The sequence below is a fragment of the Uloborus diversus genome, chromosome 5 (genome assembly GCF_026930045.1).
Source record: "Uloborus diversus isolate 005 chromosome 5, Udiv.v.3.1, whole genome shotgun sequence".
Lineage (NCBI taxonomy): Eukaryota > Metazoa > Arthropoda > Arachnida > Araneae > Uloboridae > Uloborus > Uloborus diversus.
The window spans coordinates 175,551,340-175,623,428 of NC_072735.1; the positions used below are offsets into that span (position 1 = coordinate 175,551,340).

General features: G+C 33.8%; 3 protein-coding genes across 3 annotated transcripts in view; 1 reads left to right on the forward strand and 2 right to left on the reverse strand.

The window, feature by feature from the left end:
- Positions 1-25,246: 25,246 nt before the first annotated feature.
- Positions 25,247-26,332, reverse strand: LOC129222428 (innexin shaking-B-like). The gene has a single exon (XM_054856941.1). The coding sequence runs from the start codon at positions 26,330-26,332 to the stop codon at positions 25,247-25,249; it is 1,086 nt and encodes a 361-aa protein (XP_054712916.1).
- On the forward strand, positions 26,331-60,492 carry LOC129223285 (uncharacterized). Its single transcript, XM_054857851.1, has 4 exons — positions 26,331-26,611; positions 47,791-47,956; positions 52,101-52,242; positions 60,113-60,492. The coding sequence occupies exons 1-4, from the start codon at positions 26,331-26,333 to the stop codon at positions 60,490-60,492; spliced, it is 969 nt and encodes a 322-aa protein (XP_054713826.1).
- Positions 60,493-69,029: 8,537 nt separating this feature from the next.
- LOC129222226 (Parkinson disease protein 7 homolog) overlaps positions 69,030-72,089 on the reverse strand; it is a 21,491-nt gene continuing 18,431 nt past the window's right edge. Inside the window, exon 5 of the mRNA XM_054856707.1 lies at positions 69,030-69,346. Coding sequence (XP_054712682.1) covers positions 69,186-69,346 — 161 coding nt within the window. The 3' untranslated portion in view covers positions 69,030-69,185. The remainder of the gene's footprint in view (positions 69,347-72,089) is intronic.

The following is a 72,089-nucleotide window of genomic DNA, read 5'->3' on the forward strand; positions in this document are numbered from 1 at the left end:
AGAAAAGCAACAAATTTTCATATCAATATGCGGTTTACGCCATCATACTTCATAAGTGCAAGAATGTTTTACGATTTTGTAAAGAAAAGGAAAAAAGAAAAGAAAAAAAAACGAAAGTAGAAAATGTTACAACTGTAAGTAATCAGTGTATCGTATTAGCAAGAGTTTGGTTTGTATTTCTTATAGTGGCAATAAAATGCAGCCGCCAATATAAATTACATATAGTTATTTTTTTTCTTTTTCTTTTATGTTTTTTACGATATCATAAAATATTCTTAAACCTGTAATGCATTACGACACAAACTGCATACTGATACGACATTTTTTTTTCTTTTCTATGAAGTTTTAAAATGTGTCAAGGACTTTTCGGACACCCTGTACATTTTATATGAAGTTTGAGTCACATATTTTGTTTTGAGGAATTTTTTTAATGTGTGTATGTGTGTATGCGTGTGCGTAGGCCTAGTTCTTGTCTCACAAATTGCCGACGCAGAACAATTATCCTTTCGTGAGTTTTAGATGTTGAATAATTTTATTAATCAAGCACCATTTCTAAACAAAGGTTCCTTAATTATCGGCTACTTCCAACACTTGCAGCTGCGTTCCATACACTCAACAACAGTTGCTTTTTCTCTCACGTCAACTACCGTCCTTGGGGAAAATTGAACTCATTCCATCCTATAACAACAAATTTCCCAAAATTTTCCAACTAATTTCTCAAAAAAGTTGAGAAAAAGATGCAACTGTGTCGACTTCTTTAGGACTTCGAACAACTTTAAGCTAATTTTCATCTTCCGTAGTAAAAATCATGTCACTGTGGTTTGGTGAACTGCGGCTGTAATCGCTCTTCATCCGTTGATGAAAGGTCTATATATTCTTCTAGTGTTTTTCCTGTTTAGAGTTTCAGCTTTAGCTTTTACTTTCTTTTCCAAACCCATCTAACGCCCCCCCCCCCACCAAGTTTTTATGCTAGGCCGTAGTAAGTAATAATTGTTTGGTTAGAGGATATGCTCGTATTGTGAAATTTGCCTTCACGAAAATAAGAAGTACAACTATAGTACATACTACTACATAAAGTATTAAATAACGTTTAATAAAAGGCACTTAAATTCTTAGCAGATGTAGTACTATTCCTACACGTAAAAGTTAAAGACGTTGTAAAGACACGTATTGGCACAAAGTGAACGATACATATTGAGGACTGAGCTCATTGACAAAACCACTATTGATGCTTCTTGTAGAGAGTTATCAAACTGCATGGTATACATCACTGCGTTCTAGATACTTCTCTCTTGCGGAAACTACTTAATTATTAAAAAACTACTTTCTCCTGCACAAAACGTTTTTTTTTCCCCAGTTTGGGCTAAAGATCCCCAGGGTCAAAGTAGCTCGTATTCACGGTACTTCAAGCAACAATGGGGTCATTTCCGAATTTTACAAGCATTTTTTTCTGATAGAGCATGTTTAGAAACATAGGATTTGACCATTTTTTAAATAATATGATAAAGTTTAATATTTTTTTTTTAAATACTGAAATCGGTGCACAGATTAAACTTTATTATTCCCACTTCTACGCATGACATCACAAGTGATAAAATGTGCTATTCACTGATGCCATTAGCGCGGAGCACACTACTTAATGCGCTTATTTACTCACAAGTACTGGCAACGATATGGTTGATAGCAAGCGTAGAGCGCAATATTTAATTCGCTTCTAAATTATCATATAGTGGAAACGCGGTAGACAACAAGCGTAAGCATTCAGCGCGCCAGTGGAGTAGCGTGCCAAAGTTCATCACTTGCGACGTCACTAAGACCACGACATATTTGAAAAATCGGACATTTAAAAAAAAATAATTTAAAATTAATCGTTTTGAAAATAAAAGATTTTTCTCGCTCCATCTTATTTATTTATTTTTATTTATTTTATTTTTTTATTTTTTTTTTTTATTTTTTTTTAAATTTATTTATTTATTTTATTTTATTCTATTTTATTTATTTATTTATTTTTTTTTTGCTTATTCTATCAAGGTCAGTGACTAAAAGTAGTACTTTTGAATGATGGAAACAAGCCCATTTTTCACTTTTCCCAGGAGAAACAGGGCACTAGATAAATGATTGCATACGTAATCTTACACATTCAATATCTAAGATATGAAATTCAAGGTTTAAAATTCTTTTTCTTTTGTAAAAACTTCACTTCTGACACACCAAGCTATCCGTTGCAGTGTTATATCAAATTTATGTTTAAAAAAAAAACTGCTCTCTCAGAAAGATAACTAACTAACGCCTTTAAAAATGTTTTTTCATTGCGATTTTTTTTTTCTTTTCCTTTTCGACAAAAGTGCTGTTTTGCAATTAAAATCAATTTCTAGAAGAAAATTGAAGCATACTAATATAATGATTCCAGATAATTTGTGCGAAAAAGAAAATGGTCAAAAATGAAATAACTTGCCAGCTAGCAATACTTACGAAGGGATGGTATAAACTTATTTTTCTAAAAAAACTTTAAAAACTAATTTTTTGTATATATATATATATATATATATATATATATATATATATATATATATATCGAGGGCACAGAATCCGGTGGTAGAGGTCTATGCGATTGAATTATTGCATATAATAGCATATATCAACGGCGTAAGACTAGATAGTGCTTATGAGACTTTCCGGTAGTCAGCATTGGTCATTTTCTTAAATATATTAGTTTTGACTCCGTGTGTTAAATTCAGGGTAAATGAATGAAGTATTCCTGAATTAGTTCTAACATTTTCTTATGTGCTCTTCTGCATCCGTATTTCTTCGAGTGGCCCTCCAAAGCTTTTGGAACAAATATGAAAGTAGGACTACCCCCGGATCTTATGGACCCGTTTAGAGCCAGTGACTTATATTCATTCAAATTAAAATAATAAGAGACGATGTTCTACAAAGTATGCTAATAAATATTAAGATATATAATCTTAATTTTATGCAGTTTTACTTTCTGGGTATATTCCTCAATGATTTCAAAATTCGTAACCGTGACAACGAAACAATACATTCTTTTAATTACAAAAGCCCTCTTAACCAGTACTTCGTTTTAATTATTTTTTCCACAAACTTTTATTTTAGGATAAACCTTTCTTTTTGCTATAAATAATTATTTTATGGATTTGAAATCTTTCACGAATATACATTGAATTACATCATGCGTAGTTTTTTATGTGTTTCAAAGTGATGTAAGAAAATTAAGTTTGCTTAAAAATCTTTGTCTAAATTTAACTGAAATGTTTCATAAATTTTGAAGAATGTCAATTGTTTGGGGTCGAATGCTTTGAAGTATAAAAACATTTCAATCGAAAAATTTGTAGTACATAACTTTCCATCACATACCTAGAGCAAGTAATTGAAAAGAAACGATTCAATTATCATATTTTTTTGTGCATCCTAATGGCAGCAGAAATATATGACGAGAATAAGAGAGAAAAACCGATATCAATTTTCTTTCTTACATTCGCTCTCGACGTTGTTTTTATCCAAGCGACAGAGCTTCATTAGGTGAGTTTAAAAATATGATTCACTTCATTAGAAGAGTCTAAAAATATGTTTCATTTTGAACCAAAACACGGCGAAAGCTAAGGTAATGTTATAAGCAAGTTTCAGTTTCATGTCAAATGGAAAAAAAGGAAACTTTCTGAGGTTTTTAAAGCTTAATCAATAAGGTCAATCCCAAAAATAAGACGAAATTTAGAGCAGCCAAACAAAAATAGCTGAAAACAACATCTAAATATACGTTTTTCGTCAATATCTCGATGAAAACAAGTTATCTTTGTAAACATTTACTTTTACCTTGGATTTTTGAGGGTTATTTTTGAAGTACTGAAAAATGCTAAACATAAAAACTTCATCAAATTAAAATATTAGCAGAAGTTTCTTGTACAGTATTTAAAAATGTGAGGGCATATTTATAAAAAAAATGAGTCATAATAGTATAAATTCTTTATTTTGGGCGTTTATAATGACGTAAAGTTTTAGGGTATTAAAGGCAAGAGTTCACGACGGTATTTATAATTCAAAGGCAGTCTTATATACTATGAGCATCAGTTTCAGTAAAATGGAAACATAGCCTTTCTGAAATATATACATACACACACACACACACACACACACACATATATATATATATATATATATATATATATATATATATATATATATATATATATATATATATATATATATATATATATATATATATATATATATATATTAGGGTGGTCCTTATTTATATGGGGGAAAAAATTTCGGAATTCAACAAGTGACGCCCCCTAGTTTTCTGACACTATAATAAAAAGTAACGTGTGCAAAATTTGAACTCGATCGGTCAATAATAACACGTGCCCCTAGGCCGTTGAACTTTAACACTTTTGATAATTTTCCCACAAATCTTCGAGTCTTTACTTCAGACTCAGTACATCGTTTCTCCTAGGTTTGCAAAATATTTTTACAGTGAGGTAGCACTAAAATTAATCTGTATAATTACTTTATATCATCTAAAGATTTTACGTTGAATAAGAGTGAAATAATGCTTTAGAAACTTTCCTTAATCGTACGCTTTTCTCAATGTATCTCGATAGTGTGTATTTTTTTCCGATAGTCTTGGACGGTCTGTAAAATAAATTGTTTTTGTGACTCATATTCGGTAAATTAGTTGCAAAATTCTTCGATTACAGGATCAAATAGAAAAAAATCTTTTAGTATTTGTAACTTATCAAACAGTTTTATTGATTCGTAATTGATTCTATAAAGAGGAAGATATTTACCAAGAAAGTATTCCAAATCATATACAGTTATCTGAAATTTGTTAAACCGTCATCAGACACGTCTGCCTTATCACAAGCATTTTTTGGACTAGTGTTTTCCTATCTTCAAAATTAATTCCTTCATCCAATACGGACAAATCTACTAGTTTATCCCCTAAATACCATAAGTGATTTATAAATTTTCCAATCACTGCTTAAGCTGCATGTTTGTCGTCATTTTGTACGCTGCTAATTTTTCAGATATATTATATTATTCAAAGGAGCCTCGATTGGGTTGCTGCGAAAAACCATATCTTCATACAGCATTTAATTGTAAAACAGCTTTGTAAAACAGCATTGAACGGCTTTCTTTTCATGTAAGGTCAATTTAAATTGTTTCCTAAATATAAAAAATTTCAAACAAAAATTCCTTTTGCCACCTATGTCGCTCAGCGATAAGCTCCAGGTTGCCGAAAACATATCCCTGTGGGAAGAAATTCATCAGGAAATATTATTACAAGTTATGAGAATTATCTGTAATCTTTCTCAATTCCGCTTTTTACGAACAATAAATAATGTGTCATCAACTTCTTCTTTTAGAATTTAAGTGGTATGTGTACTTGTTTGAAATGTTATAAGTTCTGAATGATAGAGACCTTTCCACAAAATTTTGAAACGCTTAAAAATTTAAAAATCTGATCTAGAACTAAGAAAGGCAAGAACTTTTTTAAGAAAACACTCTGCAGTACGATTTCAAGTGCATGATGATGGCAATCCTAATGTCATATATCACCGTTCAGTTTTTGCTCTAAAAAATTAAATGCACAATTCATTGGTATTGCAAGGCGTTGTACTACAGCTAGAACAGTTAGTAATAAAGAGCTATCATATAAGATATCATAAGCAAAGGAAGAAATATCTAAGGAATTCATTGTAGCTGTTCAATTTTAGGACCTGAAGCTATTACGGTAATCCTGTCGGTGTTCTTTTTCCAGTTACATCTGGATGTACCTTTGAATCCCAGTGAATAACTGCAAAATCTAAATTTAAATTCATGAAATTTAATTTTACCTCTCGAAGATTTTCTCTTGCTCTCTTAAGGAATGTACCATTTATTCCTAGGTCATTTGGATTCAAATTTACTGCATCTATATAGATTGTAAATAAATGAACAACATCTTCATCCCTAATATGGCATTTGTCTAACAGTGATGAAAGGCGAGCAGATATCAATAGTTGTCTAACTTTTTTGCGTTTCGGTAGACCAGCTGTAGAAAAAAAAGGTTCAACAGGTTAGGATAGATATCCATTTCGGTTTCTAAATCTTGTGAATCGCAAGAATTTGATGATAATAAAGAATTATGTACTGAAGTAGAAGAAAATTAATTTAAAGTATAGATTTCTACATTGTTATGATCTGGATATTGATTTTTAAACTTATATTTCAGCTATGGAAAATGCAGTATATTTTTATGTAGGGAGTAATCGAGGATTTTTCGAAATTTATATTTTAAAAATTAAAATTTGTATTGTTTAAAAATTTAGGTATGTTTACAATTAAAGAACAGCGAATTAAAATATAATTGCAATTACTTATATTTATAGCATTGAAACCTTGCGACTCTATTTGCCACACCTATTACATACACAGGGAATTTTGTAAATCAACACCCCCAAAGCCTGGAGGAGGCAATTTTTTGCTGTCAAAGATCATTCATTAATGGTCTAGGCCATTCATTAATAGCCTATAGAATCCCTTGTGTCCATCTTGGTGGAAAGAAACGTTCCCCTGCTGCTTGGTTGCAACAAGCGCAGAAAAGCAGTACGCTTGACCCAAGGCCATTGGTGTACATGCACCCTCTGTAACATGTTAAATTTTACAGAATGAAGGTTAGAGAATGGTCGGTCTGGAAGTAGCAGCACCTATTGAGGTTCAAAATTACTTTAAATATAAAACGTTAGAATTATTTCTACATAAAAATGAGAAAATCCGCAATTTTTTCTTCGAAACTCAAAAAAGGGGGCCCTAGGGGCACGTGTTAATATTCATGGTTTGACTCAAAATTATTCAGGGATCATTTATTTGTGTAATGGAACAAATTGAGGGGGCGTCGCGTAAAATATCCGCAACTTCAAAAATAAGGACCATCCTAATATATATATAATATATATATATATATATATATATATATATATATATATATATATATATATATATATATATATATATATATATATATATATATATATATATATATATATATATTCTGACACATTCAACAAAAAGTTTTTGCTGAATGTTGTGGTTAGGGTTCTTAAAAAGTTTTTACATTTTTTGAATTGTTATTTTTTCTGAGTTTGAATTTCTATGTCCTATAGCAGACTAGTATATGTGTTCTAAATTGTGTTACAGTTTTTAATAAAGTTCAGACTTAAAAATATCCTTAAAATCGGAGCGGAGTTTTACCAGCAATATTCGGTTTTACTATCATGAGTAGTTAGTTAACTTGACGTGAAAGAAGTCATTTGTAGCAAGAAAGAAATGTTTAAGTGAATTAGTTCACGGAATCCTTTGAAAGTTATACCATAGTATGCATAAATTATCATCGAAAAGAATAATATCTACGGATTAAGAAATATATTCAATTGTAATAATATTTTAAGCGCACAATTAAAACACGTGTAGAGATCGTCTGTAAACTTCAACAAATTAACATATTAACAAACCGAACCGTTAGAAAACAATACAGTTCAGTTTTTGTAAAATTGAAATAAAAAACACTATTAACTGTCATTGGCTGTAATTGCTAACCTTTAGTAGTTTGAGTTTTTAATAATGCAAAAAGTGAACGAAGAAAAATACATCTAACAAGAAATAGAGTTTGAATACCATTTTTAAAAATCAAAAAAATCAAGAAATATTCAATTTCTGTTATTGATTTTTGTAAAATTGAAGTAATAAATAAACTTTAAACTGTCGTTAGCATTAATGACTAATCCTTAGTAGTTTTATGTTTTTTTATAAAGCAAAAAGTGAACGAGGAAAAACATATCCGACAAGAAAGAGAGTTTGACTACAATTTATAAAAACCAAAAAAATAAAGAAACAAGACATGCACCGCATATTTGGTTAGTATTTGGTTTTCTGCCTATTAAGTGGGCAAACCGAATATTCGGTACAACAGAATACTGTAATATTCGGCAGCCGAATAGTTAACAAATTTAAATATTCGACAAATGGTAAGCAAGCGCATTTTTTATGCACAATGAATGAAAGTTAACAGTATAGTACCGCAGTACAAAATGTATTCAAACGGTTCAATACTAATATTGTCACATTCAAAGTAGTTTTAACGTAACCGAAACACTCACATGTTAAACTATTAGTTACTATTATCAATTGTTCTGTTGCTAAAGAGACTAAATTAGCAGAAAATCACTTAAATGAAATTGATAATGATATTTTATGCAAGTTGAGTTTTTATAATTTGCTCAAGATTCTAACAGAACATGTTTCCATAATTATCAGTTATCAAATCATAGATTAAGGAATAAATAAATTATCAAGTATTGCAGTGCTGCAGACAAACATAAACCAAATTGGCCAGTAATTATATAAATTTGATTTTTTCTTAGAATGATTTATTTTATGTTTTATTTATTCTAAATTAATAATTGTACTTAATGTAGATAAATTGAGGATGTTACATGGAGAAAATGAATGTAACATACCCCCATATTGGGGTATGGGAAAATACGTATCCAAATTGTAACTGCAACTGGGGAAGTGCATTTACATTTCACAAAAGGCACAAAATAGATATTCATTTTCTATTTCATATTCGCATCAAATAAAAATACAATCTTTACAGTTAAAACGGTTTGACTAAGTATTCGGTATTCGGGAAAATATGATACTCGGTGCATGGCTAAAAGAAACATTAAATTTCGATCATTAATTTTCATCAAATCGAAAAAAAAAATAGAAACAATAAACTATCTTTGACTTTTATGACTCATCTTTAGTAATTTGAGTTTTTATCAACGCAACAAGCCTACGACAAAATAAAAATCGGAATCAAGAGTTCGATTACAATTCAAAAAAATAATAATAAGGGAAAGATAAATTTTCTGGTTAGCGATCGATTCCTCTGAGCAAAGAAGAAACCAATTCTTTAGGGAAAAACCAAACTTTTGACAGATTTATGTCTAACCCTTTCACCACAAGATCAGCAGATGAGATAGGAAATCCCAAGATTAATAATCGTTTGGGTTACAAGATTGATTATGCGTCTAATTTTGTTTCTACCAACTTCAAGACACGGAGATAGTGAAGCTCATTTTTCTATTATTTCACAAATTAGTTGAGTTTATTTTTGCTATTTTACTGGAAAGGGCTTCCATTTTGAAATGGTATATGTATCCAAAAAAAGCTTTTTTTTTTTTCCTTACTTCGTTGAATTTACAAAAAAATTCTAGACATTTATCATCAGTTATTTTAAGCCGAATGAAAAAAAAAAGGACAAATGTCAAGTGAAAAAAAACTTGAAATGTCCAAGGAGTATATCATGCTTGTTTTTGACCTTTTTTAGAAGTTAAAGGGTATGTGATACTTTAATCTTTTTATTTCTTTTTACAAAAAATGAAGTATTGTATTTGCGAAAAAAATTTCACTCAAAAACCGGCCATAATTTCCATTTTGCTCACCTCGAATGAATATTGATTTTTTTTTTTTTTTTCAACCCGACCACACGTGGATACATGCCTAAGAACGTATCGACACCTGAAGAATTCATTTCGGCGATCCCCGAGTTAATTACAACGAGTTTTCTCGTGACGTTCGTATGTACGTTTGTATGTGCGTATGTATCTCGCATAACTCAAGAACGGTACGTCCTGGAAAGTTGAAATTTGGTACATAGACTCCAAGTGGGGTCTAGTTGTGCACCTTCTCTTTTGGTTGCTTTCGGATGTTCCAAAGGGGATCTATTACACCTTTTTGGGGGGAAATAATTGTTAATTTCAATGTAAACTCGAGAGGTAGTATGATTTCGCAAATACTTGGCAATATATCGCCAAACTTTTGGTCGCCAAGTTTTGTCGCCAACTTGGCGACAAATTTGGTGTTTATATATATATATATATATATATATATATATATATATTATTCTGAGTACCTTTAAAAAATAAAATTAAAAAAAAAAATTTCACTAATCACATTCGGTAAAAATGCGGTTAAATTCGGTTAAATGATATCATATCCTTTTTCTACACTTTTTAATTACTTTTTGCTAAATGATATTTTTATGAATTGAATTTATTAAAACTTGGCCACTTTTTATGTGATTCCGTAGCACGACGCTACGACCAGGTACATGTGGAGCACGTGCGCGTAAAATCAGTGAATCTCGAAGTTTTAGGGTCGGTCACTAGCAGTTACGTTTGGTGGAGGGTATTGGGAACCCTCCGTCTTCTTCAGTAGCATACCGAAATTGTAGAGGTCTTACTGTCCCACTTGTCACGGCTTGCCGTAGCATTTGACCCGATAAACTAATTAATATGGAAAGGGCGGGGATATCTGGGAGTGTCAATTGCTATTTATTTCTGTGTGTTCACTGAATTGAATGCCAGTGTAAATTGCTTTTTATATCCGTACCTCAGAGCCACAGTGACGTAAGTTCAAAAATTACCATTTTCTGTTTTTTACTTCATTGTATGTAGAAGCTTCTTCTGCATCGACAAATGTGAACTTAATTCTTCGAAAAAAATCTTTTTCATTTTTTACGAGGGTTAAAAGAGCGCACGTCTCATCCTTTGAATGGACCAGAAAAAAGTTTTTCATCTCTGCTGTAAAGTTATCATAATGTGAATTGCGTCCTTCTGGCTCTGGAGGTACAAATATATGAAATGCTTGAGTTAGCAACAATGTTGTCTGAAGGGGAAAAATGCACAAGTTTCAGTCATAATTGGTCGCTGATTTTCTATTCCTAAATGTTCTCAGTTTACCAAGAAAAGAGTAGAAAAAAAAGAAAAAAAACTGATTTGAATTTTGTCGTCTTGAATTCAATTTATGTTTTTCGCAATCACGAGTGTGTGTGTGTGTGTCGGCGTGTGTGTTTGTGTGTTGGGAGTATGTGTGTTTGTGTGGGGGGCATGTGTGTTTGTGTGTGGGGGGTATGTGTGTTTGTGTGTAAGGGGTATGTGTATGTGTGTGTAGGCATGTGTGTTTCTGTCTGTGTGCAGGCAAGTGTGTTTCTGTCTGTGTGCAGGAATGAGTGTGTGGTAGTTGTGTGTATGAGTGTTCGTGTGCGTGGGGGCGGGGTATGTTCATGTGTGTAGGCATATGTGTTTGTGTCTGTGTGCAGTCATGAATGTGTGGGTAGTTGTGTGTACGTGTTTGTGTGTGTATGTGTGTGTATGTGTATGTGTGTATATGTGTTTGTGTGTGTATGTGTGTGTATGTGTGTGTATGTGTGTGTATGTGTTTGTGTGTGTATGTGTGTGTGTATGTGTGTGTACGTGTTTGTGTGTGTATGTGTGTATGTGTTAGTGTATTTGTGTGTGCATGGGTAGGTGTGTCTGTATGTATGCGTGTATGTGTTTGTGTGTGTGTGTGTAGTTGTGTATGTATGCGCGTGTGTGTTGGATATGGACGCAACCTGGAGACGGTTTTCGATATAGGAGCAGCATTGTGAGGCGGTCGGTCGACGGTGATGCTGCAGAGGGTGCTGGCGGGAAAATAAAATCATAGCACATCAAAACAGTCAAATGAAAGCAATAAGCAATCGTGATTGCTCAAAAAAGGGGGAAACATTCAAAAAAAGTTAAAATATCAAAGTTTATCATTTTTCACCTTTATGCATTTATTTGTTATAAATCTGACAAATAATGTTTTATCTTAGAGCATTTTTTCCTTTTTATGTTACTTTTATTTTCTTGTAGGTGGGTACATAATGACTTCAAAGTAAAAACGTATGCAGATATGTACCTTCTTCCCTGCTTTGGATAAACAAAGTATTGCTATGGTAACAATAAAAGTTTAATTTTCATGAAAGGGACATTAAAATAAAGTCAGGTAAAGTCTAAGATATCAAGATCATTAAGAAAAATTACTACGGACTCTAGCAAGAGAAAGCACTTCATTAACATACCCACATTATCTCGATAGACAATAAAATATATTTTGCTAAAATAAAATATCTGGCCAGATTTTGTTATAAACTCAGCTTATTCTTTTACATTCTTCTCGTTTTGATTTTTACATTGATTTTATCTGTATTTATCAAAAATAATTCAACAAAACGGATTGTGAACGATTATTATTCATAAATCAGTGAATCAAACCATTCATCAGGACCAAAAAAATGTTTAGCTTTATGAGAAAGATAACAATTGAAATAAAATTGCAGGCACGTGTTTCGGGATAACAAGAAATCACTTCGCCAATGCAAAGAAATGAGCTAATGAATGATGTGACAGTCAAGAAAAAAAAGCCTATCGACGAGTTCAAAAATGTATTGTCATTCATCCATAAACTTATTTATTTGCATTAAAAAGGGAATTACTTGTAGCTCCGAAACACGTGTCTACAATTTTATTGATATTTAGGAAATTTTAACTTGTATCAAAATGCATTTAACATTACTTATAATTCTTAAAAACATATTCTTCATTCAGGAAACTGAGAAGTATTTTGTTCAAAACCCTTCTTTTATCAACTATAGTCGGAGCAAACAGGGGCGTAGCTAAGGGGGGGGGGTTTGGGGACAAACCCCCCCCCCGAAACGTTAGTCTCAAAAAAAAAGAGAAAAAGAAGAGAGAAGAGAAAAAAAAAGAAGAAAAGGAAAAAATTCCAAGCAATTTATATATATATATATATATATATATATATATATATATATATATATATATATATATATATATATATATATATAATATGTATATATATAATATATATATATATATATAAAAGAAGTAACCCCCCCCCCCCCCCGAAAGTCGGGTCTAGCTACGCCACTGGGAGCAAACCTAACGTGGCAGCATTGTGGAGGCTGCGCAGATCCTAATCATAGCATTTCGACGCTTCCAGGTTGGGTTTTCCCCAACTATGGGTTCGACACGCATAAAAGAATAAAAGCTAAATAGTTAAACACACACACACATATAATCATTTTCTCTACTTGAAATATTTTCCCCTATCACTTCTAAATCAAGTAAAATTCGAATTAACAAAAACAATGTAATTGAAGCAATAATTTCACAAATAGTTGAAGACACGTGTTAAAGGGTTGGTAGGAGTTGCATTCCTTGCACGAATCGTATAAGAAACACCAATTCAATGTCAAATAAGTGAGCTTATGGACAGAAAAACATCCGACAGTAGAAAGTATATTTTTCTATTTCTTCATACAAAATCAGCCCACCTTACCGTTTCTTTGTGTGGTTTATTGATTATTTTAAGAAAGTCAATCATATTTTATGAAAAATAAATTATGTTTCTCGAAGTTCAAAAATATGCGCTAATACGTTTTGCAGTAGTTTCTGAAATTAAAAAGCTACTAAATATAAAGGACATCCAATCCAAGTATTTATTACCAGATACTATTTTTTTTTTTTGTAACATTTTAGCTTTTATTCGTCATGGCTCATACAAATCGCTCACAGAAACTTCAATAAAACCTTTTGATTTTTTTTAATTTTATTTATTTATTTTTTTTTTTCAAGAAATGACAATGATCATGTACCTCACTATCCATTTATCACAGAGGGAATAAAATATGCAAACGTTAGTCACGGTATAGTTAAAGCAATAAACAATCTTGTTGGCTCAGAAAAAGAAAAAAAAGCAGTAACCGTTTTTCACTAGAGAAAAACGTTAGTCAAAAAGGCCCTCTTAAAGAAAGAAAATAGTTAAAGAAGTTAACTCTTTCGGCTATGAGCATTTCTCTGATGCGTTTCATATTCTTTTAGTATTTAATTTTTTCGATTTTTGCAATTAATATTTCTAATGTTTTTCCCAATTCGCAGTTCGGAAGCTTGAATACATCCCCATGCGATGATTTAAGAAATTATCAAAAGAGGTAAAATATTTCAATCTTGCTTGGACAATGGAAAATTCTCATTGGACAAGTCATATTTTACAAAATTGGATTTTTCTTTTGTCAGAAACCATTAGCCGTAGACTATAACGCTTCTTATAGTTTATTCAAATAAGGAATTTAGCTAAATCTGTGTTCACAATTTTATTGTATAAGTTTTATGTGTATAAGTGATCCTTAAGTAGATAGGGACTGATGTAAAAAAAATAAGCGAAGATTTTCTCTTGGTCTCTCTCTCTCTCTCTCCAATTTGTATATACTTAATTTACTTATGTACTTAAATTACTTATTAATTGCAAGCTTATGTTTTTCCCCAGTCTATTAACCTATTTAGATGCTAGTGTTAACTCATAATACAGTAGCACTTCTTTTAAATGACATATCCGAAGAAAGGGATGGCTCTAATTAAGGTTCTTTTTTTCTGGTAACAGTCATTTTGAATAGGAACCTCTCAGTGCATTTACCTCTTATAAAGGGACACTCTATGTAAAGTACATTTATAAACGTTACTATTTCAACAGATAAGAAATATTGAATTGACTAAAGTGCAAGAATTACTCTACATGCTTTATTTATAATCATTTACCTTTTCTAATGAACAATCATCAAATTCTGTTTGTGCTGTGCTCAGCGCATTTGCCTCTCTTGTAAAATACTCTTGAAAAGTTTTAAATTTTTTTCTGCTAAAATTTAACTGGTGAGAAATGTTATAAGACACAGAATCATAAAAATTAACTGTTGCGAAATGTTATAAAACACAGAATCATAAAAATTAACTGGTGAGAAATGTTATACCACACAATCATGAGTAAAGAAAGAAAGATGCATTCTAAAACGCTTGATAAAACCTATTTCTGTGAATGCTTTCCCATCTTAGTCATTCATATAGGCACATATCTGAAAGAAAGTCAAAACCCTAGAGAAGTTTTCTATGCCAAGCTTGAACGTACACGCTAAATTCAATTTACAATGCATTGAAAATTGCGTGCTATGAAATATTAATAATAAATAATAATAATAATAAGAAGAAGAATATAAATGTAACGCACTTCTCCCAAAAAATACAGGTTACAAAACTTTGCCCTTTCAAATATTTGCTAAAATTTTCATTTTGTAATGAAAGCAAATCCATTTTCAATAATTCATTATACCTATTTCAGCTTTAATGTCGGCGCTCGTTTATTGTTAAACTAGAAAATCGCCCGTCATGGTGTGACGGGTCTGTTGGTTTGTTAGAGATATTTACCGTAAAATTTGGCTTGTTCAGATTGTTACATATGAGAAAGAAATGCTAAACATTGGATTGGAAAAAAGTTAAACTCATTATTACCATAATGGGGCTTGAACTTGAGACGAACCGACAAGTATTTTTTACTTAATGTCTGGCCAGCAAAGTAGTTACTTATTGGATCTAGTTTCGCCTTGTTAAAACAATCACTTATTTGCTTTCTAACGCTGTCAAAAATTTTATCTAATTATTGAATTTTAAGTGATGCAACATTGAAATAATGCCGTCTCGCAAGTTATCGTGCGAGTTTCATTGTTGGTGACGTCACGAGCGTTACTCGATCATTCGCTGTTATACGTATGAGGATTAAACTAAATTACTATAAACGCATGGATCAATTCACGTATTTCCACGAAAGCAACAGCTCTATTTCAGTGGCAAAATACCCAGCCCCTTTAGCGTCCTTTATTTGGAGGTCATCCTGTCTGCTCTAAAATTTCTGTTCAGCAATCGTTTTCATACGTTATCTTTCTGAAACCATCACATCCCTTTTTCGAAGAAAATTTTTTGATTTCGACGAGGTTAGTAGTCGCTGGAAGTTCCGCAATGGGGTCGTTTCCGAAAATTTAAAAGTATTTTTTTCTGAAAGAGCATGCTTCAAAACGTAGGATCTGAACCTTTTTAAAATATTTTGACTAAGTTTAATATTTTTTTAAAATTACTTTAATCGGCTCGCTTTCATTGTTACGCTTCTGCCGATGACATCACAAATGATGAAATGACATTCGCGGTTGGTTTTACCAGAGCGCAATATTTAATTCGCTTTTTGGTTATCATAACGTGGAAACGCGATAGACAGATGCGCCAAAGTGCATCGTTTTTGACGTCACAAAGACCATGCCTTATTTTCAAAATCGGACATTTAAAAAAATTAATTAAAAACTAAGCGTTGGGAAAATGAAAGTTTTTTCTCGCTCCGTATTTTTTTTTATTTTTTTTTTAACCCCGCTTATTGTATCAATTTCAGTAAATAAAACTAGTACTTTTGACTGAAGTTAAAAAACTCATTCTAGTTGCTTAATTTTTCCTGCTTATGGCGTCAGAAAGTATAACAAAAAAATTGTAATCATTTGAGCTAGTTTAAATATTTCAGTTACATAAAAATATGAGTTTTATGCAATAAGTACACATTCTGACGACAAGCGTGCATATAATTGATTGAATTTCTGCAAAAAAAACTTTACACTTGTAGTGATGCATTTTACTTCATTAACAAATGCTTTAATCATACGGAAAAATTACGAAAACTAATATCAAACCGAAAATGAGTCACAAACAAAAGACTCACTTCTTATTTCTAAACATACTTCTTTTACGGTGGACATACAAAAAGAACCAGTATTATTTTATTCATTCAAAGCTAAAATTATCCAAAATCAATACTTTTAGCTACTCTGGAGCGCTACGAAAAATATCCATTTGTATCGATTTCATTTCAGTCCCAATAAATTATAGACTATTTTTACTGAATTTATTCGATAGTTTCTTGCAATTTCACGGAATGTAGTTTAGCTACGGTTTGCTGTAATAAAAACAATTGTTTGATTTTTTTCAAATATTTTTCGATTAAATCAAAAAAATTGTATGATGCTTTATTATACTGTGCTAGGATACATAAATTTCTAGTTTATCTTAATCATGTTTAGAATTAAAAATGCTAAAACTCAAATTTGTTCAGAACTTGAGGAATTATTCTAAAGTGTTTTTGAAAAATTCCATGCTTTAAAATTTCATTTCTCTACATGTGGTACATGCCCCGAAAGAGTTGTTTTTTCCCGGAGGATAATCCGAGAATGAGATTTTGATTGTTTCGACTTTTAGTGACTTCCTCTGTTATATTACTACTCGTCTTCTTCTCTTTCAATTCTCACATTTTTTGAAAGCTTGTGTAAACCAAGTTAATGGTATTTCAGAGCTGCGCTATTTAAAAAAAGGTATTCACGTTTTGAGCTAGAAGAGTAATATCTTGCACTGGGGAACGTGACCTGGCTAACTTAGAATCTGAATTGTTTTCCGTTAACCTTTGGTCCCCGAGTCCTAAACTGATCTCGGTTTAAATCCATCTCGTCAAGTGCTACATCGGACTCAAGCTACGTGGTTGAATTCGTTTAAGCTATATGGGACTCAAAGTGACCAATTCACAAAGTGTAGGACATTTTTTGAAATTTTACCACAAAATTTTTTAGGAAAACAATAATTACATACACAGTGCAAAAGAGTTACCCGTTTGAGTTTCGGTTGGGCTGATTTATTTTATCATCCTTACTGGTTTTTCACTGAAAATTAAGTTTTTTACCATACCAGTAAATTAAAATAAAATTTGTCACAAATAATAATATTAATAACATTTTGAAAAGAAAAAAAACATTTTATTTGATTCGAAAAAAGTCAGCCAATAGGAGAGGAGAGCTGCAGAACTTTCTCGCGAAAAGTGATCTTGTGGATCACATTCTCATAAGATGTAGATTTTTAAAAAATATATAAAAAAGAAAGTAACTGCAGCTCTCTCTCTCTGAAATCAACATGCTTATTTTACTCTAACACAGCTCAAACATCTTACTCACCAGCAATTTTGTGAAAAATTGTTCCACTGGGATATTAGAACGGTGAGAGGCAGGTATAAATGACCTAAAAAGGTTGGAATACACTGCTTAAAGGCTTTCTACATCGAATTACTTGAAATGTTATTTTTCAGAACAGCATAAATTATCATGATATGAATATGTTTCATTGCGTCATATTTGTCAAAATTATGAGATTTAAGCAAACATAAATGATAAAAGGGATTATTTCACACACCGCCATATTCAACTGAAACTAATAAAAACTAAAAACACTTCACACAATGAAAACTTTTTAATTCAGTTGAAAGGTGTAAAGGTGTTAAAGATATATGTTCCCGTTATAAGTTTGATATTATGCGAAACTTTCACCCGGTTGTTATTTAAAATACCTAGTTTACTGTACATACAAGCTAATTTATAGCATTGACAAATCTATTCAATTCATCTCAATATAATAAATAAAACTAGTTATGTAGTTCGGGAATATTTATTTTGGGAAACACATATTTTCATAGGATAAATATCAGGGTTGGCCGATTTTCATTGAGCAAAAAAAGGTCAATTGAGATTACACAGCCAGCTTTAAATTTAAAAAGCAGGCATTTATTTTTTGAAAAAGCTAATTTGAAAATAAAGTACATTAAATTTGTATTATTTTCACAACAACAAATCAAATACGTCAAGGAACTACGTTTCCTCGCGCTTTCTCTTTCCCTTCTATTACCGCATTGAATAAAACTAATATTTATCACTTCACTTTTGTTTAAGTGCTTACCGAAGCTGAAGGAACGATAAATATTTTGCAAAAACAAATATAATAGAGAAAACAATCAATCAAAACTCATTCTGTCTCTAATTCAGGAAGTGTAACTTTCTAATGCAGTTGAAGATTTACAAATTGTAAACTGGCACAACTATAATTATCTTATCTTCTATTCTTTCCCTTGGCCCAATCTCCAGCCAACTTCAAAACGTAATTATTAATCAGAATGAATATTTAGCTGCCATCGTTCGGAAAGGAAAGTTATGGAGACTACTTCGTGAATGAATTTCACGGAATATTTTTAATTAGTAGAGATTCTTAAAAGAAGGTTTCAAAATTATTGAATAAGATTTTTTTAATTAATAAAATCTATACTAAAGTTTGTACTACATATAAACAAAAGATGAACAGAAAAAATGAAAAAAAAATATGTTAATTTGAATTTTTGGCATCTTGAATTCAAAATATGTTTTTCGCAATCACGAGCGTGAGTATGCGCGTGTGTGTTTGTGTAGGCGCATGTGTGTTTGTGTAGGCGCATGTGTGTGGGTGTGTGTGTGTGTGAGAGTGTGTGTATGTATGCATGTGTGTGAGTGAGTGTTGTGTACGCGCGTGTGCGTGTAAGCGTTCGTGTGTGTGTAGGCGTTCGTGTGTGTGTGTGTGTATGTAGGCATGTGTGTTTGTGTCTGTGTGCAGGCATGAGTGTGTGTGTAGGAGTGTGTGTATGTGTAGGTGTGTGGTGCGTGTGTAGGTGTGTGTATGTATGCGTGTGTGTGTGTAGGATATGTTTCGCAAAGAAAAAAGAAACACAAACTAAAATATTTTAGTTGTATACCTATCTTTTTTGCATCTTTTCAAACACCTATGTATTCCACATCAATGAGTAGTGAAAAGATATCACAGGTTAAAAGATGTTTAAGTAACTATTCAACTACGGAAATTAAAAATATTATTTTTAAAGGATTCACAGTAATTATACAGCCTATTACACATAAAAGAAGATATTTTCCATGTTTACTCGAACTTCCTATTTTTACGATGTCTCCCTAAAAGAAATCTTTTTCGATGTGAAAGGAGCAAATATTCACTCAAATATATGTTTTCAATATTAGGATCGGTAACTTATCGTAAGTTTGCCATCCATAAAAAGTTGAACTCACTTATAGCGAGCACAAAAGATTTCTGTACAGCACCAGTCAGTTAATTTTCTTTCAGTAATCTTATTTATTAGGGGGTTTTTTTTTGTGGAGAATATTCATAATCCAAAAAAATTTACTCACTACAATATACTCACAAAAAATATTCTGTCAAAAAGGAAGATTTTCTACATCCGCGTAAGCCGTTTAGTATGTTGGGGTTGGTACTATTAAATGGTCTTTATGTTGGTCATATTATCACGTTTTAATTATTATTATTGTTGTTAGTGTTATGATTATTTTTTAAATATGATTCAGTTCGAATTTCAGTTATATCTCGGATATGATAAAATTGGGGTCAGCAGATTAAGATATTTTAAGCTCTTTTTTATTCATTTCCAAACGTTTGAAGTCGTATATATAAGGAGTTTTTACAAAATAGAATTAACTGAGCTGTGGGAGATGCAGAAACTAATAAGAATTTTTGGAATCATAAAACTAGTTAAACCCGAGTACTCAGGAAATTAAAGCTCGTGAAAAGCAATTTGTACTAAAATTTAAATTTATTGATTAGTTCTTATCTTAGTTACTTAAGCCTGAGTTCAAATAAACATCAAAGAATCTTCATGTTAAGTTCTTATTGAAAATAAAAAACATCGCATCGCTCATTCCAATAATGTTTCACAAAAAGGATAAAGTTAAGTGTACTACGAAATGCGAAACAGCTAGAACTGCTCCGAAACAGTTTCAAAAAACAAATAAACGTTATGAGGGTGATAATTTAACAATAATAAGTAACAAAGTAATGGGAATTGTATCTAAAGATCACATGCACATATCAAAACTCTAGAGCTTAAATGCTGTAAGTAGCAAATTTTCACTATTTCCGGCCTCCTTTTTCGAGTTATATAAAATCGTCAAGTTTTTAACCTTTAGCTTCACAAAACATCATTATGTACAATCATTTAAATTTATATCACAATATTTATCAATGGTGCAAAGCAATTACTGAAATTCATATATATATATATATATATATATATATATATATATATATATATATATATATATATATATATATATATATATATATATAATTCATTTTGCATTGTAGAATAAAGGAAACAAAAATCTTAACTAATCTTGAGCAATTATAATAAATTCTATTTCCAATTCATAATATCTCTCTGCGCGGTTACTTTTTCTACTACAATATTATTAATCTGGTATACTGTATATGTTACATGTTGATGAAAAATAATAAAAAGAAATCATGAATAAATGATTGAATACAAACATATGAAAAACGACTACTTAAAATAAAAATTTTATTTTTGTTTCGTAATAATATTGCAATAATATAGCATCATTTCTTTCCAAGGATTGAAAAATTTATGATACAATATTTATCTATATAATTTTATGTGATAGGAGGTTGATACAAAGGCATTGAGGACCATTTCAAATTTCTGTCAGACCTTGCCGATCTTGGTGTTGACTTCTGACGCTTGAAAACCTAAGCAATGTTACAGAATACATCGTGCTACGAGAAGGAAAATTTAGTTTTAGAATTATTCTATTTTGGTGGGAACACTATTAAAACGGCTTAGGGAATGACTTTTCAATGAGTGGAAAATTTTCCAGTATAAATTGAAAAATATTTAGAAATTTAAAGCTTCTAGCTAATGCTACAGCAAAATGCTAAGCATTCCGATCGAAATAGTTATTTCCAAAATATATCTGCAAACAAGCGTGATCTACTTCTTATTCATCGGACATGTTTTGTTTTTTTATCTGTATGAAGGCAGTGTTTTGCCGTTTCTTTTTTCACTCGAAAAATATTATCTACCGAATCACCTAACCCAGACTATGGAAGTTCTTTTTTTAAAAAAAAATAAAAACGACTAGAGCTAATTATTTCATATTTTTCTGCTTTATGATAGGAAAACATGCACGATATTATTAATTAAATTTATTAATCATGTCTCACCTTTTTAATTTACACTATATGAAGTGTGTATGTAAATATGCAATTTTTGTGTACAGACAATGAATGATTCTTTCGTTTCGTTCTAAGCGCTCCTACTTTAGATTTACTTTCAGATACTAAAGCAAATTCTTGGCGTAATTAGTATCTACATTTGAGAGAATCTTCAAGCTTAATATTGAAGAAATACTTAAAATAACTGTCCTGAATCAGAAAAACAAATCAAAATGCAGGGTGAACACAAATAATGGACCAGATTTCAAAAAAAATCATATTTACTTAACTTCTCCACGTATTACCAAAAGTAATACATTAGTTTAAAGCGAAATACAGGCGTCCCTCGTGTAACACGGTACTTGTACAACACAGTTTCCACATTACACGATAAAAAACTTGAATTTTATATTACACAATTTTGATATAAAACAAACTTTAAAAGATTGAACTCTATTTTTGTTTCATACCCTGTTAAAAAATGGATGATGTAAACTCTAAAAAGATATTTACTTTGTTTTTGTGAAACTGATACGAAAAATTGTGTCTGGCTCGGATCGTAAGTTTGGTTTGTTCTTATTACTCTTACTTTTAACTTTTAAAAATTTTATTTTTTTCATCAGTGTTCTAAAAGCAAAAAAAATTGAAAAATAATGTTTCCAATACATTGCAAGAAATTAACATTAGGATTAAGCATATAAGCTAAATTAGGTAAACAATAAAAAAGAAAAAAAACTATGTAGCCAAAACAAAATGTAAAATACTAAAATAAACACAATAATTCTATTTTATTTTATTTTAAGCTTTATTTCATTGTTGTTGCTCAGACGATTTTTATTGCTACTCAGATTTCCTTTCTGATAATATGCCTTTCGTTCTTAGTAAAGAAATCGATAAAGTTTTTTCTTGATGTGCATAATATTTTTAATTTGAGGCATGCAAAAGAATTAAGTTGTAATGTTTTATATCTAATCAAATTTTGGATCCTAAATTCAAAATCTTTTAGTTACTTTTCCGTTTGTATGTTTTATAAAACCGAAATTTCAGCTATCATAAAATTTGAACCTTAAAATTTTGTTTCGATATAACACAGTGCACATTGCTTTATTTACATTGTTTTAAAGTCTCTTATTACTCGGTTTCGATATAACGCGAAGCAAGTTTCGAAACAACACGGTACATCTTGAACAGATTTATATCATGCATGCACATAATTAGTTCAAAAAATAAGTAAAAGAAAATTATAAAAAAGTCTCGTATAACACGATTTCAATACTATACGGTACGAGTTAACCGTGTTATACGAGGGACACCTGTATACCTTTAGTTTCAAATGTTCGATATGTGAACCTTTTGTTGCGAAACAAACATCTAATCTGCAGCCAGCTCTCTCCACACACCGAGGGATTTCACTTTATGGATTTCCGTCAAAGACACTGTTTATCGACTCCCAATGCCGAAAACACTACAAAAACTTCAAGAACGCATTTTTGCGTCATTACGGATCATTGAAAGTGATATTCCAAAATGTGTGGAACAAACTGGATTACAGGTTAGATAATGTCGTGCAACAAAAGGCTCCGAAATTCAGCATTTGAAATTGAACACAATGAGCTCTTACAATGCACATTTGTGCAATCGAATTTCAATCGGGAAAGTAATAGAAATATTTATCTTTAAACTCTTGTATCACTTATAGTAATATGCGCACTAATTTCGAAAATAAGATTTTTTGAAATCGGGTCCCATGTTTCTGCTCAGCCTGCATATTGGGACAAAACACATGAGTAAATGGGAAATATATTTCTAAAAAAATAATTAGAATCCTTTTTCGATGAGAATTTCACCATTATTAAAGAGCTTGCTGGCAGCTTTGGGTTTGGCTTGAGCGTGAATTTGTACAACAGCAAATTGAACTTTGCTGTAAGCATCTGAAACAATGCAGTTTTTCACCATAGTTGGCTGTCGCCTATCGCAACTTATTAGAGCCAAAATTCACGTTTATAGGAAGCAAGGCAGCTCGATCATACTGAGGCACACGGGAAAGTTTTTCCATTTGCACAAACTTCTATATTTGGTTCACCAGGAGCCAATAACTTCAATGTATGCATATTCTATGGCTTACTACATTACACGAATTATCAAAAAAAAAAAACTTTAGAACTCTTTCCTGATAGATTGAACAGAAAACACCTGCAGAAAAATAGAATAAATAACTTTACTTTCGTTATTCCATTCACAAAAATGTTTGGTATAAAACATGTTGGGCAATTACGTCGACCTATCTTATATTGATTGACATGATGTTTCTCGTTATTGAATACTGCATTACAATGCACTTATTTCGAATTCCCACGTTTCGTATTTAGCTTAAAATAAGAACGAAAGCAACTGGAGACTTTGGTACGAGATAGGGACAGCTCTACGTTTTGTCGGTTTTGTATTTTACAGTGAAATATATGAAGAAAATTATTATCTTCCATTCTCTGTACAAGAACTAGGTATCTCTAGGTTCATTCCCACAGTACTTGGCTGTCAAATGTCTCGAACGTATCACTACATTTCGAAAATTTTATATTTTCATTGAAAAAATACAAATGAAAGTTTAAAACAATAGAAAACTTCGTTATTTTCATTTTTACAAGGAAAAGACATAATTATTTCGAGATTTCGAGTTATGTACGAGACATTTCAGTCAAATATTGCGTAAAAACCCTCCTACAGGTACTATATACGATGTTGAAGGAAGAGCTATAACTGGCTACAGTGAAATTTTACGACATTGAAATTGATTTCATAGGAGCAAAATCTAACATAATATTTAATAAAAAGATAAAATATTTGAAAATGAATGAATCCCCCCTCCCTTCACTTAAAGTCAATATTGAAGTGATATAATCTTTTGATACTTACTCTGTCCCACAACAACTAGGGTAAATTTGGCGATGCCTTAAAGAACAGTGAATTTATCGTATATGCGTAGCAATAATATAAATAATAGTGACGTATATGTGATAAATATACATTATAATATAAGATATTGTGAAATTTTGTATGATTGTAATAAAACATAAATATCAAAAGTATCTATTATGTTGCTTTTAAATGCAATAATGGTATAAATATAGTGTTGAACGGTGAGGGTCTTTGGGGTATGAAAAAAAAGATTAAAAATTTGTTTTTTTTTTCCTAGTTTAATATTTACACCTTATTATAGGGCAATATAAATTGCCAATTTTTTAAAACTCTATCTATACAGATTTAGTGCCCTCGGCATTTTGGTGTCCTGGGCCGGTGCCCTATGACTTAATCTGGTCCTGGAGCTGTTACCATCCAACACCGAAGTCTCCAATCACGAAAAATACTTTTAAAGGAGTTAACGTTTCTAGAAGTTGCTGGCACCTGGGTTTTTTACTCTCAGTGTAGCATTTCACTGGCATAATCCTTCAGTTTAACGCACACAATTTTACTTACAGACACGAGGGTTGAGTAGGCACACAAAGAGCCGCTAGGAAGTTGGCTCCGTTGAGGCAGTAGGGATTGCCGCGAAAAGGACCTCCATGGGGCTGCGTTTCCGTTCAGGGCGCAGAAGCACACCTCCGCAGACAGCCCCATGTCGGGGGCCCTTGTCATGCGGCCTCCTTGGGCTCGGTAGTCATTCTCTTGGCCATCTCGGCGAGCACTTCCTTGAAGATGACCGCGTCAATGTTTTGTCCGAGCATGTACACCAGGAACCAGTCGCCCACGGACCCGCGTCGCACCACAGTGTGCAAGTGGTCCAGATGCACGATGCGGAATCGCATGTTGAGCAGATGCACCCTGACCAGTGGGCAGGCGGCGATCACAACGCGAAACACCAGAACCGCTCCCGTGAGCACGGAGAGTATGATGAACCAGAACCACAGGAAGATGTATATCTTCTCGTTGATGACGTTCAAAGGCAGCACACACAGCGCGTCGTGCACTTCAATGTTTCCCGAGGCACCGTACTTGTGAAAGCGGCACTTGGTGACTCTGGGGAAGATGCGGATCATGGGATCGGTGCGCATTTCCTGGTCCTTCTCGCTATAGCGAATCACTTCGATACCGTAGCTGAGGAATTCGCCCTCGAAGAAGCGATCCATCAGGAAGAGCTGACCCACCACGTTGGCGAACGCCATAGCTTCGCAGAGGAAGTAGCGCAGAGCGTACCAGTCATGCTGTCTCAGACTACCCATCAGGTAGTCCACCAGCAGTTTCTTCTTCTGCTTCTTCTCCTGCTCGCTGCACAGTCCGATGTCCAGGTCCATGGTCAGGGCCCGGATCTTGCCCCCTTCCCACACGCGCCACAGCCAGCGCGGGACGTAGAAGAGCGCGGCCTGGAAAAACAGCGTGAAGCAGACCCACTGGTAGTACTTGTGGTATCGGAAGAGCTTCTCGTCCTGGGTCGAGTCGATGCCCGGGTGGGGTACCTCCTTGCCCACCTCCTTCCCGTGGGCCGAGGGGACGGTGTAGGTAGTGTGTATCCAGCAGAACGTGTTGATGACCGACTCGGGCACTTCCCCGCTGTGTATGCAGTCGATGGGCTCCCCGACGAACTGCTTGGTGGTGACGATGACGCAGAAGGCGATGAGCACCACGACCGTGACTGTGTAGTGCAGCCGGAAGACGTTGTTGTCTGTGTGAACCCTGCTGATCTTCAGCAGGCCCTTCAGGCTGCGCAACACCTCGAGCATGCCTCCTGAGGAGGCCGTGTCTTGGCTCGAGTCGGACCCGAGCCGAGCCCGCCGAGTCCTCGGGGGTCGCAGGGGCCGAGCGTCGGGGGAGTGGCCAACAATGGTGGATCCGGTGGCACCAGGAGGGGGAGATAGGGGGGCTCTCCGCTTCGTCGGCAGGAGGCACCGCGTCTCGTCCTCAGGTGCGTCGAACGAGACCCCCGACTTCGCCCCCTGCTGCGACGGCGGGGCGCATGGCGGCTCGGGGAGCTGCTTCGGAAGACTGGGAGAGTTTGGAAGGTTCCCGCGGTCCGCTGAGAACTGTTCCGTTTTCTTGCCTGGAGCAGTTCGAATTCGTATGATATGTTTGACGGTCAGCTTCGTTGGCAGTGTGCTGGGAGGCGGGTCACACTGCGACAACGATTGCAATCATGGAACCGCTGGAACCGAAAACTTTTGACGCTCTAAAAGTCAGAAAACGTCCTCCGAAATTTTGAACAACTGGATTTCAGAATTTGGAACTGAAGAATTTTGAAGTGCCAATATTCGGAATATGTTCGCTGAAATTTTGAGTTATTTATACTTTTATATCACAACTTAATTTTATTTACCGACTGATTTTTTTTGCCGAAATAAATATTATTACTATGCAGATATTTCAGAGAAAGAGTAAGTTTATCGTAACATGAATAAAAAAACAGCAGGATTTATTGGCACTAAATGACTTTACTGAGCTTAATTTAATACATTTAGAATCGTTGTTAATTTTAAAAACGAATGTAATAAATCTTTTAATCCCTTAAATACTTTAGATAATTTATGATTATCGAATAAAAATTCTTTTATAGCTTATTCTGCAGTTTGAAAAATTTAATTTATATTTTAATCAACCAAAATTTTGTTCGAATTCTTCCAAATTTTTTCAGCTCTCCGATTAAGATGTAAATTTAAATATCCCTCTCTATATATAGCACCCTACTTTCCTTACACTCCTACAGAATTACGATTGCACTATTATTCCTACGATTCTCCTTTCTCACAGTTCCGCTCACCCTCTCAACACAAGATTCCAGGCACATACCGAACTCTCTCATAATGCTTCTTTACCTGACATTTTCTGACCCCCTCGCACAGAACAACCGCACTGAACTTTCGTCGCTCCGTCGTCCGCTCAGAGCACGGGGCACCGCCCCTGCCGCGTTCGCCCATTTTCCTTCTACTCCGGGGCGCAACTGCCGGATGGGGGTCCAGTTTGATCGCCGAGCATCGACGACTGTAGCCCTTCCCAGCGGTCGGGGCATCTGGCGACACGTGATGCGCGTGCGCGCGCGCGCCCCAACTTTCGGTTTCGGGCGCCCCCCGCCCCAGGTCCCCCTCCCTTCCGACCGCAAACTCCCCGGAACGGCTTTTCAGGAGCGTCCCCTGCTGGCAAAAATAAAGCAAAAGCTCTTAACGGATTAGAGCATTCTTTGGTTGTGGTAGATGATGTGAGATAACGTTGGCTTTATGATGCATAAACCCTTTGGCTGAGGACTGACTCCGTGCCTTCTCCGCTTAGAAACGGGACGCGACCCCCTCCTTTGTAAGGGTTTTCAAAACCCCCAAGAGGTGAAGTATTTATTTTGTAATTGAAGCATTTTGAATCAAAACAGTTCAATTCATTTTTACTAACTTTACAGGGGAGACAGAATATTTTACGTTGTGCCCACTTAAATGCTCCATAAGATTCTTTTCCTCCGAGCCTTTATTTATTATTTATTTATTTTTTTTAATGAGCAGTTTGAAAAAAAAAGTATTCTTCGTTTTTTTCTTTTTCTTTTTTTTAATTAGCAGTTTGAAAAAGAAGTATTCCTTGTTTTATTTTGGTTTTTGTTTTTTTTTTAAATTAGCAGTTTGAGAAATAAGTATTCCTTGTTTTATTCATTTATTTTGTAATTAGCAGTTTGTAGGTAAGGTTTTTTTTTTTTTTTTTGGTAAATGAAGCACTTTGTATCAAAAGCAGTTCAATTCATTTTCATTAACTTACAGGGGAGACAAAAAAAGTTTTAGGTTGTGCCCCCTTAAATTTTCTCACAATATTATTTTCTTTCGAGAAACATTCGGTGTACACTTTATTCTTGTTTTTTTTATTATTATTATTATTTTTTTAATTACCAGTTTTAAATTTTTTATGGATAAAAATGACATGAGTTGATTTTGTGATAACCGGATTTTGAGTAAACCGGGTTTTGACACCGGTTTTCGACCGATTAAGTTTGATTCCTTCCATTTCACTTTGAGGCTGAATAGTACAGACCATAATAGTGATAATACTTGTGAAAAATCATGAATTTACCTGGTTTTTACTCAAAAATCCTTAATTAAATTATACAAGACTGAGGGAGTGATTATATGAAATTTTGCATCTTTATTTGTATAATGATAACATGGATCTGGAAAGCAATTCGTAGAAAACTTTCTGTTGAATTCCATTTTTGAGCTGTTTCAGAAACAATTGGGCATGCTAATTTCAAAACTGAAGTTAATTTTCTTCTCTCACGTTAGGTTACTATTATACTCCTTATGTGAATGGTACCAAACTTTCCAAGGGAGAGCGCGTATCACAGGAAATTCTACAGCTCTCCTATTGGGCGAACAAAAGCTTTTTTTAACTGAAATAAAATTTATTTTTCGAGATATTATTATTTGAGTCAGATTTTAATTCATTTTACTTTCATGGCATCAAATAAAGGGTCACTGAGGAACGTATTTAATAATTTCGTGCTCATCAGTAACACAAAAAGAGTTGTGTTTTTTTTACATTATGAAAGCAAAATTTCATGCTTGTTGCTAGCCTTAAAATATTTCTTTTTTTCCAAATGTTCTCTGTATTTTGTGCCTTTGTACCTTTGTACCCATGGACATATAAAAAATGATAATATATAAATAGGTCTGAGGAACTCAATTATACTCAATACATTTTCATTAGCCATTTTATATTGAAATGCTTCAAACATCCATTGAAAATAACATTAAATGAAAAAATCCAACAGAAATTAAACTTTGAAAATTAATCAAAGGTTTTCTCGATTTTTTTAATTTTCCTTAACATCAGTTAACTCTTTTAAAAAGTTTTACTCTTAAGAGAGTTAATGATGCTATGAATAATTAATGTGTTTTGAAGCAAAAAAAAAAATACTAGCTTCTTGATAGTATGGCGCTCTATGTACCTACATAATAACTTCCATTAATATGCAAATTGAAACCTTTACGAAAATTAACCCCATTACAAAAAACTCAGTTTAGATAAATCAACAAAAATCTTAAAAAGTCGACTTCAAATGAAAACAGGTAAGATTGACGGTCTGTAGATCCTAGAACAGGAGTGGGTTACCTCAGCACTATATCTTCAACCCCTACTTCAAATTCATCATCATTGTTAAAAGCAAATTTTAGACGTTGATGACATGGCACCGTTGAAGACTCAGATGTGACCGAAGAAGACTAAAAATTGCCGTCCGTGGGTACACATGGTTTGTGTCCTTGCGTACAAAGTTACGCCATTTTGGTTTAGCAAGACAGTCACATTGACAGGACCGCCGTTTTACATCATAAAAAGTCAGAAACAAAACCTTCAAAATATAAGGAATCATGATACCTACAACAAAAATTAATAATATAATCCACGACGGACGAAAAAAAAAGAAATTGCTCATGTTTTTTTTTTACTTAGATGCTACTAAAACCGAAAAATGGGATAGAATCTTAAATATTCGTTTGATGGCGTTGAAACTTCCTGGGGTACTGGAGAGGGCTGTGACATACACGTTGAACCTCAACACTAGGATCTCTCTCGACGATACCCGGAATTTCCCGACCAACGTCTGTAGGTACAACCGTCCGTGGATGCAGCACAGCAGCTTCCCCTACCATGGATTCCCAAAGTGGGTGGCCACGGCACCCTGGATAGAGGCGAGGAGTGCTGCGAAGTCTCCACTTTATCAGTAGAAATGTTCTAGTACTTCAAAGAGTACCGCGAATCGAAAAGGTTTCAGAACTCCTGTTTTTTACAATACATGTTTAAAACGAGCTGATGTGTGCATCACATGACTTCCTTTTACGCCAATTTAATGGTAATAGTGCCTTGGAGTAAGCAAGGAAACACTAAATATTTTCATCCCTAGTTTGTAGCAAACCGAAGCAAAAAAAATGTTTTACATAGATTTATTTTCCCATTATTGGCAATTTTAATGTGATTCACTGGTTAAATGTCTAAAAACTGCCAATAGTGGCAGAATTGAAACCAGGTTTAAAAAAAAAAAAAAGCCAAATTTGTTTCTAAGTTGGCGGCAAAACTTGGCGACCAAAACCTTTCAAAATATCGCGAAGTGTCCGCCAAATGATAGCACCACTTGAGTTTGCATCGAAATTAACGATGATTTCCCCTCAAAAAGGTGTAAAAGACCGCTTTTGAAACATCCGAAAGCAAACAAAAGGGAAGGTGCACAACTAGACCCTACTAGGAGTCTATTTACCAAATTTCAACTTTTTACGGCATGCCGCTTTTGAATTATGCGAGATACATTCGCACTTGCGCACATACATACGTACATATGGACGTCACGAGAAAACGCGTTGTAATTAACTCGGGAATCGTTATAATGGATATTTCGGGCATCTATAGGTTCTTAAGTTTAAAGGCACGTGTGATCGGGTCGAAAAAAAAACTCTACATTCATTTGGGGGTGAGCAAAATGGAAATTAAGGCCGATTTTTGAGTGAAATTTTTTTTGCGAATACAATACTTTTTCGGTAAAAGTAAGTAAAAAGCAAAGGATAAAAAGTTATAAAATTTTTTAGAACTTAAAAAAATTCACGCATTATATTATTGTAACCTAAAGGGCTGCGAAACTGACTCAAATCCGTTTTTTTTCTTTATCTCAGTCTTAATGTTTTGGGAGATATCTCTTAAAGTAGTACTTTCCCTAATTTGAGTCACTAATTACCAAAGAATTGCTAGCTAATTTTTGAACGTCGCCATAGTCTTACAGTTTATTTAGTTTTACCCTTTAAAAATGTTTTAACTTTTGTGAATGCCGTAAACTATTTTTTAACAAAACTATAAAAAAATTACAATAAGAGAATTATATATCGATTTTTATAAAAAATTTAGACAATGTCAAAAGTCATGTACCGTTTCTAAAAAATTTTTACATATTTTATTGCTGTTCAATGGGATGAGGTTGTGACAGCAGGGGGTAGACTCCACCAAATTAACTGTGACATAACTACAGGAGGTAGGTTGTTGTTTTTGTTACAGATGGATGGATGGAAGGTTCAAAATTGGCAGCACTCTACTTTATCTTTCACGTTACTTAATTTAACCTCACTGAATTGGTATTGGCGCATATGATGCGACGCACTCTCATCCTAAAGTCACCTCATTCGACGTTAATAAATTATACTACTTTTATTAAAACACCATTGAAAGGAAATTTAATGCTGTAGGCTTTCTGTAACAACGTTTTTTCTTTTCTTTGAATGAACTTTTTGAAAAAAGTCCTTTTTAGTTTGGAAAAAAATTCAGGTTAACTTATGAGCAATGTTTTTGTGTGTGTATTTTTTTTTTTTTTTTTTTTTTTTGAGTAATCACGAATAGTTTATTAAGCTCACTTAACCGAGGTTGATGTTACTGTGATTTTTCAGATAATCATGACGACGAGAATAAGTGTAGCTCGTTGTTTTAATATTTATTAAGAAGGCAAAATTTCGCCGCCGTGGTTACGAATCTTTGCGATCATTCAAGACTTAACTTAAGCAAACTTTACTTTTTAAAAGGGAGTGGTGTAAAATTACGCTTTTTCAGCAAAAACATCAATAAAGAAGAACTTAAAAAGCAAAACTTTATCCAAATACAAAATTTTCTATTAAAATTTCAATAAAGCAATTTTTCGAAAAACATTGCTTATAAGTTAACCTATTTTTTTTTCCAACTAAAAAGGACTTAAAAAAAAAAAAAAAAAAAAAAAAAAACAGATGATTAAAAAAAAAAAAAATTACTAATCCCAATTAATTCACATTGATAAGAAATAAAAATGCCACACAGGTACACACTGTAAAGTTAACCTTTATAATAAGTGAAAATAGCCAGATAATAATGAGATAGCCATAATAACCAGATCTTTATCACCACATCCTAATAACTATTTCTTCTTGTTATGGGTATGCCTCGTGTTATCTAATCTAGAAAATCACCAGTCATAGTATGAAGAGTGCAAATGTTTTATCCGTTTCCATTCCAGACATTTATAGAAACAAGAAACTCAACGAGTAGGGTATATTCAGTAAATTACCGCCCATTAGTCAGGGCTAAAGCAGAAATACGTGAAATACACAACGAGTAGGGACCTATCGCCATCTGTGATTGCGAAAAACATAATTTGAATTCAAGACGTCAAAATTCAAACAAATGTTTTAATTAATTCATTTATTTATTTTGTAATAAGTTGATGAGATTATAAAATGCGTATTTTTCACTTTCATATTTTTTCATCACATAGTATGTAGTAGCTGCTGCAAGAGCAAATCTGATGGCAAACAGCAAAGCCTTTGAGCTATCCATCTGAAAACAGAGACATACTCAATTTTTATTTCTTTTTTTTTTTTTTTTCCCTTTCTTTTTCAGCCAGCTTTACAATTACAATTCTGAGAAAAGTTGAATTTATTATTGAAAAAATCTAATTTGCTGAGCTAACGTGTATTTTATAGGTTGTGTGTCGGTTATATAATTCAAAAGTTTTATATCTCTGATGAAAAGTATTCCCTTAGGATTATTTGTTTGAGTATTATTTGGTCTCTATGTCCGATATTAGGTATTTGATCGTTGTAGTACAAAAATCAATTCGCCCCATTTATGATACTCATTCCCGACTATTTTCGTCTTACTCTATATTTATTGGTCAGCAACACATTAAAAGGTCTTCTGGGGACCATTAGCTGACTAGAAAGCAGCACTCTTCCGTTTGCAGAAATAATATGCGAGTATTGACGAGTGTGCTTCTATTGCTGTGTGGTTAAATTCTGAATAAGACTACGATGAATGGTGTTATTTACTTTTCCCTCTATTCATCGAACTGGATGTAGTCGGAAAATCATAAACAAATCAAACAATGCAGAAAGTTTTGGACATCCATGTATGACAAGATTGAAACACTGTGTAAAACAAGTAGGTACTAATATTAAATTACAAATTTTAAAAACCCCGAACCTGACTGCCGACCTCATATTAAGGTGTTCTTCTCGAGTCAGGACAGCTATAAAATTTAAATTCAGTTGATTTTTTTTATAGATGACATGGGAAGAGAGAAAAAGAAAGGCAATTCCATCCTAGAAATATTTGCTAGCCGCAAAAAGCAGAATTAAAAGGAAAAACTAAAAATCCTTTTAAAAGCTTTTTTTTTTTATCATAAGATGAATTTAAAATATTTTATTTGTTAACAAATAAAAACTAGCAACGGATAAAAATTTGAAATCATTGAGCTTTTTTCCCTTGTCGGTCAACAATATCAACGTTAACAATCATGTGAATAAAGGCTTACATACAGTAGCTCCCAAAAGTCTTCGTACACCTACGACTTTCAACGAAATAGGCCCCAAATCATTGGTTAGAATTAATATTTCGGAATAGGTATTTAATTATAAGGTCTATGATCAATGTTTAACAAAATTGCATGAAAAGTTTTTAAAAAATATTAAAACTTATTTTTTTAAAAATCAAAAACCGAAAGGTGCCGGAAATTTTATCTCACAAAAGTCTTCGTACACTTTATAAAATGTCTATATATTATTGAATAATCTAACTTTTGATTAAGTTATTAAGTAGTAGAATATCATACAGTATTCATAACACCTTTTAAACGTCTGGGAATAGATTTCATTCTTTTTCTTTCTTTTTTTAGCGTAATTTCTGAGTAAGTGTTCTACCACACTTCGAGTATTACTATTTCTAGCTCTATTTTCGTTTTAAAGCCCTATTTTCGTAATCTAGCCTCCAGATATCTCTAAATACGTTACATTAAGTTACAATCTGGAGATTGAGGGGGTAGTTTATAAACTTTAGGACAATTTTCGAGGCACTAGACGCAAACGTTGAAAACCGTGTGCTTCTCATCGTTATCTTGATAAAAAATAAAGTTGTTTCCAATAACCAAATTTTTGGCTAAGAGTTCAAAATTGGTTTTTAGAATATTTAAAGGAACAGCATGATTCATTATTTCATCAAAAAATTACAAACTACCAAGTCCCGATGCTGATATGCACCCTCACACTAAAACACCTTCACCGTCCCAATTAACTGATCCAACTAAGTTCTTAAGATTAAGTTCCTAATTTTTTCGTCTATTTACAGTCATACAACAATTTAACCAAAAATGTTGCATTCATTTTTATCTGTAAGTAAGACATGATTCTAAACTGTTTTTAGCTTATTTATCATTGATTTTGGGACAAAAAGCGTAAGCTTTCTGTTTTTCGCACGACCAAGAAAATTTCTGCGGGAAGAGGTCCCATTTAATCCAGCTAATCAAATAACTTGGCGAACAATTTTAGGTTAAAATTAAATGCAAAATGTTTCATTTAACTCTGCAGAAACTTTTACAGTACTCAAATGTGTATTTTTCATAAATTTTGTAACTTTAAATCTACGATCACGTTTTGTCAACTTTGCCAGTTGACCCTTTCTTACCTTGATTTCGGTCCGATTCCTTTCTTTAAAGCATTTTATCAATCACTTTATTATACAAACAAACAAATTAACTAATTTAGAGCCATTTCAAACCAATTTACCACTACAGTGGGAAAAATATTCAAATTTTGAATGGCGTTCGCGGTTTTTTACGAATACCAGCCATTTTACAGTAATAAGCAATATATTAAGGAATAAATAAGCAAAAAATTAAAGCCAAATGACTTATAAGGGTCTACACAATGCAAAAATATTAATAAAACGGCATATCATAATTTTAATCATGAATTTATTCGAAAATATTTGAGTGTACGATGACTTTTGTGGCGTGTTATTTCTCTGTTTCTTCGTTTTCTGATCCATTTCAAAAAGAAGATCCGTCAATATTTTGAAAAAAACCAATGGGTTACATTTAGAATGACATAGGAATGATGTGAAAAAATATTGGACTTTATATTCGAATTCAGTTTTGAGTTATTTTGGTTTTACTAAAAAATTTCAAAGTGTACGAACACTTTTGGGAGCCACTGTACATTGCATTTGAAGCCTGCTAAAAACGGTTATATAATTCCAGTTCTATATAACTGTGAAGTTCCAAGCTATAGTTGGGGCAAACTAACCCTAAGCTACGCAAGTTCTAATAACAGCATCACGTGACTTCCTTTTACTCCAATTTTATGTCATTTGCCCATTATCGGCATTTTTAATGTGATTCAATAGCTTACTCTCTAAATATCACCAACAGTGGCCAAATTGAAACCAGATTTAAAAATTCAAAAAGAATCGCCAAATTTGTCGCCAAGTTGGCGACAAAACTTGGCGATCAAAACGCTGGTGATATATCGCCAATTTTCCGCCAAATTATAACACCACTTGAGTTTACATCGAAATTAACAATGATTTCCCCCAAAAAAGTGGCAAAAAACCACTTTAGAGGCATCCGAATGCAACCAAAAGGGGAGATGCACAACTAGACCTCACTAGGAGTCTACGTAACAAATTTCAACTTTCCAGGACATACGGTTCTTGAGTTATGCGACATACATATGCACATACCCACATACGCACATCCGCACATACGTACATACAGACGTCTCGAGAAAACTTGTTATAATTAACTCGGGAATCGTCAAAATGGATATTTCGAGTGTCTATACGTTCTTAGGCACTAATCCACGTGTGATCGAGTCGAAAAAAAAATCAACATTCTTTCGGGGGTGAGTAAAACGGAAATTAAGGTAGATTTTTGAGTGAAAATGTTTTCGCGAATACAATATTTCCTTTTTTGTACAAGGAAGTAAAAAAGAATCATTAAACTTGGTTCGTACGTTTAGGAGCTAAGGGGCCATTCCACGAAAAACAATCGTTTTGTCCCGCACGTGACGCTTCATACATTTCATTCAAAATAGTAGTTTAAAAGAATAATGTACAAAATTTTTCTGCTAAAGAAATCACAAACGTGTGTGTGACTTCTTAATCACAAAATTTCGTAATTACCTTAAAAATTATTTATTTTTTATGAAATAGAGGAACCGTCACGTGTGGACAAAATGACCGTTTTCAGTGGAAAGATCAGATACGCATTTATTATTTTCAACTCTGTTTAAATTATTATTTCTCAACAAATGAAATTTGTTTCCTTTACGTTAGAACCTTACCTTTCAAAACCTACCATTTGTTTCGTCATTGCTATATTAAAAGAGCAAAAATATTAGGCAATGCATAGAGCAAATTACAAGAGGTTTATTTTGGATGCCCCGCACGTGACGCATGCAAATAAATTAAAATTTAAGTAACAAAGGAATATTTTCTTTCGCTTCAAACTTCCAAAATTTTAACTCTGCAAAACCCACCATTGAAGGATTTTCCTTATACAAACTCACAGTTTTCGTCGTATATTTCCCGCCTACTTATAAAGGAGGTACGAAACACCCCACTAGGGTTTTTTTTTTTTTTTTTTGCAAATAAACAGTTTATGTCGGATATTTGCGAAACTTGGCACAGAGGCCCTTTGATGCTCAGGGATTCGCATAGGTTTTTTATGCCTTCTCTGTGGGGGAACCCACTGGAAAATTACCCATTTAGGGAGGGGTGGACCAGAAATTACGTAAAACGGAATGCTTGGACTCATTAATTACAATGATCAGATTTTTGGAATTTAAAAAAGTCCAAAGAAGATCCATCCAATTTTAAGCCATAAAAGGGCTTTTTTCTACACGTTAACAAGAAGTTTTACACTATTTTTCTTTCTTTTACTTAAGCGCGATTGTTGCACACGCGAGATTTTGTGTGAAGTGTGATTTTGTCATTTGAGAAAACTTTCTATTTTCGAAGTAGACCAAGCTGGTAATTGCTATAAACTTTTCGAAACAATGAAAGTCTGATTTATTATATTTTTAGCTTTCGAATGTATTCTGAAATTTCATAAATTAATTTCAGTGAAAGATTCAACTTCAAAATAAATTCAAATACTACTTTTAAAATGTATATTGTGCTACAAAAAGAAATTTGTTTTCGTGCAAAAATTAGAGCATTCACTTGTAATAATTTTACTTTTAGAATTAAAATCCTTCTATTTTTGCAAAATACTCTCACAAAGTCAATAAAGAGTTAGGGTCACACGGGTCAATTATGGGTCACTCTCTTTCCGGTGTAAATAATGGTCACTAACTTTTTACTGTTAAAAAATGTTTTTGCAAAAAAACCTAAATTATGCTAAGTCGTCCTTAAACATTCAATTTTCCTATACTAAGGTCAAAAACAATGCAACAGTGAAGTAAATAAGAGAGAAAAAATATTTTTCATACTTCTATAAAAACATCTTCAAAAAAGATTGCCTTGGAAAATCATGATTTTTTTTTCAAGATTCGTGTCGGTGAAACACTGTTGAAGGAATAATTTTGTTGGTGTTGTTTTTTAGTAGCAAATGGTCTAAACTTTTCATACCCACATACCTTTTTTCTTCTTAAAAAAAAAAAGTTAGCATACAAGTATGCTGATTTATACCCCAGTTTAATGGGTAATTCTAGATCAGTATACTTTCTGATATTTTAGATGTTTCTCTTATTTATTTCTATCTAAATAATATAAGCATTAACTTCAAATAATCCTTTTCTGTGCTAAACTCTCTCTTAAAAAGAAATTTTAATGCTCCAAGTGCAAAATTTACTTTATTATCTTCAATTGCTGTCCTTTTGGCTAGAAAATCAATTTCAGCTTTGAAGATACAGTGCTGGTAAAAAAAAAAAAAAAAAAAATATTGCATCACTCGCATTTTTACAACAATGGGATTATTCGAGAAGTTTTGGTCGACCGATTAACGATTAATGTATGTGAAATTCTGCAAAACTTATGAAATAAACATTCAACTGCAGGAATCCGATAATTTTTTACGTAGATCGGGGCTGTTTCCGGGCCAAGGCAAACTGCTGTCCCCATTCTCAATTTTCCATTTCTGAAACTGCGTGTGAGTTTAGAGAAAAGAAAACTACTTAACCCCACGTCAACTCAAGTCTAATGGCAGGATAAAGGTTTTTAAATTGTTACTTATCAGTTTTGCCCTATGGCACGGAGCAGAATCATACTGGAAAATGACGTTTGGAACTGAAGTAAAGTGATCCCGGATAGTAGGAAGCAATGTCTCCTCCAAAATGCCAATATACACCTGAGTGTTTACTGTTCCTTGCACAAAGTGAAGCCCACCAACTCCTTGATCAGAAATACATCCCCAAATCATCTGAGGTACGGGATGCTTGACTGTCTGTTGAATGCAGTCGGGATGATATTCCTCTCTTTTGCGGCGCGGGTGATGGAATTTTTTTTTACCACCACTGTAAACTATGTCAGCATGGAATTATGGCACACATCAAAAACCAAAATAAGCAACAAATCACTTGAATACCAAATAAGGAGACGAATTCGATAGTTATAACAAATCAAACTCGCTTGTCTATCTTGTAACTGCAAGAGAAATCGAATTCATAAATGTAGTCAATGAGAAAAACCCTGCTTGCAAAAAAATAAAAGTATACCTCAACAAGCTGTATAGACAGCACCTAAATGCAAAATGAGCTTATTTTGGAATTGTTTATAACAACGACAAAAAGAGGGAAGAATTTGCAATAACACAATTACACAAGAAGTTCTGTCTAGAGCTAGACGAGCCTACTTTCCCGTATACCCATACTACTTTCTAGTACCTGATCAATATTCTCAAAAATAGCTAAAATCGCAAATGTTTTCAAACATATTTTTAAAATACTTTAAGCTGATTTCTAGGAATAAAATATTCCTCACTCATCTAAAAAAAAATTAGATGCGTAAAAAAAAAAAAAAAAAACTGAACAAATAAAATAGCAGCAACTTTTAAACAAAGCAGCTAATACATTTTTTTTCTATTAAAAAAATCTGTAACAGCTTTCAAAACGAAAAAATAATAATTAAAATTAATAAGCTCATTAAAGTAAAAACATCATATCAAAAAAAAATCGTTTCTTTTTCCCTGTTGCCAAAAACAATTTTTTAAATGAATTAATGCACTTACCAAAGTAAATAAAAACAATAAAATGTCAACTTAAAAAAAAAATTTTATTGTCAAAAAAAAAAAAAAATCGTCTGCACATAACTTTATGTAGAAACATAAATGACTTTATTTCACAGTTAAAATAATGGCTGCGGAGTCGGAGTTAATCTCATTTTGGGGTAAAGAAGTCGGAGTCAAATATCTAAGAATCGGAGTCAGTCATTTGTCCTTCGTGTATAAATTTTTGCCAAAGCTACGAAGTCGGGGAGTCGGAGTCCAATTAATTGTCGGTCATAGGAGTCGGAGTCGGAGACAAGTGCCCCTAAATTCTCGGAGTCGAAGTCTGGAGTTTGGCGTCAAGAGCTATTTCCAATAAAATTTGTTTGAAATAAATCCGCCTTTAAGTACGGAATCTACATTGACTTTCAGTTTCCCCGTAGGCGCTAATGTTAAGGGATTTGAACTCTTGAAAATTGAACGGAAAATTGTTCAAATCAAAAAGATATTTTATATGCAAATTTTTCATCAAAAGCTCTTTCCTACAAAGTTTGAAGCAAATTCGGCTCACAGTTCGGAATTGCCTTGAATTTCCCCGTAGGCGCTAATGTTAAGTTTTATTGAACTATTCAAAATTGAACAAAAAATAGTTCAAATCAAGAAAATGGGAATGAGGTGTCCTCGCCAAAATCTTTCGAACAAACAAAAGTTTGTTCAAATCGGATTATTCATTCGAAAGTTATTAGGGGGGGGGGGCAGACAGACAGACCGACAGACATTTTTCCCCATCTCAATACCCTACTTTCCAATTTTTAATTTTTCGATATTTATTTAATTGTTTTATTTATTTTTGCTTTTTTTTTTTTTTTTTTCGCGATATTTTTAAGATGCATTAAGCCTTCTTTCATGCTTTTTTCTTCTTTTTCTGACTTTTACTGGGAAAGTAGGCTAAAAAACAATCTTGTTTTTAAAATGTTAAAAGATGGTGCTATAACCGAATTCATTCCGTACTTGAAAATCAGATACATACTTTGTTGTGTATGATGATAGCGACATATTCTACAATAGGAAAGTAACTTAAATTTTGGACAAAGAAAAATCGGAAATGAATATTCTGGAGCAAGGTGTCGGAAATTTTAATTTGTTCAGGCAAGATATTTCTAGAAGTAATTTGAAACAAGTGTATTTTTTTCAGTCTAGTTAATTGAAATTGAAAAGAAAAATCCTTGCCGTTAGTAGAAACTTTAATGATGGATGTAGCATACAAATATTAAAGAAATTTTTTCACCAAATTGTGGGCTTAGAGCAAAGAGCAATAACCAATTGTAGACGACTAGTAAGAGTAACATCAAATTATTTCAACTATAATGTGTTATTTCTTAGGCATAAAACTTTTTGTCATTAAAAAATTTCTTTGAGGACTTAGAAATGATAATTTAGAATATTTAATTATTTTTGACATGCATTATTATTAAAAAAAGGGGGCGTGACCCATATTTACCCCATCTGTGACCCATAATTGCTCCGATCCGGGGTAATTCCTGATCACTCATTTAATTTAAATAAAATAAATAATAATGTAATTTAAGGTAAAGGAATGGAATAATTTGAATAATTTCTGAACTGTGTAAGCTTACTCCATGCCAAATTAAATCGTTTTATCTTTTAGACCTAAGAAAATATTAAAATGTTATGGTATTTTCACCCATAATTGCCCCGTCTGACCTTACATAACAAAATATGAAATAATATAAAAATATGATTGACATTCAATGCTCATTCATTTTTTAAACGGCGAAATAGACAAATAAAAACGTATATCGGCTAAAATAATTTTCAAAATGAAATGATCGATAGAATTTGCAAAGTAAAAATGAAGAATTGAATTATCTACCTTTCATCAAAATATTTCACATCGAAACTGTCTTTGATTTTCTTCACTCGAGTATCCTTTTAACAACAAGGAACGGATCAAAACTGAAATTGCGCTGTAATTACTTTTAAAATTTGTGGTTCACTGACAATTATTCAAATCCAAACTAAAATTCGAGAAAGAACATAAAGAATTGTTTCGATTCAAAAAAAAAAAAAGAGAGATCGTTTCATTTTTAAGTGATGCCAGATATCGTCTGCTATAATTATCCTGTTGTTCTTCCATTTAAAACATTTTGCATTAATTATTAGAGCAAACTTTTAAACAGTACTGTGTGTCCATGTTTAAAACAAGAATTCATTTCATATTTCTAAAAATTGAGCAACATAATAATGATACACTAAAATAGTTCCTTCTTACTTTTGTTTCTCAATATTTCTAAATGATAAATACTAAGGAATTATGCTCACATTTTTTCTCATTTTACTTTAGCATCGAAATATGTTTTGGCAACACAAATAAATGAACATTAAATTTGAATTCAAATATATTCTCAATTCCAGTAAACTATAGGTGGCGTTGCAATCTCTGGCTGATGGTGGCTGAAAGAGGTAAAACAAACAAATGCCGTATCTTATAACCTGCCTTTAAGCTTAGTGAATGACAGTATTTTTTTCATCGTGTTTATGTTGGGTTTTCTTTTCTATCCTTTTTGAACTGCACTACACTACAAACTGTTTGAAGCCTATATTTTTCCACAAAGGAAAAGAGGTGGAATGAAATGTTTTACCTCTTTCAGTAGTTTCTTAAATACATGCAAGGTTGCGTATTCAAGCTCTAGAATTGTGAATCAGTTAAGGTTCATTTCCATGAAACTGGGTTTTTTTTTTTTTTTTTTTTTTTTGAACTCATGGCATACAAAAAAATAAAAGTGGGTGAAATCGTTGATATATTTTGATAGATGTATGAAATGACCTTCTACAAAATATTTAAATAAACTAGCTACGTCGCCCGGCTTTGCACGGTTCACCTCGAAAATAAAAGTTATGTCAAGTGACGCGAGTTCAACACTCAGGCTTAAACCAAAAAAAAAGTCAATGGAATTTTGCGGAAGATTGCGGAAAACCCTCCAAAAAGTAAACATTTTAAATCCCATGATTACAGGAAAAGCCTCAAAACAAAAACAAGAATTTTACCTGTTCATATTCGAGAAAAAAAATGTCAACAGATCTTTTATCTCAATGATTTTCTTCACGCTATACATTTTAATAAAAGCATTGTTGCAGAAAGTTGAGATGAAGCACTGAATAATAATTTGAAAGGAGGAAAGCTTTCGAAAAACAGGGATTTTATGTCGAAATTCAAGTGTCATAATTAATCGTTTTTAATTGATATCTCCGCTAATTATTATCGGAGGATTATGTTAAATAGCCAAACATGAAGACGGGAAGATTACGAATCCATTGATACCTGGTTTGATGGTCAGTTCACTGTCGTTCGGGAGAAGAAGCTTGGACATACATAGATACATAGGTATGCTCAGTTTTTGATTATATAAGAGACTAGCTGCGTCGCCCGGCTTTGCACTACCTCGAAAATAAAAGTTATGTCAAGTGACGTGAGTTCAACACACAGGCTTGAACCAAAACAAACAACAAAAAAAAAGGTCAGTGAAATTTTGCGACAGATTACGGAAAACCCCCCAAAAAGTAAACATTTTAAATCCCCCGCGATTACAGGAAATGCCTCAAAACAAAAACAAGAATTTTTACCTGTTCATATTCGAGAAAAAAAATGTCAACAGATCTTTTATCTCAATGATTTTCTTCACGCTATACATTTTAATAAAAGCATTGTTGCAAAAAGTTGAGATGAAGCACTGAATAATAATTTGAAAGGAGGAAAACTTTCGAAAAATAGGGATTTTCTGTCGAAATTTAAGTGTCATAATTAATAGTTTTTAATTGATATCTCCGCTAATTATTATCGGATGATTATGTTAAATAGCCAAACATGAAGACGGGAAGATTACGAATCCATTAATATCTGGTTCGATAGTCAGTTCACTGTCGTTCGGGAGAAGAAGCTTGGACATACATAGATACATAGGTATGCTCAGTTTTTAATTATATGAGATAGTTTCAAAAATTAAAAAGTTAACATACATTCAGTGAAAATATTCAGAAAAATTTTAGCTTACAATAATTATGAAAATTATAAAAAAGAAATTAAAAATTTTTTTAAAAAGAAACTTAAATTTGTTTTAGGCAATTTTAAAGTTTTCGCAATCAAGAATTGCAGCCAGGTGTACACTCTAAAGTTTCTAAAAGTTGTAACGTTACACAAATTTTACCTATTCGTCTTTTTCATTCGTTTTAAATACAATTCGCAACTCCGGAGCTCAACTACGCTACCTTGCGGTGATTAACAATACTAAAGAAAAAGGTAAAACATTTCATTCCCCGTGTTTTCTTTGGAGTAAATTACAGGCTTCAGACAGTTTATGATGTAATGTAATTTCAGAAGAATAGAAAAGAAAACTTTCCACAAACAGATGAAAAATTACTGTCATTAAAAGCAAGCTATAAGTTACGGCATTTGTTTGTTTTACCTTTTTCATCCGACATTAGACAGTGGCTGCAGCGCCCCTTATAGTATACTGGAGTTGCGACTAAACGTTATTTTTTATTTTAAAGACTGCGAAGAAGTCAACCAGTAGTTATCGTCTGCAGCATTGCTTGTTAAAATTAATTTATATTTTTATTTCAGTTCTAACTTCTTAGGTGGCAACCTTTGGTTTTGTTCCTTATCGTTTGCTTTTTAGATTTTTGTTGGTTGTGGGAAACGTCGCCAAATTAATCGAGTTTCCGTGAGTACATTTTTCACACGCTTTGTACATTGATATCCTGCCACACGCAGACAGTAAAATTGCGTGTTTTTTTTTTTTTTTTTTTTTTTTTTAATTTCTCGCCAAGCCTTTAAATTTGACACTTTTCTTAAAATTTTGGCAGACTTCAAGACTTTATTTCTCGATAACGAGGGTAAAAAAAAAACTTCAATACTAGGGGGCTTTGCCCCCTGCTCACTGCCGCTCACCAACCCCCGAAGATTGCTTCGCAATGTTATTTGTTTCATAAAGATTTAAAGCACCGGTTGAGAAGAATCAGGTTACAATACACGTTGCAATTAGAACAAAATGAAAATCACGCGCCCCTTCCCATAGAAAATAGAGTATCCGTAAAAAAAAAACCTCATTAAACTTGGAGAAACACTGAAATCCCACTCCATCGCGAATACAAAAAGACCTTGTTGAAAATATATATTACAAAATTATTTTAAAAGAAACGCCTCAAAGAGCACCCTTCCCCCACAGACCAGGCTAACATGTACCAAATTTCACAGCTTAAATGAATCTTGAACATTGCAAAATAACCGTTTTGTATATTTGAAAAGTGGCTTTAAAATTCGCTGTCTCAAATAATATATTTTGAACTTCAGTTCAGGGCTTCAACAGAATTCAAACCATTATTGCTTATTTTTGCTAACGTTAAAGACAAGTGATGAAATACCAATTTGGCACATTAAACTTACATAAAACACATTTAAAAATAAAATAATAAAAAAAAATAATTTGAATTTTGACATCTTGAATTCAAATTATGTTTTTCGCAATCACAAGTGTGTGTATGTAGGCGAGTGTGTTTGTGTGTGGGGGTGTAGGGGTATGTGTATGTGTGTGTGTAGGCATGTGTGTTTGTCTGTGTGCTGGCATAAGTGTGTGGGTAGTTGTGTATATGAATGTGCGTATGTGTGTATGTGTGTGTATGTGTTTGTGTGTGTATGTGTTTGTGTGTGTGTATGTGTTTGTGTGTGTATGTGTTTGTGTGTGTGTATGTGTTTGTGTGTGTATGTGTTTGTGTGTGTGTATGTGTTTGTGTGTGTATGTGTTTGTTTGTGTGTTTGTGTGTGTGCGTGCGTGTGTGTGTGTGTGTGTGTGTGTGTAGTTGTGTATGTATGCGCGTGTGTGTAGGACATGGATGCAACCTGGAGACGGCTTTCGCTATAGGAGCAGCATCGTGAGGAGCCGGTCGACGGTGACAGGGTGCGGAGGGTGGCGGTGGGAAAATAAAATGATAGGACGCCAAAACAGTCAAATGAGAACAATAAGCAATCGTGATTGCTCAATAAGTAAATTTTGCTTTTATTATCTTGTTAAACTCGATTCTAAAACGTATTTCAATCCCAAAAATCTGTGTAAGTCATGAAACATGCGAATAATATAACGAGGACATGAAAATGGCTGTTTCTGTGAGAAACAGTCGTGATTGTTTCCCTTAAATGAGGATGAACGAGAGCCAGCAACTGAATTGTTAAAAAAAAAATAATAATAATAATTTGAACTTTGTCATATTGAATTCAAATTATGTTTTTCGCAATCGAGTGTGTGTGTATGTAGGCGTGTGCGTTTGTGTGTGTTGGGAGTATGTGTGTTTGTGTTGGGGGTATGTGTGTGTAGGCATGTGTGTTTGTGTCTCTGTGCAGGCATGAGTGTTGGTAGTTGTGTGTATGAGTGTTTGTGTGCGTGGGAGCGGGGTATGTGTATGTGTGTTCAGGCATATGTGTTTGTATCTGTGTGCAGGCATGAATGTGTGCAGGCGTATGTATGTGTGTGTATGTATGTGTTTGAGTGTGTATGTGTTTGTGTGCGTATGTGTTTGTGTATGTGTGTAGGTGTATGTGTGCGTGTGTGTGTAGTTGTGTATGTATGCGCGTGTGCGTAGCATATGGATGCAACCTGGAGACGGTTTTCGCTATAGGAGCAGCATCGTGAGCAGCCAGTCGACGGTGATGCTGCAGAGGGTGCTGGCAGGAAAATAAAATGATAGCACATCAAAACAGTCAAGTGAGAACAATAAGCAATCGTGATTGCTCAAAAAATTTTTTTTTTTTTTTAAACTCTCGACAACAATTCCCGTTATAACTTCTGCTAGCCGCTAGAAGTATATGTAACTAAAAATTACCTAAAACTACGTTTTTTTTTATCAAGGAAAGTTGTATTTTTTTTTACCGTTGTTGTATACATTTTTACTTTTAACACAAAAATATTTGTTTATTGATTATATGTAACTTGATTTGGTGCAGATTTATTAAAATTGGTTGTACTTTTTATTCTTCGCTCTTGCCTTTTCACCCACAAGTATGAGCAATTAGATACATGAATATCTAACATGTTTCCAAATATTTACTTGTATAATGTTTCCAAAAGTAGACTAGAAAGACAGTAATCGCAAGCGCAAAATCAATTCTTTGTGGAAGACATATCGAGAGTGTTCTGAAACAGGTGCAGAGGATCGGTCAAAGACATGGATTGTGATTAATACAATGCGAGTACGCCACAATAGAGACTCTAGAAATAAGTAGAATCAGGGTTATTTGTTCCATGGAGCTATAAAGATCTGAATTAAAAACAAAATCCAACTTCTCGTTTGTTTGTTTTTTCTTCTTCTTGTGCATATTGTTTTTTAACGGCACACAAATCTGAACGAATAAACTTCCCCTCATGAAGTTTCTTTCATGAGTTTGAGCAAGCATTGATGTACGCCCGGCGGCAAAAAGCAGTTCTCATGTATAAATGACATTGGAGAATACCCATTTCTGAAAACTATTTTCTCGCTTTGCAACCAAATATTTTAAAAAATCCTTAAACTAGTGTTATATAACAGTGCTGCGCAATCTGCGGTCAGCGAAGCTGATCCATGTGACCCGTTGTGTCAGCTACGCCTGCCCCTGTTCAATGTTACGAATCCAAACTATGTTCTAGTAACTTCCAAAACAAATGACCCTCTTCATTTGATATAAAGATTGATTGTTGCAATGTTGGAGCCATATGAGGTGTGGGCTTGGGTGAGAAAAGGTTGTGCACCACTTGTATACAATATAGTTTCGAGAGCGGTAAAGTGTGGTAAATTCATTGAGCTATGGAACTGCAATGAAATTCATAAAAAGATTTACATTTCGGCCGAAAGATACATTTTTCAGCAGAAAAAAAAAATCCACAAAATACGGGAGTATTTTTACTTGATAATAACTATTGTTTATCATTATTTTGTCAACAGTTAAAATACGGAAGTTTTTCAACTTTATAATTACCAATATTTTTCATTGTTTTTGGCAACAATTAAAAAACTACTACGTCATTTCCGTCACACAAAAAGCTTGCAGATCAGAATATCAAAGCTTTCGCATGAAAAGTTTCACTGCAAAAGTAATGTTCAAACTTGAATATCAAACTCGAAAAGAAAGCAATATATATATATATATATATATATATATATATATTTTTTTTTTTTTTTTTTTTTTTCTAGTTGTCCAGTGGACCCATCGGTGGCCGAGCGTGTGTTCGTGGACGATCAAAGCCGAACGACCGGAGACTACTACCTGTATATTCCATTTCGGGTGTTCCGGTTTCCGGATGGTGCTAGAGTGCATTTCCGGTGTAATGTCATTCTTTGCCAGCAGGACTGCCCATGGGTAAGACCCCGTAATAAGCAGCTAGATATTGACGCATCAAATTGATCTCTTGTGCAATGAAGTACATGACTGAAGCTTGTTCTATGCTAATAGTAATTTGATTTAGCATTAAGATTTTGGTTACACTTACAGACATTGCAGATGCAATCAGGGCTGCATTTTCATGTGAGCTCAAGGTAGCTGAGTTCCTGTAATACAGTAGACCCTCGTTTTACGCGGGGGCTACGTTCCACGAAAATACCGCGCAAATCGAAACCGCGTAAATTGAGACCTAATACTAGTATTAAAATAGGGGTTTGGTTCCGTTGATAACAAAATAGTTCATTCTAGTGATGACTAATTGTATAATAAGTTTAATGTGTACTTATACCTACTTTTATGAACAACATATGTTAAGAAAACATAAATTAATTTCGTGTTCAGTTTATAAAGAGGAGCGGGCTATGATATGTCTTTTGGAAGTCATTAAGAATTTTTCTCTATAATTCTTTGCTGAACATTAACGCATCCATGATCACTTGCCTCATTTCCATGATAGAATCTTCCTTCACTAACAAATCAGAAAAATAATTTCTATTGTCTAGGAATGGCTCAACATTTTCAATGTGAACGTCTTTGGTTGTGCGTCACCGACGTCGGTATCCTCGTTGGTTTTGGCCTCCTTTGTCACATCTCCTCGTTGATTTTGGCCTACTTTGTTACTCCTAAAAGCTCTTTCTTCTTCTCGTGAGTTCTGAACTGTGTGAGTTAAACAACTTTACTTCTGGAAAGAGCTCTGGAATCAATCGCCTAAAATGTCTCCAGTGGCCCAAGCTCGATTATTAACACGCCAAAATACAGTTGATTACGCATAATCTGTAATCTTTAGGAGTTTAGATTTTGAAAAAGGGGGAAAATGTTATCTGTTTGCATTGCCGCATCCGCGTAAAACCGAAACTCATCCGCGTAAAATGAGATAAAGGTGTCAAATCTTAAACCGCGTATAATCGAAACCGCGTAAAATAAACCCGCGTAAAACGAGGGTCTACCTTCTTTTCAATTTTATGAACATACTTTGCCCGTAGTAGAAAATTAAAAGGTTCGGTTTTGGTTTGCCTGTATATTTACAAAAAAAAAAAAAAAAAAATATGTTATGAAATTTTCGCCAATATGCTATGTTAATTTACTCGGCCATGTTATGATAATTTACTCGTCCATGTTATGGTCATTCGCTTGCGGCAGAGGAATTAATTCCACCAATGATGATAAAAATAAAATCACAGAAAAAGAACAAAATCTAATTATCGAAAAATCGCTACGAAGTGCTCACCCATATGCTACGAACTAATTTTGTGCTGAATTTCATTAAAATAGGCCGAGTGATCTAGGCGCTATGTGCATAACAGATATCCAGACATCCAGACTTTCAGCTTAATTATTAGTAAAGATTAGACGGGATTTAGGCCTAAATAAAATAAAGAATTAAATGATATCATTTGTAACTGTTTTATTAATGACTAACCGTACCCGCACTGCTTTGCTCGTAGTAAAAAATTAAAAGGTCATTTGGTTCGCCTGTATAATTACAAATAATGAATGATGAATTTCTCGCCTATTTGCTATTGCTCGTCCACGTTATGGTAATTTACTCGTCCACGTTATGGTAATTTGCCCGTCCACGGTATGACAATTTCCTCGGTAAAATGCTTTAAAATTGGAATAGAGAAAGAACAAAATCGTATTTTCGAAAAATCGCTTCGAGGTGCTCACTCCTATGCTACGAACTTATTTTGTGCCGAATATCATGAAAATCGACCGAACGGTCTAGGCGCTATACGCGTAACAGACATCCAGACATACAGACTTTCAGTTTTTTTATCTTTATTATTACTAATAACAAAGCTGAAAGTCTTTCTGTCTGTCAGGATCTCTGTCCGGATCTCTGTCTGTCTGTCAGGATCTCTGTGACGCGCATAACGCCAAGACCGTTCGGCCGATTTTCATGAAATTTGGCACAAAGTTAGTTTGCAGCATGGGGGTGTGCACCTCGAAGCGATTTTTCAAAAATTCGATGTGGTTCTTTTTCTATTCCAATTTTAAGAACAAAATTATCATAAAATGGACGAGTAAATTACGAAAATATCATAACGTGGAACCGTAACATGGGCAAAGGCCAATTGGCAAGATGCGAAATTATCATAACGTGGAACCATAACATGGGTACAAGCCAATTGGCGAGAAAATTCACCATACATTATTTGTAAATATACAGGCGAACCAAAATACCTTTTAATTTTTCTATCATGGGCAAAGCCGTGCGGGTACCACTAGTTACTAATAAAGTTTAACAATAAATACTGGGCTGAGAATGAGATTCGTGTAAAACGTTAGTGTATTGTATGCTAGGAGTGGGAAAAAAAAGACAGAGTACGGCTTCGACCAGGCTACGCCGATATCGACAAGTTCTTTCAGGGTGCTTGGTATCAGGCACAAAAGTCAGGTGAGGGACAGTTAATACAAGATTGATATTTGATTGGCTTGCGCTTGACCGCGAAGTATTGCGACAGTCTGTGATAACTCTCACTCAAGTGTGTACATCCCGAGTGACCCCATGGTGACTGGTGCTTATTAAATCTGTCATGGACACGAAATCCTCCAATCTCCCATTCCAAATCTATACATCTAAGAGTACTAGATCAGGGGCTCCTCGTCAGCACTGTGAAAAAATTCCGAAACGTTACTGAGTATCTCCGAATAATGTTTCGAGACTTCAATGGTTTTTATCCACTTCCTGAAAAAATCAAGTATCTTTGTCAAGAAGTTTCCTGAATTGCTACAAGTTGCACGCATGCAGACTTCTCACTGCTGTGAAAAATATTTTTAGCTCGCAGTTTAAAGGTTAACTGAGCGTATTTATAAAGTGTATCGGATTGTTTACACTGGTTAAGCTTCCAAGAGCGAAAGAGTCCATGGACTACGTAGCTTTGCAAGAATTGCAGGAGAGAAAATTTCTTGATATTTACTTGCAATTCTGTCTTAGCTTAGGCCATGTTTGAAACTTGTGAAACTTTCTTGATGAATCAGGGAAGGTGCCTCGGTATTATACTATACCTACTTAAGTTTACACTAAAGTTCCAGATACAAGACTAGCTTTAAGCAGAGACATTTCTAAATTTTTCAGAAGGCTTCCAGAATAATTTCAGGAAGGTTACTGAATTTCAGTGGAAAACGTTAATGGTTTTTGCAAGATATGTTACAGGCAGAAATTGGGCACATCAGCTGCCCATTATTTTCCAGGAACGTTTCAGAATCGTTCTTACAGTGAGGACTTAAAATTTTATGAAAAAAAAAACGAAAGCAAGCTGTTTTCGGGCATACTACAACTAGTTAAACCGTGAAAAGGGGGATCCTGAAGAGTGAAGAGTTATCGCAATAGTTTCACTGCATTTTTGGTCGAATGTAGAGCTACTGATAGTTGATGCACATAGTGTTAACATTGTTAAAGCGTCATTGATTTTTTCAAGTTCGGACACTTCTCCCCATTGCTTAAAAGACGCAGAATTATTTATTCCGACCCATTAGTACTACCATTGCGTTCAATGCTCAAATATTCATTTAGATTGCTATTTTTTAAATATTTGATTGAAGACTTGCAATAACTAGTAAAATTTCACTAATTATAAACTTTGGGGTGAACATCCAAATAGGAGACTCTTTATCTATCAAATCACCTCTCGCCCTCTCGTATAGCATTCAAACATGGCAAAGTCTTAAACATGGGTTCCAACCCCTTGTCATTATTCAGTGATTAGAAAATCTCCCGTCAAGGTATGACGGGTGAAAATTGCTTCTACATTTGAACGAAGCCATTGCCTGTTTGGTGATATTTTGATAGTTGAAATTTTAAAACAGTTAAGATACCGGATCGAGTTCAGCCTTGTCACAATTAAGGCTTTCCCTGCATTTTAAACATTACCAAAACATGTTATCAAATTATCATGCCGTGGTGCGAGTTTCACTTTTGATGACATCAGGAGCGTTATTCAGTATTCATTGGCTATTTCCTTGGCTATTATATATATGGGGATGCGAATTTCTCTCCTGAGCTGACAAAAAAACCTCCTTCATAAACTTTTAAAATTGATAATATTTTTTTTTACAATAGGCCAACTGCGGAGAATATATGGGGAGGTCTTACGGCCGGAAGCGACGATCAGCTTCACCTCCACCAAGTGACGGCCGAATGCTTACCGTCACAAATGAGGTGACCGTGGTGGACGATGACCATAGATTTCCTAGGGCGGCCGGTAAGTCCTTGGAGAGAATTTTAACTATTCAATTTCAACAAATCGTCACCAAAATATATGTTGATGTGAATGATATTACGATCGTTCTAACTGAGCAAAAACAGAGTTCGAATAATCTAATTATCGTATTCAACCGCTAATAGGAGCCTCCGTCCAGCTTCCGAACGCCGATTGAAGCCTTCTTACGGCCGAGTTGAACTTCAGTCAGACACCCGAACTGCGGATTTATGTCAAAGATTTTCACTCGCAAAGATCTCCCTTTATCTATATTCTTTGTTTAAGCCTTCTGATTAGTTGAAGAAGGCTTCGGTCTATAGTTCGCCTGTCTGACTGTGGTTCAATTCTGCTGGGGAATGTTACCAGGGGAGCCCACGGTGGGGGGGGGGGGAGATTGCTGCGCAAGTTGGCGCCATCTAAATTTTTGAGCGGAATTTTTGATCTTTATTAATTAATTTTGAAATAAATTATTTATTTTATTTTATTTTGTTTATATTTTATTTCATTTATTTATTTAGTTTGTGTATCTGTGTGTGTGTGTGTTTGTCATTGGCGTATCACAGAACTTTTCTAATAAATTAATAATAATAATAATAATAATAATAATAATCAAAAATAAATAAATAAATAAATAAATAAATAAATAAAGCTAAAAAATAAAAAAAAGGGAAAGGGGATTGAAAAAAACTTGGGGATGGGGGGATTCGCGCCATTAAACTTAGGAGGGGGGAACCCCTGAATCTTACTGTTACTGGAGAATATAGCTTCGATCAGCTAACTGTTCCAGGTGTCTGACCGTGGTTAAAATCAACTGGTAAACAGTTAGGGCTTGAAACGAAGTCGAGGTTTGCTCCCAAGAACTGCCATGCATGAAAGCTATGGTGTGTATATAGTTGGCCAAATAGCAACAATTAAATAATTAATTAGTGATAATATTTTTATTTAAAAAAAGCAAATAAATAATACTGTAAAACCTCGTTTATCCGGTGTAACTGGGACCAAAAGCAACGCAGAAAATTGAAAATACGGATAATCTGAACGTTAAGCGAAACAATACGTCATGATGTTCATTAGGGTTGTCAGATTACCCTAATTTATTGCAAAATCCATGCAGGAGCTGCACATTTAATAAAAGCGAATGTTTGCCATACCTATATAGTCAGACCCCGATTTAACGAACCTCTATTTAACGAATTTCGCGATTTAACGAATTTTTCTTTTCCCCCAACTAAAATAAAGGCAAAAACCCCTATTTACCGAATAATAAACGTCTTTTTTTTTTTTTTTTGGAGTTAGGAAATATTAAATCGCTTTCCAAATGTTTTATCCATATTGTCCGAAAAAGAAAAATACTTTTCTTGGAATCAGCAACTTTTGACGGGCGAGGGGCAACCAACGAATGTTGATTTTGATGCAGAAAGCGATGATGAAACTCCTATCAAAACTTACTTTTTCAAATGTTTTACATGACCTGGAAACTCTAAAAATATATCTCATGCAGCAGGCTGCAAACGACACAGTATTTTCTTCTCTCCGTTAAGTCGAAAGAGAACTATTTCGAGTAAGTATCGAGGAAATTGTCAAACATCTATTACTCAGTAGTTTAAAATTTCAAATTAACTAGTGTGTAATAAGTCGTGAAATGCTGAATAAAAAGTGTACATATTCAAATTACGGATATTTTTGCGCAGTTTCTTATTAGGGGTTTTAAATAAGGTAAGTGCAGTTTGAAAGAAAAAATAATAATAACACCCCGATTTTACGAATGACCCCGATTTAACGTATAAAAGTTTCGGTCTCGATGAATTCGTTAGCTCGGGATTCGACTGTAGTTGCGTTCTTTCCACCATAATTTTAAATTATTATCAGTGTGAATATAATTTTCAGTCAAAACATTTGATCTGGATTATTCGGAGATCCCTATCAACAAGGTCCGGATAAACGAGGTTCTACTGCACATAAGTAGCAATATGCTAATCAATGTCATTTCAATACGGTTTATAGCAAAAAAAAAAAGATTTTTTTCATTAGCTACATTTAAATAATGAAAAATATATTTCAATGTTGGTGATAGGGAAAAAAAAGATTTTTTTCTCATTAGAAAAATTTAAATAATGAAAAACATATGTTATAGAAAAGAAATCATTAGAAAAACTTAAATAATGAAAATTATATTTCAATACGGTTATAGGGGCATTCCAAGGTATTTTTGACATTATGTAGAGTCCGTAACGTGACCTTTTTTTGCCATAACTTTTTAATTTACCGTTTGATTTGCAAATTATTTTAATTTGAGCTGGTATGTTGGTTGGTGAAGATCAAAATAAAATAATATGCTAATCAAACAGTAAATTAAAAAGTTATGGCAAAAAAGGTCACGTTACGGACTCTACATAAATGTCAAAAATACCTTGGAATGCCCCTATAGGAAAAAGAAGATTTTTTTTCATTAGAAAATTTTAAATAACGAAAAATAAATTTTCTTTTCTTAGATTTGCACACTAATGTATAGTGCACAAGATATACGCGCTAATTCACAGATATACAGTTTCGTCACTATTAGACGCGATTTTATTCGTTACACATAAGTACTATCGAACTCGCTTAAAGGGGCCGAGACATTTTCCTCGTTATAACCGAGTGCTCGTAAAAAACGAGTTTGGATAAAATCATAAAAATTGATACATATTTACTACATTTGTTTTTCAATTTTATGCAGCATATCGAATAAGTTGGTAAGCTGTCTCCCATCTGTCTTATTGTCTGGTGTCGTTGTTTATTGAAGAAAACTCATAGAATGATAAACGAAATTTTAACCCCTGATTTTGGTAAACTTTTTTGAATAAAAAAAGACCTTCATCATTTGTTCTCAGAATTTATAACTCACTAGAGTATATAACCACACGCTTTGCCCGTAGTAGAAGAAAAAAGGTCATTTGGTTCGCTTGCATTTTTACAAATAATGAATGATCAATTTCTCGCCAATTTGCTCGCCCATGGTCGCATATGGTAGTTTGTTCGTCCACGATAGGTTAATTTTCTAGTCCAAGTTATGATAATTTGCTCGGTAAAATGTTCTTAAAATTGGAATAGAAAAAGAACAAGTCTAATTTTGGAAAAATCGCTTTGAGGTGCTCACCCCTATGCTACGAACTAGTTTTGTGCCAAATTCTATGAAAATCGGCTGAACGTTTCAGGCGCTATGCGCGTAACAGAGAGATCCCGAGATCCAGACTTTCAGCTTTATTATTAGTAAAGATTATTAACTTTATGTTTCCTTCAAGATGTCAAATGAGTGTTTTCAGGAAAGGATGAGCTGAGCTGACGGGAAGAGTGTAATAGAAATTTTAGGAATTACAGGGCCGTTGAGGTAAATCCGGAAAATGGGACACAAGTATTAAAACTCTTATAACGCAGCAAAAAGGATTTATTTTGTACACAACTTTGCAATATTATAGAAAATATGTTATAAAAAGAAATTATTCTATACAGCCGCCGTTAGCTGCCACCACTCGCTCGAGACGTGACCGGAACCGACCGCATGCATGTTTCACCTCCTTCCTGTCAACGTTGGGCACCACCTCAGTAATAGTGGCTCTCAGCGCGTCCTTGGTATTATGAAATTTTGCGTTAACCTTTTCCTCAACTACGCCCCAAAATTAGTAATCGACAGTCCGGCCTGGAGGGTGGCCACAAGTCGGGTGTCCAGTGGTAGGGCACATTACTGTGAAGCCACGCTTGGGTTTTTCTCGACTTGTGGGCTGGCGCTGAGCCTGCTGGAAGACATAATCTCTTCCGGCGGCCACCATGTCCATCAGGGCTTGACTACCGTTTCCAATACGTGAATGTATCCATCGGCGTTGATTCTGAGACCTTCTTCAAAGAAATGAGGTGGCATAACATCCCCTTCGCTGCTGATAACCCCAAGGACCATGACCGCTGCTGGAAATTTGGTATGCATGACGGTGGGCATTTCTGAAGCATCTACTCAACTGACCAGAAGATAACCACTCAATAATCTCCTTCGGTGATTTACTGGCACGAAGGGACTCAAGGATTGCTGCTCTTCTGTCTTGTTCCTGGCTCATGTTGTTGCTTGTTGTAACGTCTCTATATGCGCGCGCCTCGTGACGATATGAACTACACATTAGATAACCTATTCGCAAATATGCACTCAACAACCGCTAGAGGGCAGTTAATAAACAAATTCCGGATTTACCTCAACGACCCTGTACTTAGAAAAACGGCACCAGTTACAGACGTGGTTAAGACATTGCGCTCAGGTTAACTCAATTTTCTGAGCCTATTAATGCATTTAGACATTTTAAATTATTTTTCTCTCATGCAACGACACCTCATCTAACGTTTGACTGTTTTTAGATCCTCTGAATGAGTTAATTCTATTTTTATTTGCTCAATTTCGAATAAAGGTCTGATCCCCAGTTACAGACACCGAAAATTCTGATGATACCCAGCAACAGATAGGATGAGGAAAGGATGAGTAATTGATAGAATTCCCTTTTTCTCTTCAAAATGTGCAAACGTTCTTTATTTTTAGATCTAAAAACTTAATAAATTCAAATGAACATGAAATACCGGCAGACCTCGTGGTGGCTGTTCATAACCTTCCACCACTACCTTGTAAAAACTTACTGGCTCATAAAATTCACTCTGATAACACTGACGGTTGCACCGTATTCACGGGTCGCAGCAACGTCAGTTTTACACGCCTAAACTATACTTATTATTTTAATCCAAACTTACGACTGTCTCTTACTGGACCCTTTGTCTGTTACTGGTACCGTTACCCTGGGCATTGCTCGCTTTAAATCGGGTTTGCTCGTTATAAGCAAGTTAATCTCCCACAGGCTTAGCATTGAACCAACCATTTCTGATTTCTTCGTCAAATCCGGGTTCTCGTTAAACCAGTGCTCGTTATAAGCAAGTTCGACTGTCATACGTTATGAAGAAAAGTTGTTAAATAAAAATTTGTGAATAACTGATTAAAGAGAGAAAAATCAGAGCTTTAAACTTGCCTATCCACTTTATTGATCAGACTACTTGGATCTTTATTCCTGCAAACGAACAGAGCCCCATCTACTCGACTGAGGGCAAAACAAAAAGGAAGGGGTGGGTGATAGTCTTTCGTTTCTCCTCTTGATAACGATGCGACTTAAAATCGCATACGTGTACATGTGAAATGTAATTTTCGTTAAAACCTTGTTTTGCCGGAAGCTCGTTTTGACAGCCTCTCGCACGCTGCTTTTAATGCTTACTTTCGACGAATGAGAGCGAAGAAATTCGACAATAACATAATAATTCTGCTTTGTATCTAAAAGTACAGTAATTTCGGAATCTGTGTTTATGTTAATCTTGAAGAAATGATTTTCTTTAATGCTTTAAAGGTAAAATGTGCCAAAATATTATTCTACTGATATAAATATCACTGATTAATATCTAGTAAAAATTGTCCCCTTCAAAAATCTATCCTTTCCTTGTTTTATCCAATATTTCTTACAGCTGCAGAGAAAGTTTTTTTCTGGTTTTATGTTACAATTACAAAACATTATGGTACAATTACAAAAATAACAAAGCAGGGACATGCTTATAATGACATGGACAATTTAAAGATTTTTTGCATCATAAAATTACATATTCCCCCTCAATTATTTTTCTTTAATGTACTAATTCCATTTTGAAACTAATTGCAATTAAATTAATGTCCTACTGTGTTGAAATCTAAACAGATTTAAAGTGAATTATTTGACGTTCATTTTAATTAAAATATAGCATTTTAATTTTAATATTTGTTATTACTTACATTTTTTACGCATTAGGCATTTAAAGCATGCAAATAATTTACTTTTAGATAGAATCTGTATTTCGGAGGCCTACCATGGTTTAAAATGCACCTATAAATATAAAGTGAAAATAAATAAATAAATAAATAAATAAATAAGTGCCGAGTGGCAATTTAAAACAGTAGTTTTGTCCTGAAATTACAAAGTGTTAAAATATTAAGGGAAATTTACACGATACACCTTCAATAAGATTCATTGGGGTTTTACCATTCTTTGGTTTTACTTCCACTTTTTCTGCTCTCAAGATCTACTGCCGGAAGTTTTTACTGCACGGAGACTACAAATGGGGAGAAGAACTATTTACAGGGTACAACGGATGACACCGAAGACCAACTCGTGGTTCGCAACCTAGGAGCGATCGTTCCACAGTGGGGCAAATTGGCTTCCCAATGGGGCACTAAATTTATGTAGGAGAAATCGGAGTCAATGAGTACTTAAAAGACGAAATAATAGTGATCAAAATCCACTGAATACCGAATTCGGAAACAACCAATTGTTAAGAGTTCAGACAAGAAATTACAAGTGAAAAATGACGAAAGTGGCCAGTTTTCAGCCACGATTTGACAATGGAAAATTTCTATTTAGTCAGTTTTCGTCATTTCGAGCCTAAAAAAGTCGATGATAGTCTTACAGTAGGAAACTTTTTTTTTGTTTTTCTGTTGCAGCTGATGATGCATACTAGAAGTTCAGAAAAAAAGAAGCTGATACTGTCAGTCCTTTATTATGAAACAATTTCCTAAACTTAAGAAACACTGAAAAAATGGGTTTTTCACTCCACAGAAGCGATCTATGGGGTAGGTAATACAAATTTGAAAATGCTAGGGTAAGAAGCCATTATATTGCCCTTCATAACGAAACAAAAACTGTCGTGTTTCTCTTGGGGGGGGGGGGGGGCGTAGAAGAGATATAAGCTTTTAAAGTAATACAATAATATCTTTTGCACATTACTTAAAAGAGACCATGTACACTGGATGAATACCTTAAAAAATACCATATATCGATATTTCATTCAAATACATTTGCAAAATGTAATTTTAAACAACAAATAGCTTTTAATTTTTATTAACTATATTTACAAAACATAATTTTACATCAAAAGCAAGCGTTTTATTTAAAGGTTTATATTTCTTCTATGCCTTAAAAAAACAAGAGTTTTTGTTACGTTTTAAAGGGCAATGTAACGGCTTCATACACTAGCATTTTGAAACTTTTATCATCTAACAAACATCCCGTTTTTTGGGAGTAAAAAAGCCCGGTTTTCATAAGCAATTTTTTCGTCATGAAGGACCACTAGTATCAACCTATTTTTTTTTCTTTGCTTCTAGTATGTATAACTAACTATAATAGGGGAAAAAAATAGCTTCTTACTGTAAGTCCCTCGACTTTTTTAGACCCAAAATGTTGGAAACGGCACTTTTTCAACCATGATTTGACAACGGAAAATTTCTAATTAGGCTTAACTTAAATCTTTTCTTTTTATGCAAAAATAAGTTTCTTTCACCTGTACAATAAGACTTGTTTGATCTGTCTACTAATTTAAATAAATTTCCTACAGCTCTCGGGAAAAAGGATGAAAAATTGCCTTATTTCACTCATCCACTGAGCAAAAAAATAGCTATATCTCAGGAATAAAATTTTTCCAAGAAAAACATTTTAAAGTTTAGGAGTACAGAAGTTTGGTACATATTACCTACCAAATTTCATCGAAAACAAAAATTGTGCGGCACGGCCTATTTGTTGATTTATTATAATAAAATGACCCGGAAACCAAATCAGCAATAAAGCTAACGTACAACAGATGACAAAAATGCATAACAATGAAAAATTTGCAGTTACTACCCTTTACTTGCTCACGGCAGAATAGGTTCTATTGTTGCAATTAGTAAATATTTAACTCTGTTTTGGATCAGTGTGATAATTTGATAACATTTAACGCAAATTTTGGGATATTTTCTGAGATTGCTAGGTAAATATTTTAAAATATGTTTTCAACACATTTTGTTCCTTTTCAGGCACAGGTACTGTAGAAGAAGAAATCATAGGCTCGGTCGCGACACCTGACCCCCATGGAACATCCCGCAACAACTTCCTCTTCCCCCGAGAATACCTCATAGGGGGCGTGGCTTTAGTGCTGTCCTTATTCGTTTCCATCTGCGTCAATGTCTACCTGTTGCTATACATCCGCCGTCGAATCATCTCCATGGACAGGAGCGACACGGAGAGTGTCAGGGCCCCTCCCTCCCCCAAATTAGAGCCGCCACAGTACTTCTCAGTCTACGATCGCTACAGCCCGAGAACGGAATGGAAATATGAATCGCGGGAGATCTTGTACCCTCCCATGCCCATACGTCATGCACGAACCAGTCGTAGATCTCACAGCTTTAGATACTGAAATATTAACTTCGAGATTCATCACAGACCTTAAAAAACTGGACGCCAAAAGTGGTTGTAGTGGATGGCATAAAAATGAGTCACCCCCCCCCCCCCCCCCCCCACCCCCCCCCCCCCGTGAGAAAGATGTAAAAAACAAATCTTTTGTACTATACTGCCGTGCTAAGCACAAAAGTCGTATCGGCACTTTTTATCAAAATTGAGCTATGGTCACCAAGTGATCTTTGTCACATGTTTTAACTAAATACAATGTTTTATGGTCATTTGTGAACAGGAACTACTTTTTAAAAAAAAATCTGAAAAAGTTGCATCTGTATCAACTACGTAGAGGTACGCAACTTTAAACGGCAATTTCTCGTTTTGAACTATGATGCAGATACCACTTTTGCGCTTAGCACGGCAGTATATACTCCATTTAACGAGAGTCGGCGAGCCAAGGTCAAATGACTTTCCCACTCTTTATCCTTTTCCCCCCACGCTGCTCTTGCAAATGCTGTGGGTTGGGTTGCAGAAGCAACATGCGCGACTGGCCTTCACACGCCGATTCTCGTTACATTGACAGTAACGAGGTCACCACATAAGTAAAGTGATTGAAAAAAAAATTAATAGGCAGCAATCAAAAGAGCATATTAGGCCACTTTTTTGTAGCAAGCAGAAATTTTGCCCTTGTCACCCCCCCCCCCCCCCCCATCAAGATATAAGGTCTTAAAGTTTACCCAAAGTTTAAGAAGAGTGCCAAATTTTAAACCTAAATTCAAGGTACACACGGTTTTACAGTTTGCATGTGGCAGGACATCCATCTGCAAAGCGTGTGAAAGATTACTTCCATTCCTTGTCAAAACTCGATCAATTTGGAGAGTTTCTAAAAGTTTCGACAGACCAAGATTTGGATAACTTGGGCGAATGATTTGTGCATCCAGAAATATGTTCTACTATGCTCTTTCAATGCCTACTAATTCAGATTTTTTTTTTTTTTTTTTTCATTATTCACTATCGTATTGTCTCTTGTAAGAGATACTGGAGTGGGCGCAAACACTCTTTTCATCCAGAGGCGAAGCTGAATGAGTTTGGTCAGGTGATTTTACCTCTGGATCACATGACATAGGGAATCTGTCAATCGAGGATTTACTGTATTTACATCTTTGTCATGCGATTCATATAGAAATTGTTTTATACATTCATGGAATATTGTTCACAAGCATTTCTTCAATCTGATAAAAGTGCCTTTCACCCTATAATTTATTTCATCCGAGTCCAAATGTAACCACATTTCATTATTTATTTGTATTTCTGAATAAAAGATACTTTGAAAACTCCTGTTTTAAATGACTCAGCACTATCACTTGCATAAATGAGTGAAATATGAAAAAGTGAAACTAATTTTAGGTCCTCCTATGTTGAATAGCGATAAAAACACCTAAACAATAATGATGGGTATGCGTAACAATAATTACTCCAATCACAACAATAATCAAAACCGATTTCGTCTGATGTTTACTGATTTGTTGGTTTTCAGCCTTTTCCAAAATTACACATGTGGATTACCCAGTGGTGACACCCCCCACCCCCACCAAAAATGAGAAAAGCAACCCTCTCTAAAAATTTCAATGGCGTAATCTCTGCCATGACCCCCCCCCCCCTAGGTGGGCACCCCTGGATTACCTACAACTGAGGTTCTACTTTTCAAACGAATGGCTATGTTTTTATTCAAGTATTAGTGGTACCCGCACGGCTTTGCTCGTAGTAGAAAACTAAAAGATCTTTTGGTTCGCCTGTATATTTACAAATAATGTATGGTGAATTTCTCGCCAATTGGCTTGCCCATGTTACAGTACCACGTTATGATAACTTGGTAATTTACTCGTCCATCTTATGATAATTTTTGTCGGGAAAATATTCTTAAAATTGGAATAGAAAAAGAACCAAATCGAATTTTTGAAAAATCGCCTCGAGGTGCACACCCCCATGATACAAACTAACCTTGAGCCAAATTTCATTGAAATCGGCCGAACGGTCTAGGTGCTATGCGCGTCACAGAGATCCAGACAGACTTTCAGCTTCATTATTAGTAACTAGTGGCACCCGCACGGCTTCGCCCGTAATATAAAAATTAAAGGTCTTTTGGTTCGCTTGTATATTTACAAATAATGTATGGTGAATTTTCTCGCCAATTGGCTTGTGCCCATGTTACGGTTCCACGTTATGATAATTTCGTAATTTATGATAGTTTTTTTCTTAAAATTGGAATAAAAAAAGAACCACATCGAATTTTCGAAAAATCGCTTCGAGGTGCACACCCCCATGCTACATACTAACTTTGTGCCAAATTTCATGAAAATCGGCCCGAACGGTTTAGGCGCTATGCGCGTCACAGACATCCTACAGACATCCTCCGGACAGAGAGACTTTCTGCTTTATTATTAGTAAAGAAGACGAATGCAGCAATTGATTGATCTTTCAACACAATTGAATTTTTACTGATAATTACAGAAGAAAATCTTACGATAATATGGAATGGTAAGTTCAATAAATGCTTCAAAACTTAAAGCCATAAGATTCTGAGAGAATAAAATGGAAACTGTTTTAAGAGGAAAAATTCAATCAATATCAGAGCTGTTGATGTTAGAAGTTGAAATGCAGTAAAACATAACAAAACTGAACACTCTCAAAATCAGTGAGTTCTTAAAATGGAGGTGTCAGTTTTTTCCCTACAGAAATTAAAGCAACTTTCTTTGCGTTAAGCCAGTGCAATATCCGGAAGCTCCGTCAAATTTTCTTTTTTCAATTACTGTACAGTAGTTTCTCACAGAATACATACAGCACTGCAAATAATTTAAATATTACCTTTCCCTTATACTAGCAGTACCCGCACAGCGATGCACGTGCTAAAAATTTAATGGAGGTTCGTTGAATAAAAAAAATTGACGCCCCCTCCCCCTCTGATGTGAAATGATCATTTTTCTTTGTATAAAATGCGTACTCACCTTTTCAAAAAAAAGCACCTATTTAAGTTTCTTTGGGATTTAAAACTTTTTGTCAAATGATTAAATTAGATTTACATTTGCTTTAAAACTCTATTTAGTGAGTGAAGCGGTTTTTACTGCAATATAAAATATTTCGCCAAATAAACAAAAAAAGACATCAAATAATATCTTTCAAATGTAAAAATAATTCCATAACTCTATTGTTTATCGCCAAACTTGCATCGCAACCACGCTATCATAATCCATCCGTCTAACAAAAACAAAAACATGCCGCGGACCATTCAAAAATCATCGTCAGAAAAAAAAGAAAATGAGGTACATTTCACTCGGATAAAAACGAATCAAAAGTTTCTTTCATTTCAAAACAAATATCCAAAACAATGAATTACATTAACGGTTGCCTTAAAACAATAATCCTAGACTGAACTGCTCAGCGTCTAACGCGCCAAGCGACCACGCTACCGAAACCCAATCCTTTTGCGAGTGAAGCGGATGTTTTTTCTTTGGCAATAATAAATGTTTCGCCAAACAAACAAAAAGGTATAAAATCACATTAACAGTAGCTTTCAAATCTTTATATATTAAGAGCTGCTTTGTCCGGCTTTGCCCAGTCTACCTTGAGAATAAAAATTGTGTCGAGTGACATATATTCAACAATCAGGCTTAAATAAAAGAAAAAAAAAACACTATGCAAAATTACCCTTCCAAACATTGACAACAGATATTAAAATACTTTTAAGAAATTAAAATGCGAAAGATGGATTTTAAAAGCGTAACCAGGGAAACATGAAATAAAATAAGTTTAAGATATTAAATGCAAACTGAGGAAATAAAATTACGGATTCAAAAAGCGTAACCGTGGAAACGTGAAAATAAAATAGTTGACAACCTAAATCAAAATGACAAATTTCGAAATTGATTTAAAAACGCTTGTAACTTTTTTTTTTTTTTTTTGAAGATAGAAGTTAATTTTTTCGACCATAGGTCGAGATATCTCTGGAGTAAAAAATGTCGCTTTTTTCAGTGGTGTCAAAAAGAAAACTGTAGGACAATTCTTTCACTTTTTATTGATAGATTTAATGAAGAAAGTAGTGCCTAAATTTCAGTTAAGCCTAAAAAAGTTCGAGCTAAAAACGCAGATTACTCCCGTCGTAATGAAGTTAGAGCATCGAAACAAATTGCTTAGAACGCGGGAAATTCTACCCTTTTCAACGATATATAGTATTAATATTTTCAAGTAATTTTTTGCCCCTTTAATAGCCAATAATAGGCAATTTACGTGAAATTTGGGCCTAAATTGGAATAAAAAAAGAACTATTTATCGGATTTTTTTCGAATTATAGCCTATGTTACTCAGTGAGAAAGCACCTTTCATACAGTGAAAGAATTTTTCAAATAGGTGCAGTGGTTCCGGAGATTACCTCGAACATATAAACATACAAAAATTCGTCCTCTCTCTTTATAATATTAGTAAAGATCTTTAAACGAGCAATTCTTGTGGGTATTTATATATTTCGTATCTTGAAAACGGCTCTAACGATTTGGATGAAATTTTGGATTTAATTGTAGTTTTGCATTCTAAGTTCATCTACATCAGTGTTTTTTTCTGTAAAAACGCGATTTTTTACAAAAAACAGTTTTTTAATATAGTCTAATTAAGTTAAGCCTTGAAGTAAACTGTGAACTGACGCATCAGGCAGACGATTTGCAACCATAACAACGAAAATTTGTCTCTTCTCGCTTTAAAATGTTACACTTGCTTAGGGTTGCCAGGCTTGGCTGATATTGGCCACTTTGGCTAATTTCAAATACACTTGGCTGAAAACAAATTCAAAAGCATTATTTAAGTCGATGTAAGGCTTTTTTCTTTTTAAAGTGAAACTATTGCTTGACCATCCTATTTTATTTTATTTATTTTCTTTTTACACTTTGAATAGTTTAACATGTTTTTTAAATTACGCATCTAAATTTTATTTCGAAGAAGCGTATGTCTTGAGATTGTTTATGTTTTGTTAAGTCAGTTGTTATCATTTGTAGGAATGGTTTGTAGATCATCAGTTTTGATGGATATCATGCTGTAGCATTTTCTGGCGTAAAAACTAAAAGTACTTATTCAAAAAGAAAATCTCGATTGGGATAAAATCGTGAAACGCATCATAGTATGAAAGGAAGTATTCGGTTAAAAATCGATTTCACCATAGCAAAACTAAGGTCAAAATATTTTAATTACTGACAACAAAATTTTATAGTAGAAACAAGTGTAACAGATAGTTTAAAGCAAAATGTTGATTTAATTACATTCAGAATCTTCTTTGTTTGGTACTTTAGTGTTATAAGAAGGTCGAATGCTTAATATTTCGTTAACGTGAAGCTTTTCATTTGGAAAAGTATTGAACCTTAAAAAAAAAAACACGATTTGGCAAAAAATAATTCTTTTAAAGCCGAGCAAAGCTCAGTCGTCCAGGTACTGTTAAATAAACAGTGAGAGTTTTTGTTTAAAAAGGTAATTATACAGGGTGTTCCGTTTTAACCTGCAAGACCTTTTTTTTTCGCAACCGTTAGTCTTAGATGCATACTTCTAATTAATGCATACTCCTAGATGCATACTTCTGATAAAGTAGAATTAATAATAATCTAATTCTACTTAAAATGTTCAAAAACAGATGCAGGGTTAGGATAATAAAAATTTGAATTAAAAATAAAAGTGAGCCAAAAAATACAAAATTTAACTTTTTATATGGACCCCAAGACCCCCCAACTTATATTTAGGGAAATAATCTCCATTGAAGGATATTACTAACACAAAAAATTTGACATTTGTGAGACCAAAACCCAAGGAGATATTCGAGTTCAAAGTTTTAAGGGATCATATAAAAGATGAGATTAGATTTTATCGCCCTTTCAGAAGAAGGACAGGTTGTCAAAGTAAAAAAAAACAAGAATTATATTTTTCATTCATATTCAAAAATAAATGCAAATCTTATGCCATGATATGCAAAAACACAATACAACACCTCAAACCATTTGAAAAAAATTTAGTGCGAACATCAGTAAAAACTAGGAAAAATTCTGCAGGGAACTGCAGAACAGGACAATTTCACAATTTTTCCGAGTCAGAAACCAAAATCCGGAAAGGTACCTGCCCCTAGCATTTCCGATTTGGGGCCCATACTGCACCAGGGTGGCGACAGGATCTGTGAAAAAAAGTTCCCTGACTTTTCCCTGATTAAGTTCACCAAATTTCCCTGATTTACATTACCAATGATAATGGTTTTCTTTCTTTGCTCTACTTGAAATCAATTGTATGTTTGTATAAAATGCAGTATTTTAAACGTTTTAAGTTGTGTTAAGTTGTTGAACTAAAGATATGTTTTAAAAAGATGCTACTTTTTTAATAAAATGGTAAAAAAAACATATCAAGTCAATGTTTTGGGGAAAAAAAACCTACACATTATTTATATACATAATTATTTGTTGGGGCTAAAACTCGAAGTTTTAATTGGACTTAATACGTCCATGAGCCTGGAGGAAATTAAATTATTTTAATTTTTCTCATTTCCTAAAATTTTTCAAAGAATGTTTTATTTTCCTGCACTGTATCTGAATCCTTAACCATTAATTACATTCATTTACTAAAAGTGCATAAAGATTTCAGAATTAAATAAGTTTGGGGCAAAAGGGGCAGCATGTATTATGATCACTGTGCAATAGGGCTGAGTGATATCCGAATTTTAATACCACGATATATCGCTCTCTAAATATCGATATTTTCGACATATATAGGTCGTTAAATTTAACATTTTATGGAGGGGGTGGGACTGCAAAGCCTATTACATAAGCATCTGCAACAGAAAAAAAGTCATAGGCCATCTTGGTGAATAAATATTTTAGCAATTTATTCCAATAATATAGCTATAGCAAGGATTTTCATGTGTTTGTGTCAGGGGGGGGGGGGGGGGATCATGAGGCAGATTAAACCACAAAAACTTTTGGAGATATTAATTTAGGTTTTTTTATTTGTGGGTGGCAATTCTTGAGGGAAAAGGGGGCTTGATAAAATTGAGGGGGTGCCATCGCAGTCATGGGGAATGGGCACCCCTATTTGCATCATCTGCATATTAAGATGTGCAACAGAGAAACGCTATTAGACATCTTGAAAAGAGAATATTAAGGGGGAAAATATCAAGTTACCCTCATTCCTCTTCTTATCTAGCCTTTATTCCATCCTCAGCTGTTCTTCAATAATTACCATAGAGATTGCAAAACATGACGGTAGCTTACGCTTTATACCAAACGAAACATCTTCAATTTAGACTTCCGGCGTTTCATTAAACATCGACCTAAATTTTACAAAAGCGGGTTTTTCTGAAAATATAGGAGTTCCGGTATTTTCCAAGATGAAGATACCGGAAATCAAGATGAAAATACCGAAAATCCGGTAAAATACCGGAACACAATCACCCCTGAAAACAGATGAAATCATTTGACATCCATTCATAGGGAGCTTTTCTCTAATCAAGAACATAGGTTTTAATGAATGAATACAGCATTTTAACAATAAAAAAACAAAGATATTTACTTAAGTACACAAGTTAACTCTATTTCAAATGATTTCAGTATGTAAAGAAAAAAAATCTTAGATTGTTTTTGTAACAAACAACTTTGGAATTCAAGAAGAAAAAAAAAGCAATTAGTTAATTTCAAAATATATAAAAGAAGAATACAACTTGGTTATAAAATTAAAGAATCACTTAAGTCTGAAGAAAAGAAAGCCTTCATAATCTGCGGTGACAACAAATAATATAACGGCAAAAAACAAAGTTTTTTTTATTGAAAGTTCAATTTCAGCAATTTAAATAAAAACACAAAGAAGTAATAACTTTTGAGCTTTTATAGTATTAATTCAAAAACCATGATTACAATACGCGAATTATACTTCGAGACAATGGAATAAAGGCAAAGGAGCTAAGACATTAATGAAGGCTTCCTCTTTGCCTGTATGGTTGTTCATTGAAAGCGTAAAAGGAAATTTCAAACTAGGTAAAATAAACAACCTAACAGACACAGAAGCAATCTTAGGAAGTTCATTCTGTGGTTAAGAAGTAAGATTCAATACTTTGGCGTTGAGGAAAAAAGATGCACAAATATGCGACAGTGTATAATTGCACCTCATTAATTTTACTTTTTTTTAAACAGATAATTGGCGGAAAATGCGCAGGGAATTAGAATACTTAATTTTGTAAAGCAAAAAAAAATTTTTTTTTCTTTCTTCATAAAATCACTTTTCCCTGATTTTTTTTTTCAAACATCCCTGATATTTCCCTGATTAATAAAGTTCCCTGACTTTTCCCTGATCTGTCGCCACCCTGTGCACTACTTTCCTCAATGGCATTTTCTTGGTTATTTTCGAAAATCGAAACAATTTTAAAATCCTAACTTCCTTCGGTCCCAATTTGTTTGGATTTTTTATGCTCTAATATTGGATATATTTATATTCACAAATTTATTAATTATGACAATCCACTTAGCAAATAAATTTAAATCATTCTTAGGGGAAAAATCAACATTTTTATTACAAACTTGAGACATCAAATTCTCATACATATTATTGTAACTGAATTACAATTCTATTTTTCATTTTCTTTTTCTTTTTGACAACAGAATCTGTTAGACGTCACTGGCACAAATGAGGTGGATAATTATGTTTCTCTCACAGTTTAATCAGCATGGGTTCCACCATGGATGCTGCTTTATCTTTCCCGAGTAAATATCCGACAATAGTCAAGGCAAACTCGAAAGCTGTGCCGGGACCTCTGCTGGTTATCAATTGCTCGTCAACAACCACACGATTCTCCGAGTACTGATATTCACCTGAAACATTGGAAAACAAAGAAAGTTTTACACTTTTATTCCTCATTTACACTAAATGACCTGCGTTAAAACACAATGTCAGATAACATAAATTATTTTTACCACCTACAAGCAAAAAAATTTATACAAATAAAACAGAGAAAAAAATTAGGTATATGTGTGTATCATCGCCTCAGATACACACATATACCTAATTTTAGAGAGTAAGAGTAACAACAGAGCTTGTAGAATTGATACAACTCTAGAGTTGTACAACACAGTAAGCTTTCTAATATCAGAAATAACACTAAAATATCTTACTGCTGCTCTGAGACGACGATATACGTGTGTGTATGTTCCCTATACAAATCCAGTTTACGTCAGACTTCCACCTAATTCGGCAGGAAGTACTTGGGCACCCGAAAAGGAATGTAAGGGGGTAAAAGAACCAAACCGTTCGGATTTTAATTTTAGGACCTGAAAATGGCATTAAATAGGGTCGGTGGGATGGAATGGGTATAAAAACAGGTATTTTTAAAATGATTATCAAACTACAGTGAAGCACCGTTTATACCTTTCTCTTTTATACGTTTTTATCAATTATACGTTTATTAAATTGGTCCCTGCAGAGTCTGATACACATTAACCTATACCTATTATAGGTTTTTTCATTTGGACGCTTTTTTCATACAATCCCTTCAAAAACGTATAAACGATGTTTCACTGTTTTCAAATTTGACACCCAACAATTAAAAAACCTTTACTGAGTTTTTACATTTGAACAATACACTTCACATATCCATACTTCTTATTACTGAAATTATTTTATTATTTAGTGAAAAAGTTATTATTTCAAAGTCTGTTTTTACACCCATTCCACCCCATGAGTGGGGTGAAATGGGTAGTATTGTTTTAAATTAAATTTCAGAGTGGAAACATGAATTAATTTTTTCACAAAAATATATTAATACGAGTGAAAATCAATTGAACAATGTAGTCTAATTTCACTGCAATTAAAGGTATAATGTCCACGATTATTGAGGATTGGCTGACTTAGGTTTTGATGATCTGTTCTTCTTCAATCTCCATTTTTGCATTGTTGGGGAAGGTGAAAAAATTCCGAATCAAAGACTTCTTAAGGATGTTTACAACATCAGCACAGGTATATAAAGATTATAGAACTTGAGCAATAAAATACTTTTTAAATTTCTTAACACTGTATTCAATTAGCACCCAATCTCCTGTAGATATTGTACTTGAACATAAGCTTAGTGGAATGGGAGTTTGATCAGACTGGTTTTCAATTTATTTAGTCAGCTCCGGTGTTGTCTAGTAGTTGCATAGTATGACTCGCATTAGGCGGTAGGCAAATGATAATTTCACTATCAATAGCATGCTTTATAGCTTCATAGGTCAGCTGGCTTGCATGTCTTTTCAGATGCCTTGCAAAAAGTTTGAACCGTTGTTTAAAGATTGTGTATTCTATCCAACCAGATTTACTGCAACCATAAGCAATTTCATAACATAAGAATTTCAGAGTATAACACTTTCGATAAAATGAACAACTTACTTCAGAGAATAACTTTTAATGAGAAAAAATGTTAATTCCACTGCCTATGTCATTAAGCCTAATATTATACCCATTCCACTCCACTTTAAAAAAATTAACATACTTCTTAAAATCTATGGAATTTTTCTTTTCTGATTTTTTCAGTTGACAAAGGAGACTTCCTTGAATTAAAATAAGAGCAATAGAATGCTATCTAATTCAAACAAAATCCTGAAAACAAAGTTTCAAAGATATCCGTTTGTTTTGATTTTTGCAATATAACCTACAAGAAGGCTGCCACTAAACTGACCGTTTCCATTCAGGTTTTTCTTAAACCAAAATAAAGTCAAACTATTGTAAATAACATGAGTGTTTATATATATTTTTTAAATATTTTTCTTTCCTGTAACTCGAAAGATTAATCAACTGCCCATTCCATCCCACATACCCATTCTACCCTGCCTGACTCTAGCTCTTTCTGCTCGAAATAATTATCCGATTTTCTTGATTTAAGTCACATTCGAAAGCCTGCTCAAAAGAAAAAAAAAATCCTGAAGTAAATTTACTTCCTTCAAATTAATAAAAAAACCAAGGCTGTAAAACACCAGGAAAAAGTTATAAGCATTTTTAAGATAAATGCAACATCAAAATCATATTGGAAATAGATCGTTTGTCGACATGCTCAGTTTTAATTAGCGTGAGAAAAATCACTCAGAACAAAGATCTGTTGCCATTTTTTTTCTTGACTGTGAACTTATAAAAGAAATTTTAAAAACATTTCCCATTGACAAATGACCACAAAACATTGTATTTGGGTGACATATCTGACAAAGAATCGCCTGGAGACTGTAACTCAATTTTGATAAAAAGTGCAGATACGACATTCATGCTTAGCACAGCAGAATAGAAGCGGATGGAATCAGATTTCGAAAGGTGTGAAAACTCGGGACTATGCACAAAATTGTAGGAAATGGGTAAGATGCGTAAATTTTATACCTTATCTGTACAATTTGATAAATATGCATGTTCTTGAACTCAAAACTATATGACCATCTGTCAGTTTTCATGATTTTGAGCATTTTTTCTCGAAAATCATGAGTTTCCAGGTGCCCAGACTCCCTTTCATTAACAAGTCAAACCCTGTAGGTAGGGCCAGTAATGATATCCGTAATAGCAAGAGGCCATTTTAAGGTTCAGTGTGCAGTAAGAAGCCCA

Bases quoted from the DNA above. Each gene is read 5' to 3' on its own strand.
- LOC129223285 (XM_054857851.1), top strand. From the start codon at position 26,331: ATGCCTCCTGAGGAGGCCGTGTCTTGGCTCGAGTCGGACCCGAGCCGA. The intron at 47,957-52,100 runs GTAAGACCCCGT...TTTTTACAATAG, and splicing joins GCCAGCAGGACTGCCCATGG to GCCAACTGCGGAGAATATAT. The intron at 52,243-60,112 runs GTAAGTCCTTGG...GTTCCTTTTCAG, and splicing joins TAGATTTCCTAGGGCGGCCG to GCACAGGTACTGTAGAAGAA.
- LOC129222428 (XM_054856941.1), bottom strand. From the start codon at position 26,332: ATGCTCGAGGTGTTGCGCAGCCTGAAGGGCCTGCTGAAGATCAGCAGG.